A 72,089-nucleotide genomic window follows, 5' to 3' on the forward strand; every position below is an offset into this window, starting at 1 on the left:
GGTAAGGGGTCGGGATCGACCCCTTGCTCGGATCCGTGATCAGGCGAGTCTTGTAGACTCGCTGATCACAGAGCGCGCCGCGTGCGCCCCTCAGGCTCCTCGTGCACGGGACGACGTCAATAGATGTCGTCCCAGCAAAGGAGGTCCACGCTGTAGCCGTCATTTGGCTATAGCGCGGGTCTCTACTGGTTAAACTGAGCCGCAGATCTAAACCATTGTGCAGAAACTCCAAAACTACTGAGGTGGACGGAGTGGTGGGGTCCCACTGCTTACTTTCTGCAAATGTTTTAAATGTATTCCATATTTTAGAATAGATAAAGTTCGTGGAAGGTTTCCTAGCCTTTAGGAGAGTAGAAATCACCCCCACTGAGAATCCTAATGACTGGAAATTCTGCCGCTCAAGATCCAAAGCTGTAGATTCAGTTTGTGAGGAGCTGGGTGCACCAATTTCCCCTGTGAGAGAAGCTGCGGGAACACTGGGATCTTGAACGGCAGGGCATACGCTGAGGTTCACTGCCCAAGGGAACCACGGCCTCTTCGGCCAGTACGGCAGAATAGCTATCACTCTGACTGGCTCCATTGATAATCTGATTAAAAACTTTGCGATCAAGGGTCTGGGGGGAAATGCATATGCGGTCTCGCATCGCCACGGACTCGAGAGGGCATCTACTGCTTCTGCACGGGGATGAGGCAGACGGGATGGAAATCTCTTTGCATTCATTGGAGAAGCAAAGAGATCTATTTCTGGTGGCTTCTGCAGACTCATGATCCAACTGAATCTGATGGGTGCACTGCCCACTCGTTGCTGTCTGGAAAACAACGTGATAGGCGATCCGCCTGCTGATTCAAACGGCCCGGAAGGTAAACTGCCTTTAAATCCAACAAATTTCTTTCCGCCCATAACATAATGGGCTCTACTTCCTTTAATAATGTGATGCTGTGCGTTCACCCCTGCCGTTATATATATTAAACTGCTGCTCTGTTGTCTAGCCGCACTAGCACTTGTTTCTGCCGTAGATGTTCTTTTAGACTCAGCAGAGCTAAGTACACTGCTCGCAGCTCTAAGACGTTGGAGACTACTACGTCCCATTTCCCTTGCACTGCCAGGTGATCTCAGTGTGCTCCCCACCCTTTCGAACTTGCGTCGGTGGTAAGAATGGTCCAGGAAGGGCATTGCAGGAGCCGAGGCTTTGAAATGAGGTCTTCCTTCGACCCCCAGAGGAGACTTCTCTTTATAGAAGCTGAAATTGATATTCTCTGACATAGGGACTTCTTCCTCCACTGCGTCAAAAAACCCCATTGAAAAGTCCTCAGATGCCAATGAGCCCAAGGTAACATTGGAAGGCAAGCCGCCATGGTCCCGATTAAACTCAAGCAATTCGAGGCTGACAGGTGGGAGAGAGATCTGACATGGACCATCTTCTGAACAATCGCCTTCACCTTCACACCAGCCTTGGTGTTGAATAGAGCACCCAGGTAAATCATCACCTGAGTTGGGGTTAGGAGGCTCTTCTCTGTATTTACTAACCACCCAAACTCTCTCAGAGTCCTCAGAAGAATCTCCTTGTGGTCCCGTAGCTGGGCTTGATCGGACGCTAGCAGTAGAATGTCATCCAAAAAGTGAAAGACTCGAAGGTGCCAGGGCTGAAATTAGAACTTTTGAGAATATCCTTGGTGATGTGCATAGGCCAAAAGGCAGGCATTGAAACTGGAGATGTGTTGAGCCTATTGCCACTCTCAAAAATCTTTGGAACGCTGGTAACACGGGAACATGGAAATAAGCATCTTGCGAGTCTACCTATACCATCCAGTCTCCTGGTTGGACCATCTGGATGATCGTCTGCAAGGATTCCATCTTGAACGAGTCGAGCTGTATGAAACGATTTAACCTCTTCAGATCCACCACTGGTCTCCACTCTCCACTCTTCTTGGGGATGAGGAAGAGAGGAGAATAGAATCCCATGAATCTCTCGGAGGGAGGGACCGGTAAAACTGCCTGTTGTACTACAAGAAGGTGAAGATATTTCTGCAGAGCTTCCGCTTTCTGCTGTGAAGTTGGACTTTTTGTTAGAACTAACGAGTCCTGTGGGGGCACATCTTGGAAGGTCCAAAAATGGGTAAAACGGACTGTAGAAACCACCCACGGATCTTCGCAACGACTGCCCGATACCTCCGCAAACCTCTTCAACCTGGCTGCAGTGGCCTTTTGTCAAATGGACTTTGTCCCCTCCTAATCAGGAGAGGCTTCTCTATTTGCCTTTAGAAACGTGGCCTGAGTACTCCTCCAATTCTTTTTGGGGTCTCTGCCTTGTCTAAAGTTGGAGAAATTCCTATTCCTGGAAGCTTGGAATTTTGTTGATACCACGTGTGAATGCCTCACCCTTCTATCCTGGGGAAGTAGCCCCAACTTCCCTCCTGTCACTAATCCATAAAAGACATGGATGAGCGAGTTTGGGATGGAGGAGCTTTACTGGGCTGGACAGATTTTTGACCTCAACCCAATAGAACACCTTTGGGATGAATTAGAGCAGAGAATCCCGAGCCAAGCCTACTCGTCTACATCAGTGCCTGACTTCACAAATGCTCTCCCTGGAAGAATGGTCAAGCATTCCCAAAGACACACACCTAAACTTTGTGGTCAGCCTGCCCAGAAGAATTGAAGCTGTTGTAGCTGCAAAAGGGTGGGCCAACTCAAAAGTGAATCCTCATTGACCACCAAGGGGAGACGTGCTGCCCATCATTGAGCACCAAGGAGAGACGTGCTGCCCATCATTGACCACCAAGGGGAGACGTGCTGCCCATCATTGACCACCAAGGGGAGACGTGCTGCCTATCATTGACCACCAAGGGGAGACGTGCTGCCCATCATTGACCACCAAGGGGAGACATGCTGCCCATTGACCACCAAGGGGAGACATGCTGCCCATCATTGACCACCAAGGGGAGACATGCTGCCCATTGACCACCAAGGGGAGACATGCTGCCCATTGACCATCAATGGGATGAACGTGCCCTGGAGTTAAAGGCTAAATGCATCTTTAAAGAAAAATAAATGTATAAAATGAAGAACAAATGTGTACCCTTCACTTACTTTAGATCGAACAGCAGCCCAGCCATACTGGATCATTCCAGTCAGAAGGAAGAAAGAAATGACTGCAGATCCAGAACTTCCGATTGCCTTTTATATTGTTTCACAAAGATAACACCAAAGACACCAAACTATGGTCATGTGGACGCATTTCACACATACATCTTGTGCTCATTCCAGTCATCTGCAACGAGATATTGGTAACAATAAAAAACACAAGGAGGATGATATGGGGCTTTAGGCCCCAATTATTGCATTAACAACCTTTAAAACACACTTAATTGTAATATTGACAAGCTAGGCATTTTAAAACAATAAAATGCTTTCCTGGCTTCTAAAAAAATAAAGCATTCAGCAGTGAAAATATACATCATTTTCACATTAAACAATATGGTTCTAATGCTAACTAATAACCGTACTAAAGCCTAACAAAAAAATAAAAATAAATCAATTATGTGCATTGTGTCTGAATACTGCTCTGTTGGGACCACAAAGAGCTGGAAACCAACGGGAAATCAATTGCAATACATTCTATGCTGCGCCAGGCTGGGCATGAATCAGCAGCAAAGGGCAAATTAATGGCATTGTATACAAACAATGCTACAGTGGGTTTGGGAGGGGGTCCTGTCGAAAGCCTAGCTGCAACAAATGGGCAGCAAGAAATCTATGTGCATTGCATCTGAACACTGCTCTGTTGGGACCACAGAGAGCCTGAAACGGGAAATCAGGGGCAATACATTCTATGCTGCGCCAGACTGGATATGAATCAGCAGCAAAGGGCGAATTAATGGCATTGTATAAAACCAATGCTACAGTGGGCTTGATTGTGCAACACATCATTTGCATTTCATATAACTGGCTCCCCTAGAGCAGCCAATCACTATCTGCATTGCTTATGAATGCTGCTTTGTTGGGACCACAAAAAGCATATGCGCAAGGTGAAATCATTTGCAATGCATTCTACACTGCTCCAAGTTGGGCATATAAATGAGTAGTGGAGGGGAATTAATGGCATTGTAAACAAACAATGCTTCAGTGGGCTTGATTGCACAACACATCATTTGAATTTCATATAAACCAAAGGCCGGCTCTAGTAGAGCAGCCATTTACTATTTACATTGCCTATGAAATGTGCTCTGTTGGGACCACAGAGCATATGCGCAAGGGGAAATCACTGGCAATGCATTCTACACTGCTCCAAGGTGGGCATACTAATGAGCAGCAAACGGGTAGTTAACAGCATTATATACAAACAATGCTACAGTGGGCTTGGGAGGGGGTCCTGTCTAAATCCCGCTCTAGCAAATGGGCAGCAAGTGATATCTATGTGCATTGTGCCTGAACCCTACTCTGTTTTTGCTTGCTACTGGCTACACTATACATGGACATTACTGAATAGTTTTCATTGAAAACTTTCATATGGTTTAAATTATGGACGTTTAAACCTATTTGTGTGGGAATGGCATGTGCCATACCTTTTCCCCTATGGGGAGAAGACATCTTGACCCAGTCCCTAAAGTCTGAACCAAGAATAGGGCACGTTGATTTTGGCCTGGCCAAAGTTTGTTGGCTGTAGTATGGTGCCCTCATACTCTAACCAAGAAAAGCTAAGAACCATTCCAAGATCAAAACACCGAATTCACAGGAAGAAAGGATGAATAGTTAGAATAAGATCTGCCATTCACTTCATAGGCCATAACCAAACATTTGGACTGCCTGCCATGTTGCCCTAGAAGCAGTTGGAAGAGAGACTGAATCAGATCTAGCCCGGCCTTCTCAGAGGAATGAGCACTCTTCCGCAAGTCCAGCACAAACTGAGATTGACTCAGTCCCTCAGCCTTCTACTTCAGAACAACCTAGCAACCAGACTAGAGGCTTAATTATAGCTTACAATTGAAATGTAAGATGGTCTTCCAACAGCCGCCCTTTACTTCCAGAGAGCGGGGGCTCTCTGTAGACTTTCCCAAGAGGGATCAGACTGAAATCCCTGCTCTCATTCTTATTCCTAACTCCATCCAGCAATATTTTTGGGTCCACAAAATTCAGTGGGTAAACCCAAGCAATGAGTTCTGATTAAAGCTCATAACTCAGGCAGTTGATTGAGCTATATACTTTTTCATTCCTAACGCAGTCAAGCAATATTTTTGGGTCCACAAAATTCAGTGATGAACCCAAGCAATGAGTTATGATTAAAGCTCATAACTCTGACACTGCTTCTATAGCATGTTAGACAATTTATTTTATCATCCTTAACCACTTAAGGACCGCCGCATGGCAATGTACATCGGTGCAATGGCACCAACAGGCACAAGGGCAGCACAGTGGTGTAGTGGTTAGCACTCTCACCTAGGAATAAGAAGGGTCACTGGTTCAAATCCCAACCACAACACTACCTGTTCTCCCTGTGTCTGCGTGGGTTTTCTCCGGGTACTCCGGTTTCCTCCCACAATCCAAAGACATGCAGATAGGTTAATTGGCCTCTGTCCAAAATTGGCCCTAGTATATGCATGGGGACCTTGGATTGTGGGCTCCTTGAGGGTAGGCACCAATGTGAGTGTGCAATGTACAGGAATAGGGACAATTGTAGACACTCACTCAGGTTGGACTGGTGTCTTTTTTCAACCTAACTAACTATGAAACTATGAAAGCACGTACATGTACGTGCTTGCCTTCCAGTGGGTGGGGGGTCCGATCGGACCCCCCTCCCGCTGGATGCGGCGGTCCGTTTCGCTTCAGGAGCGATCCGGGATGAGGGGATGGCCGTTGGTTTCTGGCCATCCCCTCTCGATCGCCCCTGGCGAATGAGAAGCCTCCCCCGCTGTGTATAGTAAACACAGGCAGGGAGGAAGTGATGTCATTCTCCTCGGGGCGGTCTTATTGTCCGGACTACGAGGAGAACAGTGAAAGTAAGTGTGCACCAACACTACACAGACATGTAGGCACACAAACCCCACCCCCCCCCGATCGCACCCCGCCCCCCTCCCCCTCCCAGTCACAGTGTCACTGATTGCAGTGATCATTTATTTATTGATCACTGCATTTAGTGTCAGTTGTGACAGTAAATACTGTCAGGGCAGTTAATGTTAGGTCCAGGGTAGCCCCCTACCCCCCCAATAAAGGTTTAACCCCCTGATTGCCCCTAGAGTTAACCCTTTCACCCCCTTTTGCCAGTGTCACTAAGCGATCGTTTTTCTGATCGCTCCATTAGTGTCACTGGTGCCGCTAAGTAGCTAGTTATTTTTTTTAGGTTACAAAAGAAATTAGAAATCTGCGCTTAGTAAAATAAAATAAAATAAAATGATATAAAAAACAGCAGCTGAACACTATAACCCGGATACTGGGCACACAAAAGCAGAAAAAAGTAAAAGTGCAGCGCTTGCCCTCTTAAATATAAATGTGAATTAATAGGAAAAATGTGTGTTTATGGAAAATGTGAAAAACCTAAATAATGTGAAAAATCATTAGTGAAAAATACTTTGAAAACCCTAATGTCCAATGAAGTCAAAAGAAATTAATCTGTAACTCAAATGTCCATTAAAGTGAAAAACCAAATAATCATAAAAAATAATGTGACACAATATAAAGTCCCATGTGAAATATAAGACAAAAAATGATGATTGATCTTGTATGTTCAAAACAACAATAATAATGCTTGACCACGTGGACCCTTCACCTCTGTAAACCAATAATGAATGGAGGCTTACCAGATCTCCAGTGACCCCCTGTTAAACATAGACGTTTCGATATGGAAGCCGAAAGCCGACCCAATCGTTCGGTGCAAGAAGCCGGGAAACGACCCAATCCTTCGGATATCACGTAGTCTCCAAATACACTCGGATCCTCTCTTAGGCCTCAAAACGTCATATCACTGGTGCTGCTCCTGGATAATGCTAATGCACCTGGGGTGATTAGGGTGTGCCCAGGCACGCTGCGTGCCTGGGCACACCCTAATCACCCAAGGTGCATTCATTATTGGTTTACAGAGGTGAAGGGTCCACGTGGTCAAGCATTATTATTGTTGTTTTGAACATACAAGATCAATCATCATTTTTTGTCTTATATTTCACATGGGACTTTATATTGTGTCACATTATTTTTTATGATTATTTGGTTTTTCACTTTAATGGACATTTAAGTTACAGATTAATTTCTTTTGACTTCATTGGACATTTGGGTTTTCAAAGTATTTTTCACTAATGATTTTTCACATTATTTAGGTTTTTCACATTTTCCATACACACACATTTTTCCTATTAAGTCACATTTATATTTAAGAGGCCAAGCGCTGCACTTTTATTTTTTTTAGGTTCACCGCCAGGTTTTTATAGCGCTAGGTACCCCGATATACTATCCAATAACGGTTTTAACCCCCTGATTGCCCCTAGTTAACCCTTTCACCCCCTTTTACCAGTATCACTAAGCAATAGTTTTTCTGAACGCTGCATTAGTGTCACTGGTGCCGTTAGGTAGCTAGTTATTTTTTTAGGTTCACCGCCAGGTTTTTATAGCGCTAGGTACCCCGATATACTACCCAATAATGGTTTTAACCCCCTGATTGCCCCTAGTTAACCCTTTCACCCCCTTTTGCCAGTGTCACTAAGCGATCATTTTTCTGATCGCTGCATTAGTGTCACTAGTGTCGCTAGGTAGCTAGTTATTTTTTTAGGTTCACCGCCAGGTTTTTATAGCGCTAGGTACCCCGATATACTACCCAATAATGGTTTTAACCCCCTGATTGCCCCTAGTTAACCCTTTTGCCCCCTTTTGCCAGTGTCACTAAGGGATCGTTTTTCTGATCGCTGCATTAGTGCCACTGGTGCCGCTAAGTAGCTAGTTATTTTTTTAGGTTCACCGCCAGGTTTTTATAGCGCTTGGTACCCCGATATACTACCCAATAACGGTTTTAACCCCCTAATTGCCCCTAGTTAACCCTTTCACCCCCTTTTGCCAGTGTCACTAAGCAATCATTTTTCTGATCGCTGCATTAGTGTCACTATTGTCGCTAGGTAGCTAGTTATTTTTTTAGGTTCACCGCCAGGTTTTTATAGCGCTAGGTACCCCCATATACTACCCAATAATGGTTTTAACTCCCTGATTGCCCCTAGTTAACCCTTTCACCAGCGATCACCGTATAAGTGTCACTGGTGACGCTGGTTAGCCAGTTAGTTATTTAGGTTCCCCGTCAGGTTTTTATATAGCGCCAGGGACCCCCATATACTACCTAATAAAGATTTTAACCCCCTGATTGCCCCTAGTTAACCCTTTCACCAGTGATCACTGGATAAGTGTTATGGGTGACTCTGGTTAGTTAGTTTGCTTTTTATAGCAGCAGGGTACCCACCATTTATTACCCAATAAAGGTTTAAGCCCCTGATCACCCGGTGGGTGATATCAATTAGGTTTTAGGGTCAGGGTCTGCGTCGCCCCAGGCAGCGCTAGTTTAGTGCCAGTACCGCTAACACCCACGCGCAAAGCATAAACCTCCCGTAGTGGTATAGAATCTGAACAGATCAATATCTGACTGATCAGATCTATACTAGCGTCCCCAGCAGTTAAGGGTTCCAAAAAAATGCTTTGTTAGCGGGATCAGCCCAGATACCTGCTAGCACTTGCGTTTTGCCCCTCCGCCCATGTTGGATTGAATTCATATAATACTTATGTAATCTGTTCATTGTTGAGGTAGCCACTTAGCCTCAAATGAATGAAGCACATGAAAGCTTTGTAATCAGAAGAACAATAGCTGGACTCGGACCCCCCCTGCTGTGATGTGTGTGTGGTTGCAGGCTTCAAAGGGAGTAAAATCAAGCTGGGTGGCTCATCGTTGAAAACACTGATCAATAGTGGACAATACAGCATGCTTCCTGAAGAATGGACATACATGTGAAGGAATGCCTCTTGGCGAAATCTATTGGATGGAAGGCAAATGGGGGTGGCTACGAGTGGGTGTGTATGTTTGTATGAAAAGGCTCACACACAGACAATGTTTTCCTGTTTGCTGTGAGACCCTGCCATGTGGTGACTCGGCCTACTTTGGGAGATGGCTCCGGCCTAAACCTCATGGTGAAGGCCCTGTCCTGGTCTGAGCCTAGCTGATGCAGCAAAGCCTCGCAGAGGACCGTGTGATAAGTATCTTTCATATTATTGTATTGTATGTTCTGAATGTAAGCTGCGTGATATTGTAATGTCCTTTTATTACTTTATGTTAGCTTTCCTAATTTAATGGGAAATAAATAAGATAATGTTTTACTAGCAGCAATGTGTGTGTTTTCATAAGTAACTTTATATCAGTGTGCTTAGTAGGGTTTTATAAATTAGATAAGTATGGGAAGAGACAAGGTAGTAATAGTTTGTAGAGCACATAATGTCTTTCATTTGGCACCCCAGATAACATGTGGCAATCCTAAAAGCTGCATAGAACTTACAGGACAGAAGTGCTCGGATACAAGGCAGCTGATAATACCACATTAAGTGTGGTAAATCTGTACTATGGATAGGCAAAAATTGAATGGTTTTGAATGATATCAGGTAAAAGTGGTAACGAATTAAGAATAGTGAATGTTAGAAGAGCGATTTGTTTTTGTTTTGTGTCAGTTGTAAGAGCTAACGATAATTGAGTTTGATTTAGTACTCAATGCAGTGTTGGTACGTTAGTACAAATAGAAGTGTGTATTGTGTGGATTGTATGGTTGTGAAATGGAACTTGTGTATACATATGTTAAAAAGTATGCCTCTGCCAGTTACCATTCATGTGCAGATGAAACTCTTGAAAGCCAGTATAAGATTCTATTATCTCAGTGTCAGCAACATAATAGCAGAGTATCGGGCAAACAGCTAAAAAAAGTTAAGAAAGAAAAGTTGGCTAATGAAATTGCAGTTTTGCTCAGAATTAAAGTTATATCTGAGCAAATGGGGGGGAAGTGGGAAGTAGAGAGGAGGCATCTGGGTGAGGACATAGCGAAAGTCAGTGGAAACCTTCTAAAGATTGCAACAGCCTCCAGTGATGAGATGGATGAATTGCAGGCAAAAGCAAGAGATTTGTCAGAGAGAAACGGTGAACTACAAGAACAGCTCCACAGTTACAGGATGGACTGTAATATGAAGAGCAAAGTTGTAGAGTCATTGCGAATGAAATTGTCAGAGATGGAAGAGTTGGTTATGTCTTTAGAAAGAGAATTAGCAAATGTACGCTCCCAGCTTCTTACTACAGAGAAAGTTATGGTATCGCTCAATGAGCACAAAGGAACATGCCAATTGGCCGATATCTGCACGATCAATGAGGAGAAGGGCCGTGATGAAACACAGTCTGCTATGGCACCTATAGCTTCAAGGCAGAATGAGAGTTTGATTACAATCCAAGAGAGACTTACTTTGTGCCAGATTTTGGGTGAATTTAATGCCCTGGAATCACCAATGAGTCTGTCCAATAAATTTGAAGCTCTAGTAGTTAAATTCCATTTGAGTAATGAGGATGCATGCTCTCTTCTGAAAGCATGGCTACCAGGACCTTTGGTAGGTCAGTTATCGGCACAAGTTAATGATAACGTAGCAGATGCAGAGGTGCGGAGGAAAGAGTTGCAGCGTATTGTGGACAGTCGTGATAATGGTATGAGTGATTTGCAACGAATGAAATTTAGGAGAGGAGATGACCCAATTTTGTTCTGCAGTGAGTATCTTGCATTGTATATGAAAGTGTTCAACTGTCCTGACTTATTGGAGGACGATGCAAGTTTCATATACTCAATGGCCAATAAGTGTTATGTAAGCTATCCCACTAGAATGGCTCTGAGGAATGCTAGATCCTACCAAAATGTTGTCAATATTCTCAGAGATTTCTGTCAAGAGTCCAGGGAAAGGGAGTATGGGTCAAAGGCAGATGTATCCGTAATAAGCAGAGGTACAGGAAGGCAGAGAAAGTTCAGACATAGTAAATGGAATAGGCATAGACATAGATTTCATAAAGTCCTTAAAATTGCTAGCATGGAACAGGAAATCCCAGCAATACAGGTACCTACAATGAAAACCCCCACCCAGGACAGGGACAGCGTAACTCAAAGGCCTGACATGAAAGATAGCAGCCAGGACAGATTACACAGTTCTGAAGGAGAGATAAGGAATGACAGTTCACACCCTAAGCACAGCCAGCAACAAGACTGGATGAACATTCCAATATTTGCGCCCTGGGCTAATCTACCATTTTGGCTTGTATGTAATTGGACACAAATGGCATTGACATTTTTCTTGGGTAATATGGCAAAGATTTCCAATACCACTGCGTAGTATAGAAAGGTTTGGCAACTATATTGCATTAATGGGAAAGGCTTTGGGGACTTAAAAAGTCAATTGTCATGATAATTGTGTGTAATCACTGTCTTTGTGTTTTTTTCCACAGACCATGGAAGAAGTTAAATGGCTTTAGATACTAACATTTGCGTTTGTTTGCAGGTCTGTCAAAGTGAGAACAACAGTGGTAAAATATAGCAGAAGATGGGTTAGGTTATTGTAAATGCATAATCGATTATCACATGGTACCTTGAGCTCATTAGTTAGTAATTGTTTGCAAACAATGAAAAATAAATAGTACTAAAAAGAGTTACAAATGAAGCTAAAATGTTGTGCTGATACATATGCTTTGTTTTGTTTTTCGTTTCCCCATTAACTAATTGTATTTCAGATTGGAATAAGCACTCTTTGCAGGAGAAAAGTCCATGGATGTTGTCAACTAAAAGTTGAGTGTTTGTCATTGTTGTATGATGGTTGTCTTGTCGTATGATGGTTGTCTTGTCATGTTATTTGTGTGATCATGGCCAGATTTTTAAGTTTTTTACATTTTTTTATTTTATTTTTTATTTTATTTTTTTTTATTTTATTTTTTTTTTTCTTCTAAAAATTTTTTTTCTGATATTGGTTTAGTCCTCTATGTTAGTTATATTTTTATTCAGGTGGAAAAGTAGTAGGTCTAATCCACCTGAAAGGGGGGGAATTGACAATGCCCTCAGTTAGAACCAGTCACCTGAAAAGGGGTAGTGCATACATCGTAAAGATACAGATAGATGCATTGTTTTTTTTTAGTTTGTAAAATTTGAAGTTTTTGAGAAGCAACACTGACGTTCAGTTTTAAACATTTTTTGATCATACCATGGGGATCCATTTTACAGTGGGTTCAGCCTAAAGAGGTCATGGTTGTTTGGATAGTTTGGTCAGAGTTGCAGAAGCCAGGAATACTGAGATCCTGGGCTCCAAGGAGGGAACTATAAGGAAACATGGTAAGCGAGCAGATATTGTGGATAAGAAGTTGATACTGCTCTTGTTTTTCACTTCCAGAATCCAAGTGGGGCGAGAATTGGAGAGGCTTCTGGAACATGGATGACAGATGATCATCTGGTTGGCAGTTTGTCTGTGCCACACCATACCACAAATTAGTTCCGATAAACATCAGGAGAGAAGGAAAACTGAAAGATTCAGATTAATACCTGTTTTTTTCGTATGGACAATTTGGTGCTAATGTGGAATCTGAAAGACTGTGCCTAGCAAGAGAACTTGTGAAATATTTTTGCTGAAGTCTCTCCTGATGAATGCAAACATGTTATTTATACATGTGCAATGGGTTGGAGGTTGGGGAAGAATTATGACACATCCAATCTGTCAAAACATGAAATGTAAAATATGTGTTTTTTTTGTTGGAAGGAGGAATTGAAAGAAGAAAGGTGTTAATGTATTACATGTATTGGTGTAACGGAGTTAATATGGTGCAGGTACGCAGGAGGCAGGCTGGCACGTATGCATAATAAGGTAGCTGTTGATCAGACTAAAGGGTGCCAGGTGACACATCAATGGGGTGAAAACTTCCTCGTAGGGGTGGTGTCTCAATCCTAGCGGTCCTAGAGAGAAGCTTTCGGTTACAGGACATGCGGGACACCAGAACTAGACACGAGGAAGATACGCCCGGTTGGTGTCTCACCTGAGAGGTTGAAACCCTGCACAGATAATGCCAGTGAATACACACAGAAGCATGCTCTGTTAAAATAAAGGGAACAAACGCTGGCTACCAGGGTACCGTAGGACTTCACCACATGGTGCTGCAACATCTCATGGTGGTTGACAAAAACCTATCACCCTATATGTGCTGAGTATACACTGAATCAGGTGCGGTTATTGTACCAGTGACTTACTCCCAGAGATGAGAATGAGGTCCATGCAGGATGCTTATTGCTGAGGAGTAACCCGAAAGAGGAGGGATGTATTCAGCACTATATTGGGGGGGGAACCATAGCTGGGATGGGTGGTGCTAATGGAGGGGACAGCAGCCTCCTGAGGAACAAACTCACAGCCATAGCTTCAGAGAAGGAGCGTGACTTTGTTACCCCGGGAGATTGGTGGCATCCTTGATAACATTCAATGAAGTTACAGAAACACTCAGGTTAGAATGGCTCCGGATTTTGTCAACCATGTTGAGAGGTTGGTAGAGAGGACAGAAACCTGTCATTGGCTCTGGCGTGCACTCGGTGGCCAACATCAAGCTGATTGTACCGTCTCTGTATGAAGGGGCAGTGGCCTGATGAGTTAGCATCACCGCTCAGTAAGATTTTGCCAAAACACATTGCTTACACTAATCCAAAGTAGTGGTCGAATGCCTGTACGGGCTGTACTAAGTTGGATTGTGAAAGGTGTTATGCTGTATGTTCCCATATACAGAAGTGCAGACTCGGTCTGTATATTTGGTGGCATCAATGGGCTTACTGACTGGGGATTCTATCTTGTTGCATTTGAGGCTATATCACACATGTGATCAGAGAAGATGAACGCTGGGGGCAGGTGGATATTTCCCTTTGTCGGAAGCATGACCACGATGTCCATTGTATGCCAGATCAATACGTGGGGATGAACGAGTAATGTTGGGAAGTTATTTCTCTCTGTGTTCTGGATGGAGAGATCATTGCTGGGAAGAAGGCACCCGGGTATTATTTAGGACATAGGCGAGTTTGTTTCTTTGTCCTAAAGAATACCGGTGTAGTGTTAGTCATGGAACTAGAGGGTTCCTTGAACCTAACCGTAGGTAGAGGTGCATGGTATACAATGGGCATGATCTCTGAAATACAGGCACAGGGGTGGAATTGTGTGGGTTGGGTAATTGTTGTAAACTTATATGTGTAGTTAAGCGATATTTATTTAGAAGGGTCTCCCATTTGTCTATGCAAGTTGAGGGACGATTTGACGGTAAGGTCTCTGTGTACAAGTTAGAGACTTTGCGGTCAAGTCAGAGCCCTGCAATACCGTTGTGAGCAAGCCTGCCGAATCCCAACCCGTATTTACAGTAAAGGGCTATAGGAGGTTGGGAGCGGGGTGCGTAATACATATGTATATATTATGGTAATAAGTTGATTTATTTTTGTGGTAGAGTGTGACCTATGGATATTGTAGGCTAGTAATATGGGCAAGAAAGGCCCTCCTCAAGACTCGGTATTTGAAAGCTGGTTGATATGTTACTCTGAATGTGTGCTGGTGAGTGAATGGACACCCCCTGCCCGTATTGCCGTCCTGAAGATACCGAAGATCCAGAATGGTGGCATGGAAGCTGTCGCTGAAGAATGATGGTGGTGTATCACTCAGTGGCAAAGCGGCACGTGTTGGGAAGCACCACACGGTAACACAATTATGGACTGCTCCATAGAACCTGTTTCTGCACATGTTGAAAAACACAATACGGTAAGACCATTATGGACTGTTCCACGGGAGCTGTTTCTGAAGCACATGTTGAAAACCACAACACATTACACAGCTAAGGACTGTTCCATAGGTACTGGTTCAGAAACACATGTTGGGGAGCCACACACGTTAGGACAGTTATGGACTGTTTAATAGGAACCGTGTCTGAAGAGGGGTGGTATGCGCCTTTCAGGCGCAAAGCGGCTGTTGGATTGAATTCATATAATACTTATGTTATCTGTTCATTGTTGAGGTAGCCACTTAGCCTCAAATGAATGAAGCACATGAAAGCTTTGTAATCAGAAGAACAATAGCTGGACTCGGACCCCCCCTGCTGTGATGTGTGTGTGGTTGCAGGCTTCAAAGGGAGTAAAATCAAGCTGGGTGGCTCATCGTTGAAAACACTGATCAATAGTGGACAATACAGCATGCTTCCTGAAGAATGGACATACATGTGAAGGAATGCCTCTTGGCGAAATCTATTGGATGGAAGGCAAATGGGGGTGGCTACGAGTGGGTGTGTATGTTTGTATGAAAAGGCTCACACACAGACAATGTTTTCCTGTTTGCTGTGAGACCCTGCCATGTGGTGACTCGGCCTACTTTGGGAGATGGCTCCGGCCTAAACCTCATGGTGAAGGCCCTGTCCTGGTCTGAGCCTAGCTGATGCAGCAAAGCCTCGCAGAGGACCGTGTGATAAGTATCTTTCATATTATTGTATTGTATGTTCTGAATGTAAGCTGCGTGATATTGTAATGTCCTTTTATTACTTTATGTTAGCTTTCCTAATTTAATGGGAAATAAATAAGATAATGTTTTACTAGCAGCAATGTGTGTGTTTTCATAAGTAACTTTATATCAGTGTGCTTAGTAGGGTTTTATAAATTAGATAAGTATGGGAAGAGACAAGGTAGTAATAGTTTGTAGAGCACATAATGTCTTTCAGCCCAGCCCACCCAAGTGCAGTATCGATCGATCACTGTCACTTACAAAACACTAAACACATAACTGCAGCGTTCGCAGAGTCTGGCCTGATCCCTGCGATTGCTAACAGTTTTTTGGTAGCGTTTTATATTTAAATCCGGAAGGCAGTCTGACACAATCGAAACCATGGCACGATATACATTTTTTTTACTGTTAACCTAAAATGCTTACTTCATGGTTAAACCTGGCTTAATAATAAGGTTGAATATAGACAGGCACAGGGAGAACATGCAAACTCCAGGCAGGTAGTGTCATGGTTGGGATTTAAACCAGCAACCCTTCTTACTGCTAGATGAGAGTGCTAACCACTACACCACTGTGCTGCCCAAACCACTGTGCTTCAATATCTCCAGGTCACTTAACCCCTGAATCTCTAACGCTGGCCATGCACATGTCAGTTTTTTTCATTCAGCTAGTGGGTTAAATTTAAAAAACAACACCTGACTGGATTCCTCCATCCACACACTCAATGTGGGTGCTGGAATCCTCTCCACTGTATTATTGAATTCTGACAGCAGGAAGGCTACCTTGCTGTCAAAATATACAGATCATCTCTCCAGCCTACAGCCCTGACTGATTAGGAATATCCTGACTTCTGTTCAACCACAGTGGCCACACATGGATCCAAATTTATCTTTAGTTACTCTTATGCCGCGTACACACAATCAAACAAGTGGGTGGAAAAGTCCGGCAAACTCAAGTCCGCCGGACAATCCCCCCATGTGTAGGCTTCTGGCATACTTTTTTGACCCGAAAGTACGGCGGACTTAGAAAGTAGTTTTGCACTCCAATCTTCCCGCTGGACTCGCATTTCGGCGGACAATCTGGCCACGAGTGTGCCAGTCCGCCGTACTTTTGAAATGAATGGACTTTTCCCGCCCGGAGAAAAGTCCGCTCATTTCGAGCGGGTCTCCAGGTAGAAGACGCCGCTGGCCCCGCCACCTGGTATGGACTTAAAGGGGAACCCCAACGCCAAAAAAAATCTGCGTGGGGGTCCCCCCCCAAGTCCACAACAGACCCTTGTCCGAGCACGCTACCCGGCCAGCCAGGAAAGGAGGGGCAAGCGAGCGCCCCCCCCTCTCCTGAGCTGTACCAGGCCGCGTGCCCTCAACATGGGGGGTGCCTTGGGGAAGTGGGGGCCGCGCGGCCCCCCCACCTCGAAGCACCTTGTCCCCATGTTGATGAGGACAAGGGCCTCTTCCCGACAACCCTGGCCGTTGGTTGTCGGGGTCTGCGGGCGTGGGTTTATCGGAATCCGGGAGCCCCCTTTAATAAGGGGGCCCCTGGATACCGGCCCCCCACCCTATGTGAATGAGTATGGGGTACAATGTACCCCTACCCATTCACCTGTAAAATAAAGTACAAAAAAAAAACACAACACACAAGATAAAATAATTTATTGCACAGCTCCGGGGGTCTTCCGTCTTCGGGGGTCTTCTCGCCGCACTCCTCCGCTATCTTCTTGTAGCTCTTTTACTAGCGGAGGAGTCCGGCTTTCTTCCTCGCCGCCGCCCTCTTCTTCCGACTTCGGGGGTCTTGTCCCCCCTCTTCGGTTCTTGTGCTGGGCCACCGCGCCTTCTTATAGCTCTTTTACAGGCGGTGGCCCGGTCTTCTGTCGCCGCTGTCACCGCCGCTGCCGCCGCCTTCTGTTCTGTTCTTCTCTTCTTCTTCTTCAGATGTTGCCTCGTCGAGTCCTCCGCTCACAATGGCTCTGACCGGGCACGCAGCGACTTATATAGGGACATCACCGGATGATGTCCCCGCCTATTATGATGTCACAGTCCCAGCATCCTCTGGGACTGGGACACCAAAATGGGCGGGGACATCATCCGGTGATGTCCCTATATAAGTCGCCGCGTGCCCGGTCAGAGCTATTGTGAGCGGAGGACTCGACAAGGCAACTTCTGAAGAAGAAGAAGAAGAAGGGTCGTCGAAGTCAACATATTATAAAAAAGCCTACGGCACCTGGTATTCCCAGGCGGTCTCCTATCCAGGTACTAAGCATGCCCAACCCTGCTTAGCATCCGAGATCAGACGAGATCAGGCACATTCCGGGTGATGGAGCCGTAGGCAATCTTGCTGGCCACTCTCCACCTGGGAATACCAGGTGCTGTAGGCTTTTTTTTTTAATATGTTATTGGCGTCGATGACCTGTTTTATTTTTCTGCTTGTTTGCCGAGGTGACCATATTGGCATTTGTCAAGAGGGTTGAGAGTTGCCAGCAGGATCCCCTACGGCCACATCACCCTGAATGTGCCCGATACCATCTGACCTTGGATGCAAAGCAGGGTCGGGCCTGGTTAGTACCAGGATGGGAGACCGCCTGGCAATACCAGGTGCCGTAGGCTAATTTTTAATATGTTGTTGGCGTCGACAACCTGTTTTAATTTTCAGCTTGTTTGCTGAGTTGACCATCTTGGCGTTTGTCAACAGTGTTTGCAGTGACCAGCAAGATGGCATATGGCTAAATCACTCTGAATGCGCCCAATCTCGGATGCTAAGCAGGGTCTGGACTGGTTAGTACCTGGATGGGAGACTGCCTGGGAATACCTGGTGCCGTTAGCTTTTTTTTAATATGTTGGCATCGACGACCTGTTTATTTTTCTGCTTGTTTGCCGAGGTGACCATCTTGGTGTTTGTCAAGAGGGTTGAGAGTGGCCACAAGAACCCCTATGGCCACATCACCCTGAATGTGCTGATCTCATCTGATATCGATTGCTAAGCAGGGTCAGGACTGGTTAGCACCTGAATGGGAGACCGTCTGGGAAGACCAGGTGCCGTAGGCTTTTTTTTAATATGTTTTTGGCGACCTGTTTTATTTTTCTGCTTGTTTGCTGAGGTGACCATCTTGGCGTTTGTCAAGAGGGTTTAGAGTGACCAGCAAGATGGCCTACAGCTACATCACCCTGAATGCGTCCGATCTCGTCTGATTGTGGATGCTAAGCAGGGACGTGCCTGGTTAGTACCTGGATCGGAGACTGCCGGAGAATACCAGGTGCCGTGGGCTTTTTTTTATATGTTGTTGGCATCGATGACCTGTTTTATTTTACTGCTTGTTTGCCGAGGTGACCATCTTGGCATTTGTCAAGAGGGTTGTGAGGGGTCAACGAGATCCTACAGCCCCATCACCTGGAATATGCCTGATCTCGGATGCTAAGCAAGGTTGGGCCTGGTTAATACCTTGATGGGAGACCGCTTGGGAATACCAGGTGCTGTAGGCTTTTTTTTATTATGTTGTTGGCGTCAATGACTTGTTTTATCTTTCTGCTTGTTTGATGACCATCTTGGCATTTGTCAAGAGGGTTGAGAGTGGCCAGCAACATTGCCTATGGCCACATCACCCTGAATGCACCTGATCTTGAATGCTAAGCACGGTCAGGCCTGGTTAGTACCTGGATGGGAGACCACCTGGGAATGAACAAATGAATGAATGAAATACTTGTATAGTGCACAATGCGAACTGAATCACCGCTAGGCGCTGTGGCGAGAATTGATCATCTGCTAAAAGAGGAAGGTCTTGAGGTTTTTCCTAAAAGCCAGGTGATTTTCTTCCAGGCGGATGTTGATTGGTAGAGCATTCCATAGCCGAGGCCCTTGGACAGCGAATCTCCGATCCCCCTTGGATTTAAGACTGCGGTTTGGTGTGTAATGATTTATTTTCTCCATTAGGTATTGCGGAGCTTCTCTATGCACGCATTTGTGGGTGAGGCAAAGGGTCTTGAACGTGATCCGATTTTTTATGGTTAGCCAATGTAAGCTCCTCAGCGACGGAGAGATGGATTCCCAGGGTTTTTTTTCCTGTTATCAGCCTTGCCGCCGTGTTTTGGATCAGTTGTAATCGCGCAAGTTGATATTGTGGTAATCCTATGTAAAGCGAATTTGCGTAGTCCAGTGGTGAATTAATGATTGTTCCAACTACCACTGCTTTGTCATTCTTTGGGATAAAAGGGATGAGTCTGGGAAGCATGCGCAGCAGATGGTGAGATCCACTGACTACTGCTCCTATATGCGCATCCATTGACATTTGTGCGTCTAAAATAACCCCGAGACTCTTTGCTTTGGTCTTTGGGGAGATAGTCTGCCCAAAGACGGTTGGTGGAGACCAGGAGGTTTTGGTTTCGGGCTTATGATTTGGGTGTAAGATAAGAAGCTCTGTCTTTGATTCGTTCAGCTGGAGGAGTTAGTGGTCATCCAGTCCACTATTGATTTGAGGCAGTTTTCAAGTTGTTGTTGGTGATCTTTTTTTCCATTGATCCGGAAATAAAGTTGCGTGTCGTCAGCGTAAGAGTGGAAGCAGAGATCTGAGCATCTGATGATTTGAAGGAGTGGGCGAATGTAAATATTGAAGAGAACGGGTGACGAAGGAGAGCCTTGAGGGACTCCGCAGGTGACTGCCTTAGTTTCGGAGAGGAATTTTACTAGTTTCACTGTCTGTGACCGATTTCCTAGCAAGGACGCGAACCATTGGAGATCTATGTCTTGGACTCCGGCTACTTCTGTGAGGTGGACGAGTAGAATATTGTGATCTACTGTATCAAACGCTGCACTTAGGTCTAGGGACATTCAGGGTGACATGGTTAGCACCTGGATGGGAAACCGCCAGGGAATACCAGGTGCCGTATTCTTTTTTTTAATATGTTGTTGGCGTCGATGACCTGTTTTATTTTTCTGCTTGTTTGCCGAGGTGACCATCTTGGCATTTGTCAAGAGGGTTGAGAGTGGCCAGAAAGATCGCCTACGACCAAATCAGCCTGAATTTGCCCGATCTCATCTGATTTTGGATGCTAAGCAGGGTCGGGCCTGTTTAGTACCTGGGTGGGATTCCGCCTGGGAATTCCAGGTGCCGTATTCTTTTTTTTAATATGTTGTTGGCGTCGACGACCTGTTTTATTTTTCTGGTTGTTTGCCAAGGTAAATATGTTGGCGTTTGTCAAGAGGGTTGAGAGTGGCCAGAAAGATTGCTTACTGTACATCACCCTGAATGCGCCCGATCTCATCTGATCTCGGATGATAAGCAGGGTCGAACCTGGTTAGTACCTGGATGGTACACTGCATGGGAATACCAGGAGCTGTAGGCTTTTTTTTTATATGTTGTTGATGTCGACAACCTCTTTTATTTTTCAGCTTTTTTGCCGAGGTGACCATCTTGGTGTTTTTCAAGAGGGTTGAGAGTGGCCAAAAAGATCGCCTATGGCCACATTGCCCTGAATGCGCCTGATCTCGTCTGATCTCGGATACTAACCAGGGTCGGGCCTGGTTAGAGCCTGGATGGAAGACCCCCTGGGAATACCAGGTGCCGTAGGCTTTTTTTTAACATGTTGTTGGCGTCGACGACTTGTTTTATTTTTCTGCTTATTTGTCGAGCTGACCATCTTGGCATTTGTCAAGAGGGTTGAGAGTGGCCAGCAAAATCGCCTACAGCCACGTCTCCCTGAATGTGCCCGATCTCGTCTGATATCGGATGCTAAGCAGGGTCTGAAATGGTTAGTACATAGATGGGAGACCACCTGGGAATACCAGCTGCCATAGGCTTTTTTTTTATATGTTGTTGGCGTCAACGACCTGTTTTAATTTTCTGCTTGTTTGCCGAGGTGACCATCTTGGTTTTTGTCAAGAGGGTTGAGAGTGACCAGCAAGATGGCCTAAAACAGGTAAAACAAATAAAATAAAACAGGTCGTTGACGCCAACAACATATAAAAAAAAAGACTACGGCACCTGGTACTCCCAGGCGGTACATACTCTGCAATACATACTCTGCAATACATACCCTGCCAATACTCTGCAATACATACTCTGCCAATACTCTGCAATACTTTATACTTACCCTGCCAATACTCTGCAATACTTACTCTGCCAATACACTGCCAATACTCTACAATACTTACCCTGCCTATACTCTGCAATACTTACCCCGCCAATACTCTGCAATACATACCCCGCCAATACTCTGCAATACTTATCCCGCCAATACCCTGGCAATACTCTGCAATACTTACCCTGCCAATACTCTGCAATACATACCCCACCAATACTCTGCAATACATACCCCGCCAATACCTTGCCAATACCCTGGCAATACTCTGCAATACTTACCCTACCAATACTCTGCAATACTTACCCTGCCAATACTCTGCAATAAATATCCTGCCAATACTCTCCAAAATACCATTTTATTTATTTGTTTTGTTTGTATTACATATAGATATTAAAGAGGTATGTTCTCATCTGAAAACAGTATTTCTTTTGGATAATCAAACCTATAACTGACTGGAGAAAAACAAATGTCACTTGTAGACAAACCTACACCTTGTTTCAAGGCGGGGTCTGGGGAGGGACAATGGGTGGGGCAAGGGGTGGGGCTAAATGAGGGACCAGGGGCGGGGCCAGGGTGGAGCTGAAGGGGGCCCCATCAGGTAGGCTGTACGGGGCCCCATGATTTCTATCAGCGGCCCTGCCTACGGCCATATCACCCTGAATGCGCCCGATCACATCTGATTTCAGATGATAAGCAGGGTCGGTCCTGGTTAGTAGCTGGATAGGAGACCGCTTGGGAGTACTAGGTGTAGTAGGCTTTTTTAAATATGTTGCTGTCATCAACGTCCTGTTGAATTTTTCTGCTTGTTTGCCGAGGTACCCATCTTGACGTTTGTCAAGAGGGTTGAGAGTGGCCACCAAGATCGCATATGGCCACATCACCCTGAATGCACTCAAGCTCGTTTGATCTCAGATGCTAAGCAGGGTCGTGCCTGGATAGTACCTGGATGGGAGACCGCCTGGGAACACTAGGTGTTGTAGGCTTTTTTAAATATGTTGCTGTCATCAACGTCCTGTTTTATTTTTCTGCTTGTTTGCCAAGGTGACCATGTTGGCGTTTGTCAGGAGGGTTGAGAGTGGCCAGCAAGATCGCCTACGGCCACATCTCCCTGAATGCGATCGATCTCGTTTGATCTCGGATGCTAAGCAGGGTCGGACCTGGTTAGTACCTGGATGGGAGACCGCATGGGAATACCAGGTGCCGTAGGCTTTTTTAATACCGTATATACTCGAGTATAAGCTGAGATTTTCAGCCTCTTTTTTGAGGCTGAAAGTGCCCCCCTCGGCTTATACTCGAGTCACCGCTGTCTGACTGCCCGAACAGCGTGTCGAGCAGACAGACAGCGGCCATTCTACCTTTCAAAAGCCGCGCCTCCGCCTCCGCCTCAGCCTGTGATAGGCGGAACACTCAATTTCCCAGCAGTCAGTGTTCCGCCTATCACGGACATCGGCTCATCCTCGGATGAGCCGATGTCCGTGATAGGCGGAACACTGACTGCTGGGAAATTGAGTGTTCCGCCTATCACAGGCGGAGGCGGGGCTTTTGAACAGGGGAATGGCCGCCAGGGCGCCGACGAAGAGCGGCGATCCTGGCATGGGACGACACGGAGGCTCGGGACGGGACGACACGGAGGCTCGGGACGGGACGACACGGAGGCTCGGGACGGGACGACACGGAGGCTCGGGACGGGACCGGACGGGACCGCTCGGGACACAGGTAGGCTGGACACACAAGGCTGCACGGACACACACACACACACACACACACACACACACACACACACACACACACACGGATGGACACACACACACACACACACAGGGATGGATGGATGGATGGACACACACACACACACACAGGGATGGATGGATGGATGGACGCACACACACACAGGGATGGATGGATGGACACACACACAGGGATGGACGGACACACAGGGATGGACGGACACACACAGGGATGGACAGGCATATCTCACCCTCGGCTTATACACGAGTCAATAGGTTTCCCAGTTTTTTGGGGGTAAATTGGGGGCCTCGGCTTATACTCGGGTCGGCCTATACTCGAGTATATACGGTATGTTGTTGGCGTCGACGACCTGTTTTATTTTTCTGCTTGTTTGCCGAGGTGACCATCTTGGCGTTTGTCAAGAGGGTTGAGAGTGGACAGCAAGATTGCCTACGGCCATATCACCCTGAATGTGTAATACTGATATATATATTTGGTTATAATGTTTGTTGTAAAATGTATTTATATGCATTAAGTTATTTTGTTTCTAAGAATTTTGTATTTTCATCTGCTGGTAATAAAAAGGCTGCTATGGCCATTCGACTCCAAAGAGAATGTGTCGTCTGGTCAATCATAAGTTATTTAAGACAAAGGTATAGTTTTTTTTTGGGGGGGAACCTCACAAAATAGGCACATCATGAAACTTTTCTCGAATCGACTTCTCTCGAACCGGCTTGTTGGAAGGTTTTACTTTCAATAAGTGCTGATTAGTTTATTTTGACAGTGGGGTCATCTCCCCTTTTGTCAGAATACAATAACCCAGAAAGAAGGATTTCTCTATTGACCCCACTTGTGTCAATGTGATAATCGGTTCAGTTGTTTTTGCTTTTTTTTGATTAGCCCACTTTAAAAAAAACTTCCATGTATGGCAAGCCTTAGAGTAACTAAAGATGAATTTGGATCCATGTGTGGCCACTGTGGTTGAACAGAAGTCAGGATATTCCCAATCAGTCAGGGCTGTAGGCTGGAGAGATGATCTGCATATTTTGACAGCAAGGTAGCCTTCCTGCTGTCAGAATTCAATAATACAGTGGAGAAGATTCCAGCACCCACGTTGAGTGTGTGGATGGAGGAATCCAGTCAGGTGTTGTTTTTTAAATTTAACCCACTAGCTGAATGAAAAAAACTGACATGTGCATGGCCAGCTTTAGAGATTCAGGGGTTAAGTGACCTGGAGATATTGAAGCCCAGTGGTTTGGGCAGCACAGTGGTGTAGTGGTTAGCACTCTCATCTAGCAGTAAGAAGGGTTGCTGGTTCAAATCCCAACCATGACACTCCCTCCCTGAGTTTGCATGTTCTCTCTGTGCCTGTCTATATTCAACCTTGTTATTAACCCCTTCCCGCTGAGCATACGCAGATGTGCGTACTTGTCTTCCGGGCGGTATACCAGGATGATGCCAGCACCTGCAGGCATCATCCCAGTACTGTTTTTTTCAGCAGGCAATTGGCTATCCAGCCATAACAACCGATGCGGCTAAAAGCCGCTCGGCTGTTATGCCGGAGGAGCGGGAGGGGACGTCCCCCCTCCCGCCGCTGTTACCGGTGCTCCCGCTCGATACGGAGCACCGATTCCTGGTGCGATGCCGCTGGGGAGGAACTGGAACGAAGCCGTAATCGGCTTCGTTCCAGTCTCCTCATAGTAAACACGGAAGCGACGTCATGACGTCACTTCCCGTTTACTCAGCTGCCAATGGCGCCGATTTAAAAAAAAATATCCGGTATTCAGAATCGCCGTTTTCGGCGATCTGAATACATTGAAGTGTAAAGGAGGGGTGGGGGGTCGTTTCACTGTTCTCCTCGTAGTCCGGTCAATAAGACCGCCCCGAGGAGAATGCCATCACTTCCTCCCTGCCTGGCTGTGTTTACTATACACAGCAGGGGAAGCTTCTCATTCGCCAGGAGCTATCGAGAGGGGATGACCAGAAAGCAACGGCCATCCCCTCATCCCGGATCGCTCCTGAAGCGGAACGGACCGCCGCATCCAGTGGGAGGGGGGTACGATCGGACCCCCCACCCGCTGGAAGGCGAGCACGTACATGCTACGTGCTTTCATAGTTTCATAGTTAGTTAGGTTGAAAAAAGACACCAGTCCATCCAGTTTAATCTGAGTGAGTGTCTACAATTGTCCCTATTCCTGTACATTGCACACTCACATTGGTCCCTACCCTCAAGTAGACCACAATCCAATGTCCCCATGCATATACTAGAGCCAATTTACCTACCTGCATGTCTTTGGATTGTGGGAGGAAACTGGAGTACCTGGAGGAAACCCACACAGGCACAGGGAGAACATGCAAACTCCAGGCAGGTAGTGTTGTGGTTGGGATTTGAACCAGTGACCCTTCTTACTGCTAGGTGAGAGTGCTAACCACTACACCGCTGTACTGCCCTTGCGCCTGTCGCTGCCATTGCACCGACATACATTGCCATGCGGCGGTCCTTAAGTGGTTAAGGATGATAAAATAAATTGTCTAACATGCTATAGAAGCAGTGTCAGAGTTATGAGCTTTAATCATAACTCATTGCTTGGGTTCATCACTGAATTTTGTGGACCCAAAAATATTGCTTGACTGCGTTAGGAATGAAAAAGTATATAGCTCAATCAACTGCCTGAGTTATGAGCTTTAATCAGAACTCATTGCTTGGGTTTACCCACTGAATTTTGTGGGCCCAAAAATATTGCTGGATGGAGTTAGGAATAAGAAAGAGAGCAGGGATTTCAGTCTGATCCCTCTTGGGAAAGTCTACAGAGAGCCCCCGCTCTCTGGAAGTAAAGGGCGGCTGTTGGAAGACCATCTTACATTTCTTTTCAAATGTTTTTATTGAGATTTTTAGCAGAGTTGGTTACAACAAGGGATACAAAACAAAAAAAATAATATATAGTAATAAAAGTAACATAACAGTATAATGTAGTGACAGGGTTTTCTCAGCACAATATAGCATAGAAACAAATAGTCCACAATAAAGAATAAAGTAGTATTCCCAAGTATCTAATATTCATAGTCATAAAGGGACTCGAACAAGAGTAAGTCTCTTAGAACTTGTATAATAAAGTCCGTAATATAATTATTGTAAGACTTATAAATAGCGATATGGATAAAGGCCACTTCTGGACCCCAAGACACCCCTCACAGGGATCTATCTGTGTCTTGGAGTACCTAGGCCAACATCCTAAAGGAAATTCAAACACAGTAGTTATCTTTTATGAAGGAAAATAAAGATCTATTCTTACTCTTAATTCAGATAAACAGACATGTGATATATTTGTCATTTTGTTATGAAATTATTTTTAAAGCCATCCAAAAAATATTAAAACGCACAGGAGTTCTTTCTTCTATATGATTAAAGAATCAGCATTATCTAAATAGTGGAAGTGTAATTTTTGTACCATGTACTCCAAGGTTCCCATAGTTGTTGTTCCTTAATAGGGATGAGCTTCGTGTTCGAGTCGAACATACGCTCGACTCGAACATCGGCTGTTCACCCGTTCGGCGAAGTCCGAACGTTTTGGTCCGTTCGCGCCAAATTCGTGTGGCACTCACGGCCCACAATGCACTGCGATGGCGCAGTGCATTGCTTGCTCATGATTGGCCAAGCATGCACTGTGACCCCGCATGCTTGGCCAATCGCAGCGCCAGCAGCGAGGAGAGCCATGATTGGCCACAGGCAGGATACCTGTGGCCAATCATAGCTCAGGCTGTGTAGTGCACGCCCCACACTATATAAGGCCACCAGCGCGGCGGCCTTGTGTAGTGTGTTGGCGTCTGAAGCAGTGGGTGTTCTGTGTACCTTCAACACAGTACACACCGATCGTTTTCGGCCGATTTTCGATCTTGCTGTTGTGTAGTGGTTGTTGTCTGCGTGCCCTGACCGCAGTACACACCGCTATATTCACCTCACCTATATAGCTAGTGATCTATCTTTTATAATAGAGCTTGCAGTCAGTAGTGTTAGGAGCTAGTGCGTGCTGTCTGCGTGCTCTGTACCCAGTACATACCGCTATATCCACCTACATAGCTCTTCTCTATTTGAGCCCACTTGCCATCTGCAGGAGTTATTGGAAGTTGTGTGTGCCTCCAGCACAGCACAGTATACATCTGTATATACCCCTTTATCTCTGGTGTTCTATAATAAAGGCATCTGCAGGAGTTAGTGGGTGTTCTGTGTACCTTCAACACAGTACACACCGATCGTTTTCGGACGATTTTCAATCTTGCTGTTGTGTAGTGGTTGTTGTCTGCGTGCCCTGACCGCAGTATACACCGCTATATTCACCTCACCTATACAGCTAGTGATCTATATTTTATAATAGAGCTTGCAGTCAGTAGTGTTAGGAGCTAGTGCGTGCTGTCTGCGTGCTCTGTACCCAGTACATACCGCTATATCCACCTACATAGCTCTTCTCTATTTGAGCCCACTTTCCATCTGCAGGAGTTATTGGAAGTTGTGTGTGCCTCCAGCACAGCACAGTATACATCTGTATATACCCCTTTATCTCTGGTGTTCTATAATAAAGGCATCTGCAGGAGTTAGTGGGTGTTCTGTGTACCTTCAACACAGTACACACCGATCGTTTTCGGACGATTTTCGATCTTGATGTTGTGTAGTGGTTGTTGCCTGCGTGCCCTGACCACAGTATACACTGCTATATTCACCTCACCTATATAGCTAGTGATCTATCTTTTATAATAGAGCTTGCAGTCAGTAGTGTTAGGAGCTAGTGCGTGCTGTCTGCGTGCTCTGTACCCAGTACATACCGCTATATCCACCTACATAGCTCTTCTCTATTTGAGCCCACTTGCCATCTGCAGGAGTTATTGGAAGTTGTGTGTGCCTCCAGCACAGCACAGTATACATCTGTATATACCCCTTTATCTCTGGTGTTCTATAATAAAGGCATCTGCAGGAGTTAGTGGGTGTTGTGTGCCTCTAGCACAATATACACTACCCAACTGCTTTTTTACCCAACTCCCTTCAGGCCATTACCATGTCTGGAAGGCCAGCAAGGAGAGGCAGACAGGCGCGAGCCGATAAAAGAGGGCAAGCAGGCTCTGTGTCTAGAGACAACAGTGCTGGTCATGGACGCGGTGCATTGTCATCAGCACGTGGCCATGGGACACGCTTGTCCTTCTTTTCGGCAGCTGGACATGTTGAGCCGCAACATGCCAACGACTTGGTAGAGTGGATGACCAAGCCCTCTTCATCCTCCTCATCCTCTCTCACCCAGTCTCAGGGTACTAGCAAAGCAGCTGCCAACGCTTTGTCTTCCCTCCTCTCAATGTCATCATCAGTGACTCCTTCCCTAGACCCACCACGTCCTCCTGAGGAGTCTCCTGAACTCTTTGAGCACAGTGTTGGGTACATGCTCCAGGAGGATGCCCAGTGTTTTGTAGCCTCTGATGATGACACTCAGCTAGAGGAAGGCAGTAGTGTGAATGCAGAGAGAGGGGATGCTTAAGAAGGACAGCAATCTGGCAGTCATGTTCCACAAGCTGCAGCATACTGCCAGGTTTGCTACAGCGATGAAGAGGGAGGGGATGATGAGGGCACTGACTCCACGTGGGTGCCGGTTAGGAGAGAGGAGGAGGAGGAGGAGGAGGAGGCACATGTCCAACGAGGCAGGATGCCCTCCGGGGGCCAGCTTAGGGGCAGCACACTGACTGAATCACACCGCAGAGCTCCGCCTGTGCAGGGCGCTGCCTCTGCACGTTATGCTAAAAGTTCTTTGGTGTGGGCCTTTTTTGAGACGAGTGCATCAGATCGCACCGCTGCTATTTGCAACATATGTCTCAAGCATATCTCGCGTGGCCAAAACATCAGCCGCTTGGGCACCACATGCTTGACCAGACATATGTTGACCTGCCATGCAGCTCGTTGGCAAGCGTACCTCAAAGACCCACACCAAAGAACAAAGCGGCCCTCTCCTTGCTCCTCATTAGCTGGCATCTCCAACCCCACTAGACCTTCAGTCCTCTCTGAAACCTGCTCTGAGAGGAATGAAGGTGTAGAATTAGGTGTGTCACAGCCAAGCGCTTCCGGGCACTCTGCTAGCAGTAGACCCACGTCCGATTATAGCAGGCAAATGTCCCTGCCCCAGCTGCTGAACCGGCGAAAGAAGTTCATTCCCAGCCATCCACATGCCCAGCGGTTGAATGCTAGCTTGGCTAAATTGCTAGCACTTCAACTGCTGCCTTTTCAGTTGGTAGACTTGGCCCCCTTCCGTGAGTTTGTACAATGTTCGGTTTCTCAGTGGCAGGTCCCCAAATGCCACTTTTTCTCACGGAAGGCGATTCCGGCTCTCTACCGGCATGTGGAAGGCAATGTCCTTGCCTCGCTGGACAGGGCGGTCAGCGGTAAGGTGCATATTACCGCTGACTCATGGTCCAGCAGGCATGGACAGGGACGTTACCTGTCTTTCACGGCCCATTGGGTCACTCTTCTGGCAGCTGGGAAGGATGCAGGACAAGGTGCAGTAGTGTTGGAGGTTGTTCCGCCACCACGCCTCCAAAATGCTACTATTGGTTGTGACACACCTCTCTCCTCCACCCCCTCCTCTTCTTCTTCCTCCATGGCCTCTTCCAGTGTTCTGTCCTCAGAACCAGCGGTGCTCCGTAGGCGTTCCAGGGGCTACGCAAGTACGCAGGCAAAACGATGCCATGCCGTGCTTGCGCTGGTTTGTTTGGGGGACAGGAGCCACACTGGGGCGGATGTTTTGTCAGCTCTGCAGGGGCAGGCCGAGAGGTGGTTGACGCCACGCCAGCTTAAGCCAGGATTGGTGGTTTGCGACAATGGCACCAACCTCCTCTCCGCCCTCCGACAGGGACAACTGACCCATGTGCCCTGTGTAGCTCACGTCCTTAACCTGGTGGTGAAGCGGTTCTTGGGCAGGTACCCTGGCTTACAGGATGTCCTGAAGCAGGCCAGGAAAGTCTGTGTGCATTTCCGCCGATCATTTAATGCCTGTGCTCGGCTGGCTGAGCTCCAAAAGGAGTTGAACCTGCCCAAGAACCGCCTTATATGTGACATGCCCACCAGGTGGAACTCAACGTTGGCCATGCTGCAGCGGCTGCACACGCAGCAGAGGGCCATCAATGAGTACCTGTGCGACTACGGCACCAGAACAGGGTCAGGGGAGCTCGGATTTTTCTCACCACGCCAGTGGGGCATGATCAGGGATGCATGCACTGTCCTGTCACCGTTTGAGGAGGCCACAAGGATGGTGAGCAGTGACACTGTACCTCTTGTCCACCTCTTGGAGCATACGCTGCGTGGAATAATGGACAGGGCACTTGAGGCAGAACAGAGGCAGGAAGAGGAGGATTTCCTTGCCTCTCAAGGCCCCCTTTATCCAGCCAGTGTTCCTGCTGTGCCACCCATCACACAGGAAGAGGATGAGGAGGAGGAAGAGGAGGAGGATGATTGTGTCAGCATGGAGGTGGAGGCTGGCACTCAGCATCAGCAGCAGTCTTGTAGGGATGATTTACAGTCCCAAGAAACACGTGGACTTGTACGTGGCTGGGAGGAGGTAGCTGCGGATCATGTTGTCCTTAGTGACCCAGAGGACTCCGGAGTGAATGCCTCAGCTAACCTACGCTGCATGGCCTCCCTGATCCTGCAAAGCCTGCGGAAGGATCCTCGTATTCTTCGGATCAAGGAGAGGGACCATTACTGGCTGGCCACTCTCCTTGATCCACGGTACAAGGGTAAGGTTGCCGACCTTATCTTGCCATCGCAGAGGGAGCAGAGGATGAGACATCTCCGGGAGGCCTTGCAGAAAGGTCTGTGCAACGCGTTCCCAGAGACTGGGAGGTTACAAACTCCTGGTCCTGGACAACGTGTTGCTGAGGCATCGGTCAGAAGGAGCGGTGGAGTAGGTGGCCGTCTGACTGATGCTTTCAGACAATTTTTTAGTCCGCAGCCCCAAGGTATGATCGGTTCCAGCAACCATCGCCAGCGTCTGATTTACATGGTGCAGGAATACCTAGGGGCAAGGTCAGACTTGGACACCTTTTCCACCGAAAATCCTCTGGCTTACTGGGTCTTGAGGATGGATCACTGGCCAGAGCTTGCACAGTATGCAATTGAGCTACTGGCCTGTCCTGCATCCAGCGTTTTTTCGGAACGCACCTTCAGTGCTGCTGGTGGCTTTGTTACCGATCACAGGGTGCGGCTGTCTACCGAATCAGTTGATCGACTGACCTTCATCAAGATGAATCAGTCTTGGATCACCCACAGCTACCAAGCACCTGAAGCTGATGTAACCGAATAATTTTTTTTTTAAATATCACATCCCTTCAAGGCTGCCTATGCTGATGCTGAGTGACTGTCCTGTTATGTTGATTGTCTATCCTCTTCCTCCTCCGATGATATGTTGTTCTGTTTCTGGGTGATGCCATCAGCCCAATTTTTCTGCCCCTCTTTAACAGGGGCGTTTAAGTACAATTTTTGATGCAATGCTTTGCACCAGGGCTAATTCCTGCAATAAAACAAGAGTATATGGGAGAGGTTGCAGTGTCGTGGCACCAGCACCAGTGCCTAAGGCCCAATTTTTCTGCCCCTGTTTAACAGGGACATGTAATTACAATTCTTGATATAATATTTCACAGGAGGGCCCGTTCCTGTGCCCACCCAGAGTAACTCTGAGGACTTATAGTGTTGTGGCACCAGCACCACAACCACCAAAGGTAAATTTTTCTACCACTGTTCAACAATGGCATGTAATTACAATTCTTGATATAATCGTTCACAGCAGGGCGCTCCAGCGCCCACCAAGAGTCACTTTGAGGGCTTACAATGTTGTGGCAAAACCAACACCTTGTTCCGCCATTTCTGCAGAGCATATAGGGCAGGCCCCTACTTTCAAACATCCAACTTACAAACATCTCCTACTTGCAAACAGAAGGAGACAACAGCAAGTGAGATGAAAAAAGATGGACGACAAAACAAATTATACAGGGGTGATAACCCTTCCCTATGTTTTCCAAAAAGCTTAAAATGTTTTTTTTTGACTGGAGCTACACTTTAAAAATGTACCACTTGAAAATTACAAACAGATTCAACTTAACACAACAAACCTACACAGTCCCTGTCTTGTTTGCGCCGCCTGTATACTGCTGTTCTAAGTATATAGGGCCTGGGGGCCACACGCATTTCCTTTTTTTAATATGGGTACGGGGTTCCCCTTAATATGCGTACAAGACCCAAAGGGGCTGGTAATGAGCAGGGAGGGCTACCCATGCCATTTTTCTTAATGATTTTCAACCATATTGCAGGAACCAGATATAACATTAAAACCGCAAGCAGCTTTAAATGACGTTATTTCCGTTAAATGTCATTTTGTGCAGGGACTGTTCTAAACACGGGAAACACGTGGCACTTCACAGGCATACTACAGACACCCCCCAGGCACCATATTTAAAGGAATATTCCACTTTCTTTTCCACTTTAATCGTCATTAAAATCAGTGCTCCCGCCAACACGGCCGTTTTTAAAACATTTTTTCTTGCATTGACCCATGTCCCCTGGGGCAGGAGCCAGGTCCCCAAACCCTTTTTAGGACAGTATCTTGCATATTAGCCGTTAAAATTAGCACTTTTAATTTCGAACGTTCAAGTCCCATAGACTTCAATGGGGTTCTAACGTTCGTACGAATTTGGGGTCCATTCGAAAGTTCTGGTGCGAACCGAACCGGAGGGTGTTCGGCTCATCCCTATTCCTTAATATATAGGGATTTGTCATTAGGAAATAACAATTCGTAGGAGTGGTGAAGTTGGGTTAATTCTATAACTTCTGTCACAGTAGGAAGAGAGTCAGTTTTCCATTTTCTAGTTATAGATAGTCTTGCAGCTAAAAGTATATGTGTTACTACTTTACGATATTGTTTGGGAATCGTATGTAAATTCATATTCAGAATGGCTAGTTCTGGTGAAAGTTGAAGGACAATACCTGTTACGGAAGTGAGTAAATGGGAGATTGCCTGCCAGTAGTTATGTAAGCTTGGGCAGTCCCACATAATATGAAATAGGGTCCCCAATTGGGTACAATTTCTCCAGCAATTAGGTGACGAGTTCCCCTTGAATTTTTCTAGGATATGTGGAGTCAGGTATTGTCTTTGAACAATTTTTTGTGCCAATTCCCATAGTGTAACACATGCAGTGGCCCTATATATGCTTCGTAGGGAAGCCATCCATTGTTTAATTGAAAAGTCTTGCCCCAAATCTTGTTCCCATTTAAGGAAGGAAGGTAGTTTGCTGGGTATGTTTTTTGCCCCTAGAATTGGGTATATTGTAGCTACTCCTTTCTGTGAGGTGGCATGATTATTGAGGAAAGACCATATTTTAACTGGGATTGAAGCTCTGAGTTGTGGATTGTGTAGCAGACACTTTTCTATTTGAATATATGTAGATCGCTCAGAATTCGGAAGCTGTAATTCATTACTTAACTGAGAAAAAGACTTTAATGAGCCCTGTTGGAAGAAGGAACCAAGTTTGATATCCCGACCCAAATTCCAGTCGTGTATTTGTACGCCAGGAATGAATGTTGGTATGATTGTTAGAGGAGGGTTTAACACCGTGATTGGAGTTTTATCCCATTTGTATGTGATGATTCTCTGCCAAGAGTGTAGCGTCGCTTTCACCGTTGGTGGGTATTGAGCTGTAATTGTGGACTTAATTTTCCTACTAAGTAACCAGAATTGCACATTAGGCTGTCGTGTGATGTCTTTCTCAATTTGTCCCCATAAAGTTTTAGGAGTAGGCAAGAACCATTCTTGCAATTGGGTCAAAAGAGTTGCGTCATAATAATCCTGTAGATCAGGTACGGTCGCACCACCTATATTTCTATGTTTAATTAGTATATGGTATGCGCAACGGGATTTTTTGCCATTCCATAGATATTTTCCCAAACTGCTTTGTAAGGATTTAAAGTAGTATTTAGGGATACATATTGGAAGGGACCTGAGTTGATATAATAATTTTGGTAAGGTCATCATTTTGAAAGCTGCCAGGCGACCAGTCCATGTAAATTCGAATTTATTAAGTGTTAGACCATCTTACATTTCAATTGTAAGCTATAATTAAGCCTCTAGTCTGGTTGCTAGGTTGTTCTGAAGTAGAAGGCTGAGGGACTGGGTCAATCTCAGTTTGTGCTGGACTGGCGGAAGAGTGCTCATTCCTCTGAGAAGGCCGGGCTAGATCTGATTCAGTCTCTCTTCCAACTGCTTCCAGGGCAACATGGCAGGCAGTCCAAATGTTTGGTTATGGCTTATGAAGCGAATGGCAGATCCTATTCTAACTGTTCATCCTTTCTTCCTGGGAATTCGGTGTTTTGATCTTGGAATGGTTCTTAGCTTTTCTTGGTTAGAGTATGAGGGCACCATACTACAGCCAACAAACTTTGGCCAGGCCAAAATCAACGTGCCCTATTCTTGGTTCAGACTTTAGGGACTGGGTCAAGATGTCTTCTCCCCATAGGGGAAAAGGTATGACACATGCCATTCCCACACAAATAGGTTTAAATGTCCATAATTTAAACCATATGAAAGTTTTCAATGAAAACTATTCATTAATGTCCATGTATAGTGTAGCCAGTAGCAAGCAAAAACAGAGTAGGGTTCAGGCACAATGCACATAGATATCACTTGCTGCCCATTTGCTAGAGCAGGATTTAGACAGGACCCCCTCCCAAGCCCACTGTAGCATTGTTTGTATATAATGCTGTTAACTACCCATTTGCTGCTCATTAGTATGCCCACCTTGGAGCAGTGTAGAATGCATTGCCAGTGATTTCCCCTTGCGCATATGCTCTGTGGTCCCAACAGAGCAGATTTCATAGGCAATGTAAATAGTAAATGGCTGCTCTACTAGAGCCGGTGCCACATCACCAGGTGGCACCAGGAATACCAGGTGCCGCAGCCTTTTTTTAATGTGTAGTCGGCGTTGAAGACCTGTTTTATTTTTCTGCTTGTTTGCCGAGGTGACCATCTTGGCATTTGTCAAGAGGGTTGAGATTGGCCAGCAAGATTGCCTATGGCCACATCACCCTGAATGCACACGATCTTGTCTGATCTCGGATGCTAAGCAGGGTTGGGTCTGGTTAGTACCTGGGTGGGAGACCGCTTGGGAGTACAAGGTGCCGTACGCTTTTTATAATATGTTGTTGGCGTCGACGACCTGTTTTATTTTTTTGCTTGTTTGCCGAGGTGACCATCTTGGGGTTTGTCAAGAGGGGTGAGAGTGGCCAACAAAATTTCCTACGGCCACATCACCCTGACGGTTTTCAGATCCACAAGCTTGTCCTCCGGCAACCTGCATTCCATCGCTTCAGAATCCAACACAATACCCAGAAAGGTGATGACCTTCCTGGGCCCTTCCGTCTTGTCGGGTGCCAACGGGATGCCGAACCGTTCCGCTACGTGTTCCAGCGTCGCCAGCAACACCCCGCACACTCTGGAATCCGGCGGACCCACGCAGAGAAAGTCATCCAAATAATGGATAACAGAGTTCAGCCCTGCGACATCCCGCACCACCCATTCCACAAATGAGCTAAATGTTTCAAACACCACGCATGAAATGGAGCACCCCATGGGGAGGCAACGGTCAACATAAAACATGTTGTCCCAATGACACCCCAACAACCGAAAACTTTCGAGATGGACGGGGAATTCGCAAAGGTCCTCTGTATCAGTCTGTACCGCCGCTTCTCCTCGTCGTCTTTTTTAGTATCATCCGGCTTGACCCTGTCCAGGTTGAACTTCTCTAGTGGTAGTAGTGAAAATATCTCCACATACTCACCCTTCCATATTTTCTCCCGTACCTCTGGCTTCAAATGAGCCCCCAACGGCCCTTCAAAGCAGACATACGCCTTGCATTTCGAAGAGTCCGCCAAACGCACAATGTCTTGTCTAGTAGAGGACTCGCTCCCGCTCGATGCCTTAATGGGCACTGGCGGCTCCTGCCCCGCGGGCCCAGCTACTGCCGGGACCACCACTTCCGTGCCTTTTGCGACACCCCCGGACACCCCGCCAGAAGGGACCCACGCCGCCGGGCCAGCAGCAGCCCTCTTCTGGTGCTCAAACCTGCCCACCAGCTCCTTGATCCCAGCCAGAAAACCCAACAGCCCACTCTCTGCCCTGACAGCCCCACCTGTCCTCAAACCCCCCTGCTCCACCACCTCCTGTGTACCCGCACTCACAGCACCACCGGCACCCGCCGAAACAATCCCCCCACCAATAGGTAAACTTAAAGGGTACTCACCGGGCTGCACAGGAGCGATCCCACCAGCCGATCTCTCGGACACCCTAGCAGGGATTGGACTTCTCGGAACCTCCTCCTCCGATCCGGACACCTTACCCTCCGACCTGTGACCGGACATCAGCGCATCCTCTCCAGGCAGCCCACCAGGGGACACGGCCCTGGCTGCCGAGGGTAAAACAGCCTGCCGCCGTGCTGCGTACCCGCCAGTGGATTTTTGCGTTCCTTTGTAGGGCCAGTGCGGACCACCTCAGCCCCGTCCGATCGACCACCAATCGCCGACGCCAGTCTCCGTCCCTCCTCACCCGACCTGGCGATGCTAGCCCTGGGGGGGGTGGACCACCCCCGTAGCCTGAGATCTCCCCCGCTGAGGTCCTAAACCTGCGTGTTCCACGCTGGGTGGGGGGGCTGCATCCACTCCTACTGCTCTCCTGTGGGGCCCAGAGGCTCCAGTAGATCCCCCTTCCGGCCTGCTCCTCTGTCCCAGCCTCCTTGGGGATGGGCTCCTCAGTCTCCCCCCTCCAGTCCTGGTGGCTCTCTTCGCCGGGGGCCCGATGGAGCCCTCCCCGGACTGCTGGCATCAGCCATCCCTCTCCTGGGGATTCAGGTGAAAACCTGGATGGGGGCCGTGAACTCCGTGGGCGCCCCCCCACCCCCCCTCCGTCCGTGGATGTCCACCCCGGCTGCCCCAGCAAAACCCCCAGTGTCTCCTGCACCCATGCCTCCCCCCGAGTGGCTGCCTCCTCTCTAACCTTTGCAATCAGCTCCTCTATGGCTGCCATGCTGCTGTCCCATACAAACTTTTTTCTTGAATGCTGCCTCGTGGAGGGGGCGGGATCAACTTCTCTGCACTGAGTAACTCCCACCCTACTCCCCTCGGCCAATCCCCCGCCCCCTATCATGCAGGGCTGACATGCACTGTTCACACAGTCATGCCAGCCCTCTGCCTATGGGGTTTTGTTAACCCCTGCGGCGCCGGGCTTTTCTGGAAAGCATTTTATTGTTTTAAAATGCCTAGCTTGTCAATATTACAATTGAGTGCATTGTGTTTTAAAGGTTGTTAATGCAATAATTGAGGCCTAAAGCCCCATATCATCCTCCTTGTGTTTTTTAATGTTACCAATATCTCGTTGCAGATGACCGGAATGAGCACAAGATGTATGTGTGAAATGCGTCCACATGACCATAGTTTGGTGTCTTTGGTGTTATCTTTGTGAAACAATATAAAAGGCAATCGGAAGTTGTGGATCTGCAGTCATTTCTTTCTTCCTTCTGAATGGAATGATCTGGCTTTGTTCAGGTCTCAGCTTGGCGGGCGGACGTGCCGACTGGTGGCTCAGGTCTACCAGTGGGACAGGAAGAGTGGCTGGAGGGGGGGTTGGATGTCCCCTCTCGAACGGTTTTTAGTCGCATTCTAAAAAAAAAAAAAAGTAACACCTTCAAGCCACGAACGCAAATTTGCATACAGTAAGAGCGACGTTGTGCCCAAATATTGTCCTTTTCCTTTATTTTTATTTTTTTTCCCCACAAATAAAACTTTCCTGGTGCCACCATGGCAGCATACCTGTGATAGCTTCGCCCCGGAGTCCTCCCCTCAGGATAGTTAATAGCTTATAAAAATGACAACATCTCATTTTTTTCCTCATACCCAACGGATAGTGTTTGGACGTATCTTACCTCTGCCCTGGGCAGTTTTCCATCTGGGTTCTGGCCTCTCCCACATGCAGTCCCCGACATCCACAGACCGCCCCCCCCACATCCACAGACCGCCCCCTCACATCCTGCACAGACCTGCCCCCACATACTCCACAGGCCGGCCCCCACATCTCCAGACTGGCCCCCGACATACCACTGGCCCCCAACATACCACTGGCCCCCAACATCCACAGACTGGCCCCCGACATCCACAGACTGGCCCCCACATCCACAGACTGGCCCCTAACATCCACAGACTGGCCCCCAAAATCCACAGACTGGCCCCCACATTCACAGACTGGCCCTCGACATCCACAGACTGGCCCCCGACATCCACATACCATGACTGGCCCCCGACATCCGACTGGCCCCCGCTCTGACATCCACAGTGACAGACTGGCCCCCGACATGCCGCCATTGCCGTGCGGAGACATTTAACTGTGGCACCGCCCACTGCACTTTACACTGATACACACACACACTGGCAGCGGGGGTGGGCGGCGCCACAGGTGTAGACCAACTTCTGGTCTTCTTAAAAATGGCGGCCGGCGGAGACATTGTCCTCCCTTAGACCTCTAGCGGCCGGCGGCAAAAAAATGGGAAATTCAATTTCTTGGGACAAACCGAATTTCCCGGGACATTTCCCGGGACAAAATTAATTTGGGACAAATGTACTAATCCCGGGAATGTCCCGGGAAATTCGGGACAGTTGGCAACTATGATATATATATAATCAGGGGGGGTGTATGGCCAGGGGGTTTCATGGGATTCTATTGTGCTTTCTTTAGTATTCTGTCCAGTCGCTTTCTGCCCTTGCCTGCCCTGCAATTATGAGTCAGCCGCTGCTAGACCAAGACCCTTCCTTTCTTAGGTAAGGGTTCGTACCTCATGTTTTTTATTTTTATTTTCGGTTTTTTTGTGTTTATCCCAGACTAAAAGAGTGCCTTGCACTATTACTTTCGTTTCAGCCCTATGCACAAGAGAACGTCTAATCAGACATCTGGTCATCACAACGGACGCACACGCCCAAGTTCGGCGCACAGCCGCTCAACTAGCTCTCATCATTCTAAGGAAAGAGCAAGATCCAAAAGGCATCGGTCAGCTAGCCCTCCCAGGCAGGTAAAGAGGGAATGTAGGGCGTGATGTGCACCCCCGATGACAGATAAACTGATCTGTAAAGACTGTTTTCAAGCCTGCACAGATCGCGAAAAGGCAGAGGTGGAACAAGTTACAGAGTTGATCAAAAGAGTGGTTAACCACTTGACCACTTGGCACTTAACCACCTCAATACAGGACACTTAAACCCCCTTCCTTCCCAGACCAATTTTCAGCTTTCAGTGCTCTCTTACTTTGAATGACAATTACTCAGTCATGCTACACTGTAACCAAATTAATTTTTTATCATTTTGTTCACACAAATAGAGCTTTCTTTTGGTGGTATTTATTCACCACTTCATTTATTATTTTGTGTAATATAAGCGAAAAAAGAGCGAATTTTTTGAAAAAAAAACAAAATTTTCTACTTTCTCTTTTAAAAGAAACCAAAAAAATCTAATTTTGGCGAAAATTTAGGCCAAAATGTATTCTACTACATGTCTTTGGTAAAAAAAATCCTGATAAGTGTATGATCATTGGTTTGTGTGAAAGTTATAGAGCCTACAAGCCATGCTGTGCATAATTGAAAATGTATCAATCCTAATGCACTGATGGCCTATCTCAGTTCTTGAGGCCCTAAAATGTCAGGACAGTACAATAACCCCCCAAATGACCCCTTTTTGGAAAGAAGACAGTCTGCGGTAATTGGTAAGAGGCGTAGTGAATTTTTTGAAGTTGCAATTTTTTCCCCACAATGCTTTGGAAAATTAAGAAATATATATATATATATTTTTTTTCACGAAATTATCATATTTACAAGTTATTTCTCACACATGGTGCAGGCATAATTGCAATTACACCCCAAAATACATTCTGCTATTCGTCCTGAGTATGGAGATACCCCATGTGTCAGACTTTTCCACAGCCTGGCCACATACAGAGGCCCAACATCCATGTAGCACCATCAGGCGTTCTAAAGGCATAAATTAACACATTTCAACACATGAAACACATTTCATTTCCTGAGTACCTATTACATTTTTGAAGGCCCTGGAGCACCAGGACAATGGAATTACCCACAAAGTGACCCCATTTTGGAAAGAAAACAACCCAATGTATATTCTGTGAGGCATAATGAGTCTTTTGAACATATAATTTCTTTCCACAAGTTTTTGGAAAACGTGGAAAGAAAATGAAAACCTATTTTTTTTTCACAAAGTTGTCAATTTAGAAGATCTTTCTAACACATAACATGTACATAGCCAAAATGACACCCCAAAATTCATTCTGCTACTCGTCCCGAGTATGGCGATACCCCATGTGTCAGACTTTTCCACAGCCTAGCAACATACAGAGGCCCAACATCCATATAGCACCATCAGGTGTTCTAAAGGCATAATTTACACATTTCATTTCCTGAGTACCTATTACATTTTTGAAGGCCCTGGAGCACCAGGACAATGGAATTACCCACAATGTGACCCCATTTTGGAAAGAAAACAACCTAATGTATATTCTATGAGGCATAATGAGTCTTTTGAACATGTAATTTCTTTCCACAATTTTTTGGAAAATGTGGAAAGAAAATAAAAACCTATTTTTTTTTCACAAAGTTGTCAATTTAGAAGATCTTTCTAACACATAACATGTACATAGCCAAAATGACACCCCAAAATACATTCTGCTACTCGTCCTGAGTATGGCGATACCCCATGTGTCAGACTTTTCCACAGCCTAGCAACATACAGAGGCCCAACATCCATATAGCACCATCAGGCGTTCTAAAGGCATAAATTACACATTTCATTTCCTGAGTACCTATTACATTTTTGAAGGCCCTGGAGCACCAGGACAATGGAATTACCCACAAAGTGACCCCATTTTGGAAAGAAAACAACCTAATGTATATTCTATGAGGCATAATGAGTCTTTTGAACATGTAATTTCTTTCCACAATTTTTTGGAAAATGTGGAAAGAAAATAAAAACCTATTTTTTTTTCACAAAGTTGTCAATTTAGAAGATCTTTCTAACACATAACATGTACATAGCCAAAATGACACCCCAAAATACATTCTGCTACTCGTCCTGAGTATGGCGATACCCCATGTGTCAGACTTTTCCACAGCCTAGCAACATACAGAGGCCCAACATCCATATAGCACCATCAGGCGTTCTAAAGGCATAAATTACACATTTCATTTCCTGAGTACCTATTACATTTTTGAAGGCCCTGGAGCACCAGGACAATGGAATTACCCACAAAGTGACCCCATTTTGGAAAGAAAACAACCCAATGTATATTCTGTGAGGCATAATGAGTCTTTTGAACATATAATTTCTTTCCACAAGTTTTTGGAAAATGTGGAAAGAAAATAAAAACCTATTTTTTTTTCACAAAGTTGTCAATTTAGAAGATCTTTCTAACACATAACATGTACATAGCCAAAATGACACCCCAAAATACATTCTGCTACTCGTCCTGAGTATGGCGATACCCCATGTGTCAGACTTTTCCACAGCCTGGCCGCATACAGAAGCCCAACATACAAGTACCACCTTCAGGCTTCTAACATACAGTGGTGTGAAAAAGTGTTTGCCCCCTTCCTCATTTCCTGTTCCTTTGCATGTTTGTCACACCTAAGTGTTTCGGAACATCAAACCAATTTAAACAATAGTCAAGGACAACACAAGTAAACACAAAATGCAATTTGTAAATGAAGGTGTTTATTATTAAAGGTGAAAAAAAATCCAAACCATCATGGCCCTGTGTGAAAAAGTGATTACCCCCCTTGTTAAAACATACTATAACTGTGGTTGTCCACACCTGAGTTCAATTTCTATAGCCACACCCAGGCCTGATTATTGCCACACCTGTTCACAATCAAGGCATCACTTAAATAGGAACTGCTTGACACAGTAAGGTCCACCAGAAGATCCTTAAAAGCTACACATCATGCCGAGACCCAAAGAAATTCAGGAACAATTGAGAAAGAAAGTAATTGAGATCTATCAGTCTGAAAAGGGTTATAAAGCCATTTCCAAAGCTTTTAGAATCCAGCGAACCACAGTGAGAGCCATTATCCACAAATGGCGAAGACATGGAACAGTGGTGAACCTTCCCAGGAGTGGCCGGCCGCCCAAAATTACCCCAAGAGCGCAGCGACGACTCATCCAAGAGGTCACAAAAGACCCCACAACAACGTCCAAGGAACTGCAGGCCTCACTTGCCTCAGTTAAGGTCAGCGTTCATGCCTCCACCATCAGGAAAAGACTGGGCAAAAATGGCCTGCATGGCAGAGTTCCAAGGAGAAAACCACTGCTGAGCAAAAAGAACATCAAAGCTCGTCTCAATTTCTCCACAACACATCTTGATGATCCCCAAGACTTTTGGGACAACATTCTGTGGACCGATGAGACAAAAGTGGAACTCTTTGGAAGGTGTGTGTCCAAGTATATCTGGCGTAGAAGGAACACTGCATTTCATAAAAAGAACATTATACCAACAGTAAAATATGGTGGTGGTAGTGTGATGGTCTGGGGCTGTTTTGCTGCTTCAGGACCTGGAAGACTTGCCGTGATAAAAGGAACTATGAATTCTGCTGTCTACCAAGAGATCCTGAAGGAGAATGTCCGACCATCTGTTCGTGTACTCAAGCTGAAACGAACTTGGGTTCTGCAGCAGGACAATGATCCTAAACACACCAGCAAGTCCACCACCGAATGGCTGAAGAAAAACAAAATGAAGACTTTGGAGTGGCCTAGCCAAAGTCCAGAGAAGCACGGATTATGAATGCAATGATATAAGGAGTGCTGGACATGACAGTGTGGATGAGGGACACAGAGGGTTAAGCTTTATGGGTGGAGCTGAGGAAAAAGGTTTGCAGGAAGCAAGTTCAGTGTAGGGGAGGGGTCATATAAAAGGGAGGGGTGTGGCTTTAGGGGATCATTCGGATCCCAGCGTGACACAGAGGAGGCAGTTTTTCTCTGCTCCTCTGTAATGGCCGACCTGGATGTGATTTTCAAGAGGCTGAGACGGGCGGCGGAGGCGTGCGGAGCGGAGTGGCTGCGGGACCGAGCGGGGACCTGGAGGACACCGCGGAGGATGTCGGGGATGCAGGTGAGGCGCCGCTGCGTGCGCGGAGGTCTCGGCCTCCGGCGCGTTTTTTCCCCGGGCCTACACCTCGTCCACCTCGTGACTGGCAGAGCCCGGGGGCCGACCGCTCGGTCCCCCCGGCGAAGAGGAAGGTGCCTGGCTCTCCCTGGTCCGGGTGGTCATTGCGCCGCCGACCGGAGGGGGGCGGGGCCTCGCGGCAAAATGGCGCCGGCTACGGGTCGGGCCGGCACCCGGGAACGGGGGGGGGGGGGACGGGCGGGGGGCTCTGGGTCCAGCCGCCTTGGGGGTGCAGCGGAAGGGGGGGGATCCTCGGACTGGGGGTTCCAGCATGGGGACACGCGCGGTGGGGGGGCAGGGTTGGCACGGGGGGGGGTCGCAGCTCCCGGGCTGGGGCGGGTGGGATGAAGGGAGCCACCGAGGTGCCTGGCAGGGCTGGTCTTGGACACCAGCATGCCGGGGGTGGTCGGGGGCCACAGGCACTGCGGGATGCGCCTGAACGCGCGGACCAGGAGGTCTGCGATTCGCCCAGGGGGATGGCGGCGCCCCCAGCGCGCACCGCGGAGGACAAGTCCGAGGGTGAGCTGTCGCAGGAGGAGGAATTTTCACATGCAGCGCACGAAACCATGACTGTCGGCAAGGCCCCGGTGCGGCCAGGTAAGTCACGTGATCTTTTGGTTCTGACGGAAGCCTTGGGGGATTTGCTGGGGGACCCGGTATCCCAGAACGGCAAGGGGATGGCATGTCGCCCTGGGGGGGCCCACGGACAGCTGCAGGACCTTCTTGGAGGGGCTGCGGGCCCTGGTGGGTAAGTTTGCCGGGGTTCGGGGGCGCCGCAAGTGGGTCCCTGGATGGCTGCGGGCCCAGGGTCGGGGGGAGGGGGGTCCGGGGCCACGCCGGTGGTGGACCCCCCGACCGCTGCGGCTTCTGGGGGGGTGGTAGACATGGGGCCTGGGGGCACGGGGGTCCCCCCAGTGGTCACGGAACCTGGGGCGTGGACCGATGTGGTCAGGATTGCGGATGCTGCCCGGTGCGAAGTATATGTTGATTCGAGGGCCCGGTAGGGGCGTGCCTGGAGCAGGAGGTGCGGGAGAATATTGGCATGGGTGAGTATGTGGAGATTTTCTCTTTGCTCCCCCTTGAGAAGTTCAACTTGGATAGGGTCAAGCCGGACAGTTCAAAAAGGACGACGAGGAGCGGCGTAGGTATCGGTGATTCTGCGCACTTTCTCCAATTGGCTTCAGGCGTTCACTGGCTTAGCTAGGGTGATTGGGGAGAAGAACCCCGAGCATTGCTCGGCGTTGTTCTGCTGTATGGACGCGACTGGAGAGGCTTATCGGGTGTATGGGGGGTGGCATGGCTGCGTTATGACGAACAGTCCAGGCAGCGGTGCGGCCGGAACTACGCTGGGACCACAAGGACATCAGCCTCTGGATGAGGCTTATGTCTGCGGCTCGGACTCCTGCTCCGTTTCTTCAGGGGGGGGCGGGAGTGTGTTGTCCTCAGGGCTGCCGGCCGGGAAAAAGTGGGGTGTGTGCTGGCCCTTTAATGGGGGGCTTGTAAATTCGGGAGAGCGTGCCGATTTAAGCACGAGTGCTCCGGCTGCGGCGGCGCCCTCGCACTGTCCCGCTGTTTCAGGAAAGAAAAGCGTTCCGGCGATGTTGCTCACGAAAGGGATGACGCCGGTAACCCTGGAAAGGATACTTCCTTTCCTAAGTAAGTATCCGGATGGTGAGGCGGCGCGGGGGTTGATTTCGGAGTTTTCGGGACGGTTTCAGGATTCCTTGTTCATTGGCGGAGGTGCCCCCAGTGGCCCGGAACTTGCGATCGGCTTTGGTACACCCGGGGGGTGGTAGGCGAAAACTTGGGCAAGGAAGTGGCGTTGGGCCGGATGGGTGGGCCTTTCGAAGTGCAACCGTGGGGCGACCTGGTGGTGTCCCCGCTGGGTGTAGTTCCTGAGAAAGAGCCTGGGAAATTTCGCTTGCTTCATCACTTGTCCTTTCCTAAAGGGGGGTCGGTCAATGACTTCATCAGCCCTGATACGTGTACGGTCTCATACACGTCTTTTGATGCGGCGGTGAGGTGGGTCAGGCTTTCTGGATGCGGGGCTCTTATGGCCAAGGCAGATGTGGGGTGCCATTGGCGGGGCCAGTTCTATATGAGTAAGTGCCTGCCCATGGGTTGTTCCATTTCCTGCGCCTACTTTGAGGCGTTTAGCTCATTTTGGAGTGGGTGGTGAGTGACGTTTCGGGCCTGGAGTCGGTCATCCACTATTTGGACGACTTTCTGTGCGTGGGCCCCGCCTGCCTCCAGTGTGGGTGCGATTTTCTGTCCACGTTGCAGCACATTGCAGGTAAGTTCGGGGTACCGTTGGCGGGGGATAAAAAAGAGGGACCAGTTACGGACTTGAGTTTTTTGGGGATAGTGATCGATTCGAGGGCAATGGAGTGTCGATTGCCCGAGAATGAATTACTTGATCTGAGAATGGAATTGGTGGAGATGCAAGGATAGTAGAAGGTCCGGTTGAGGGCCCTGCAGTCTCTGTTGGGCTAGCCTAATTTTGCTTGCCGGATCATCCCTATGGGGGCGGGTGTTCTGCAGACAGCTGTCGGCAGCCTCGGCCGGGGTGAGTGTGCCTAACCATTTTGTGCGTCTGCGGGAAGGAACACAGGGAAGACTTGCGGGCGTGGCGTGAATTCCTAGCCTCTTGTAGCGGGCGGGACATGTGGATGTCGGGGCCAGCGAGCAATTTCGATGTGGAATTGGTCGCTGCCGCGGCTGGGTCGGCGGGTTATGGGGCGTATTTTCGGGGACGGTGGAGTGCTGACCCTTGGCCGCAATCTTGAGAGGTGGCGGGGTTGTTGGGCAACCTGGTTCTGCTTGAACTATTCCCGGTGGTGTTGGCATTGGAGCTGTGGGGGGAGGAGTTCCGTAATATGAAGTTGCGCATTAGTTGAGACGGCATGGGGGTGGTTCAGGTCCTCAACCATTTGGCTGCTACGGCGGCTGGTGTTTCGGTGCTTACGGCTCAATGTTTACGTTTCGGCAGTGCACATACCTGGGGTGGAGAATTCTTTGGCTAACTCGCTCTCTCGTTTTCAGTGGGACGAGTTCCGGGATCTGGCGCCGAGAACGGAGGAGTCTAGGGCGTCTTGCCCTGGGTGGATGTGGGGGATGCCCTTGTAGTCGCCGCAGGTTGGATTCAGGGGTCTTTGAGTGAGTCCACGTGGGCGGCCTATTCTAGGGTGTGGTCAGAATGGTTGAGTTGGAGCGGTTGGTCGGGGCTCCGACCAGCGCTGGTTGGGGCTGTATTGGGTGGCACGGAACATTGAGATGGGATTGGCACCTGCGTCGATTGATCGGAAATTGGCGGGGTTGGCATTTTGTTTAAGCTGTGGGGAGAGCCGGACGGGAATGCGGCTTTTTGGGTGCGGCAAACCTTGAAGGGGTATAGGAGGGAACGGAAAGGTCGGGAGGCGCACAGGCTGGTGAAGTGTGATAACTTGGTGGCGATTTGTTCCCGGCTTGTGGAAGTTTGTTCTTCCGCTTACAAGGCCATCCTGTTCACAGCGGCTTTTTCATTGGCGTTTTATGGGGCGTTTGGGACTGGGGAGTTGGTGTGTCGGTCTAAACGGGGTGCTGTGGGGCTGTTGGATCAGGATGTACAGGTGGCTGCTGATCGGGTGAGTATACGGTGGCGGAGGTCCAAGCCTGACCAGCTGGGCAGGGGAGTGTTGATTATACTGGTTGCCTTGCCAGGCTCGGCAGTGGGCCCTGTGGTGGCGGTAAGGGCCTTTCGGGCGGTGCGGCTGGAGGGGGGGGGGCCTTTCTTGCTGCATGCGGGGGGCTCTTTTCTCTCTAGGTTGCAATTCGTGTCAGTTTTCAACGGTGCCTGCGGACTGTGGGTTTGGACGACCGGGAGTACTCGTCGCACTCCTTCCGTATTGGGGCGGCCACTGAGGCGGCCCGATGTGGGCTGGCTGAGGCGATTGTTCGCCGGATCGGTCGTTGGGAATCTAAGAGGTTCCGTTCGTATGTCCGGCCGCAGTTGATCCTGGGGTGAGTGGGGGCGCGGCTGGGAGTGTTTTGCAGTATGGGGTTGGGAGTTACAGGTGTTATGGTATATTACGTTTGTTGGTTGTTATGTGTTCTGTGTTATGTTTTTTATTCCAGATGGAGGTTCCTCACGCCTCGTTTGGATCCTAGGGCACTCGGACGTGTGCTGGGGGGCCGGGAGAGGTGATGCTCAGCCGGCAGGCGGGCCGTTGGGAATTCCTGGGGGGAGGCTAGGTTGATGTGGTTGGGATTCCCGGGCATGCGGTGGGAGCGTGTGATGAAGGAAGTTGAGCGCTTTGCAATGAGGGACAGGCCCCCGGATGTGTTGGTCATTTACGCAGGGGGCAACGACCTGGGCATACGGAAGGAAAGGGACATCTTAGCTGATGTTAGGGCGGATGTTTTGCACTTACGAGTCCGCTTCCCGGGTACCATCTTGGTTTGGTAGGTCGTTGCGGGCAGATCGGTGTGGAGGTGGGCTAGGTCCATGGTAAGCATCAACAAAACCAGGATGGGGGTCGGACGTGGGTATTGACCTTTGGTCATTGGGTCTGCAGGAGGGTATACAAAATAGCTCTTAGGGTGTGGGGTGGCCCTCAAGGTTGAGGGGGTCACCCTTTCGGGCTGTGGCGGTGTGTTTTCTGGTGGTTTCTGACGGTAGACAGGTACTCAGAAGGGATCTGAGGGTGTGGGGGGCTCATCTAACGATCGGCCCCTCTGGGTATTCCTGAACGTTGGAGGGAATACGGTTATGTTCACTGGCGGAAGTTGTCTCCGACCGGTCACAGGTGGAGGCCTTTGGGAAGTTGGTGAGGTGTACCGCAGTGATTTGGTATTGGCTTAAGTGGGGTCACCGTCAGAGATCACCAGAATGGGCAGTTAATGTTATTTAATGTGGTTTAATGGTAATAAAGTTATTTATATTTATATATCTATATATATTTAGATATTTTCATATTTACAAGTTATTGGAGTGAATTTTGAGTTATGTTTAATAAAGGCTGTTGTGGCCAGTTTACTCCAACCTATGGTGTGGTCTCGTTTCTAATAGGGGAAGGTATGGGTAAGGAATAATATAAGGGGAACATTCAGACTACACTAGTCAAGAGAAGCACGGATTATGAATGCAATGATATAAGGAGTGCTGGACATGACAGTGTGGATGAGGGACACAGAGGGTTAAGCTTTATGGGTGGAGCTGAGGAAAAAGGTTTGCAGGAAGCAAGTTCAGTGTAGGGGAGGGGTCATATAAAAGGGAGGGGTGTGGCTTTAGGGGATCATTCGGATCCCAGCGTGACACAGAGGAGGCAGTTTTTCCCGCCCTCCCGCCCTAATGTTATGTGTTTGTTTTGTTGTGTCGTTTGTTGCTGGTCTTTTCTTCTTTTGCAGGTTTCGTCGGTTGTCACGGCAGCTGAAGGTTTTCCTGTGTTGGCGGTGTGTTTTCTGGTGGTTTCTGACGGTAGACAGGTACTCAGAAGGGATCTGAGGGTGTGGGGGGCTCATCTAACGATCGGCCCCTCTGGGTATTCCTGAACGTTGGAGGGAATACGGTTATGTTCACTGGCGGAAGTTGTCTCCGACCGGTCACAGGTGGAGGCCTTTGGGAAGTTGGTGAGGTGTACCGCAGTGATTTGGTATTGGCTTAAGTGGGGTCACCGTCAGAGATCACCAGAATGGGCAGTTAATGTTATTTAATGTGGTTTAATGGTAATAAAGTTATTTATATTTATATATCTATATATATTTAGATATTTTCATATTTACAAGTTATTGGAGTGAATTTTGAGTTATGTTTAATAAAGGCTGTTGTGGCCAGTTTACTCCAACCTATGGTGTGGTCTCGTTTCTAATAGGGGAAGGTATGGGTAAGGAATAATATAAGGGGAACATTCAGACTACACTAGTCATGACCTGAATCCTATTGAGATGTTGTGGTATGACCTTAAAAAGGCCGTTCATGCTCGAAAACCCTCTAATGTAACTGAATTAGGACAATTCTGCAAAGATGAGTGGGCCAAAATTCCTCCAGGACGCTGTAAAAGCCTCATTGCACGTTATCGCAAACGCTTGGTTGCAGTTGTTGCTGCTAAGGGTGGCCCAACCAGTTATTAGGTTTAGGGGGCAATCACTTTTTCACACAGGGCCATGATGGTTTGGATTTTTTTTCACCTTTAATAATAAACACCTTCATTTACAAATTGCATTTTGGGTGCAAAATCCCTTTTGATGGGAAGGCACTCTTTGGAGAAAGACTGGAAAAGGCAATCTCGAGAGTGACAGGAGGGAAGTTGGGGCTACTTTCCCAGGATAGAAGGGTGAGGCATTCACGCGTGGTATCAACAAAATTCCAAGCTTCCAGGAATAGGAATTTCTCCAACTTTAGACAAGGCAGAGACCCCAAAAAGAATTGGAGGAGTACTCAGGCCACGTTTCTAAAGGCAAATAGAGAAGCCTCTCCAATACGCAGGAGGGGACAAAGTCCTTTTGACAAAAGGCCACTGCAGCCAGGTTGAAGCAAAAGGAATTTTGCACCAGTTTTGTTTTGATGCTGCGTCGGCTGCCCATGGCTTTTATAATGTCGTCCTTTGGTACATCTTCTCGGATGACTACTTCAATGTTTTCTGTCCAAACTTTAATGGCATTAGACACCAAGACACACTCCCGCCGCCCTCTGGTGCTTCTAGCGACTCGCCAATACGATCAAAGCCAGAATCTTTTTTTTTTTTTCAGGCTTCCCAGCTTAGAGGTGAGATGCGGGATCTTATTGACCCCATATCTCACTGTAAAGAGGACCTGTCATGCCATATTCCTATTACAAGGGATGTTTACATTCCTTGTAATAGGAATAAAAGTGATCAAAAAATTTATTTTTGGGGAAAAAAAGTCAAACTAAAATAAATAAAGTAAAATGAACAAAAACATTTTTTTTTTTTTAAACCGCCCCTGTCCCCATGTGCTCGCATGCAGAAGCGAACGCATACATAAGTCCCGCCCACATATGAAAACGGTGTTCAAACCACACATGTGAGGTATCGCTGCGAACGTTAGAGCGAGAGCAATAATTCTAGCCCTAGACCTCCTCTGTAACTCAAAACATATAACCAGTAAAAAAAATTTTAATCATCGTCTAAAGTAAGTGAAGGGTACACATTTTTTCTTAATTTTATACATTTATTTTTCTTTAAAGATGCATTTAGCCTTTAACTCCAGGGCACGTTAATCCCATTGGTGGTCAATGGGCAGCATGTCTCCCCTGGGTGGTCAATGATGGGCAGCATGTCTCCCCTTGTATGGTCAATGATGGGCAGCATGTCTCCCTTTGGTGGTCAATGATGGGCAGCACGTCTCCCCTTGGTGCTCAATGATGGGCAGCACGTCTCCCCTTGGTGCTCAATTATGGGCAGCACGTCTCCCCTTGGTGCTCAATGATGGGCAGCACGTCTCCCCTTGGTGGTCAATGAGGATTCACTATTGAGTTGGCCCACCCTTTTGCAGCTACAACAGCTTCAATTCTTCTGGGCAGGCTGACCACAAGGTTTAGGTGTGTGTCTTTGGGAATGTTTGACCATTCTTCCAGGAAGAGCATTTGTGAAGTCAGGCACTGATGTGGACGAGTAGGCTTGGCTCGGGATTCTCTGCTCTAATTCATCCCAAAGGTGTTCTATTGGGTTGAGGTCAAGAATCTGTCCAGCCCAGTTGAAGCTGTTATAACTGCAAAGAGTGTGGCAACTAAATATTGAACCCTATGGACGAAGACTGATATTCCATTAAAGTTTGTGTGTGTTCGTGTGTAAAGGCAGGTGTCCCAATACTTTTGACAATATAGTGTATGTGGAAGGGGGCACTCTGCCACACTCTGATGCAAGGGGGCGATACTCTGCTATAAAGTGGGACTCTGATGTAAGGTGTTGTGGGTGATGCAATGGGCTTTGGGGCGATTCGATGTTCTGGGGAGATGTGATTGGGCGATGGGATTCGATGTGTTGGGGCGAAGCGATTCGATGTGCTGATGCGATTCGATGTGATGCGATGTGCTGCGATGTGCTGGGGGCGATGCGATGTGATGTGCTGGGAGCGATTCGATGTTCTGGGGATATGTGATGCGATTGGGCGATGGGATTCTAGGTGTTGGGGTGAAGCGATTCGATGTGCTGATGCAATTCGATGTGTTGGGGGTGATGCAATGTGCTTTGGGCGTTGCGATGTGCTGGGGGTGATTCGATGTGCTGGGGAGATGTGATTCGATGTGCTGGGGGAGATGCAATTCGATGTGCTGGGGGTGATGCGATTCGATGTGCTGGGGGAGATGCGATTCTATGTGCTGGGAGCAATGTGATGTGCTGGGGCAATGCGATTCGATTTGATGTGCTGGGGGCGATGCGATTCGATGTGTTGCGGGTGATGCAATGTACTTTGGGAGATGCGATGCACTGGGGGTGATTCGATGTGCTGGGGAGATGCGATTCGATGTGCTGGGGGGAGATGCAATTCGATTTGATGCCATGTGCTGGGGGCGATGCCATGTGCTGGGGTGATGCGATTCGATGTGATGTGCTAGGGGCGATTCCATGTTCTGCGTTTGGGCGATGGGATTCGAGGTGTTGGGGTGAAGCGATTTGATGTGCTGATGCGATTCGATGTGTTGGGGATGATGCAATGTGCTTTGGGCGATGCAATGTGCTTTGGGCGATGCGTTGTGCTGGGGGTGATTCAATGTGCTGGGAGAGTTGCGATTCGATGTGCTGGGGGAGATGTGATTCTATGTGCTGGGGAGATGCGATTCTATGTGCTGGGGGCTGAAAGGTTATGTTAAGCATCCATCTTGTTTCTGTCAGCCATCTTAATATTCACAAACTTCCATTTCACAATATGTACAGTTTGAACACCCCTTTAACTTCTCAGATAACTGTCTCAACATGAGATTCTTCTAACTCGTGTGTTCTCACACACTTATCTATAACCTTCACACTGTTTCTCAGCATCTTTTAGCTACAGAAGGAATTATGTATCTTTTCTTATATTAATTCAGCTAGCTTAGAACAAAGAACAATAGCGTTTTTGTCTTGACCAGCTGTAATCGTCTTGATGTCTACTGCGCATGTCTTATTCTGTATGACGTGAAATATCCTATATCAATTGCTTTGTAACAACTCAATACAATTAGTTCTCGAAGGACGCCATGGTGTGTGTGTGGTTTTATTTGTCCTTTGAGAATTGATTCCAGATATATCTGAATTTATACAATACATTGGATCTAAGGTCTGAGAGGTTGAAGGGACCACCCTAGACACAGGATTAACCCTTACAGAACTGAGGGCTCGTCCCGGGATGGATGTTTATTTACCCTTAATGGACGTGGAAAGCTGCTACTTTTAACGGCTCGGTAAGTGAATTCTATTCTTATTGAGTGAAATTGACTTGCCGGAGTCCAGGTGTCAGGTGTGTGACTTGGCTTCCATCCCACAGAGATTGCTGTTGGGTTATAGAACCTCTCATAAGTATACATAAGTTGACCGGTCATGACCTTGGAGGTCATATAGTGTTTTGGGGACACTTGTAAAGGTTTTGGTGACCTTAAAAGAAAAGATCTTGGCGATCTTAGAAGAATAGGTTTTGGGGACCTAGAAAAATTTACAGAGTACTCTAGAGTTTTAGTTCTGTTCGGGACAGAACTGGTGACTGATGATCAATGTATTGTGTAAACTTTGTGTATGATTGTATAACTGCTTTGCTTTAAATGTATCACGCTGAATGAATTGCGCTGAGTGTGTATATGTGAACTGCTATTTTGTTTCCAGAACCAAAAGGCATACTTGGTGAGTAGTATTCCTGAAGGTTATAAAGTTACAATTTGGGTAAAGCTATTTTGTGAAAAGGTAAACGGATTAATGTACATTGCAAGTTAATTTCATAGAAGATTTAAATTTGTCTGAAACAAAACAGCAGCTCCATGTGCAAGATTGTGTGTTTATTGTATGTCTGAAATACTCTTGAACTTGTTCCAAATTTATTCTGTTACAGTCTTGAAGTGATTGTAGCTGTATTAGTATAAAAAAAGTATCACGGACAGTACTGATTTATTTTTGGTAAAGGAATCTAGGTTGAGGTATTGTCTAATTGTCTGATTCACACCGTTGTCTGATTGTCTGCACCGCTAGGTGGCAGTCAAGCAAGGTAAATTGTTTTGTTTTCATAGGAAAATTAAATGTACGGAGCAATATCTAGTTAACCCTTGGGTGGTTCATATGGCAGGATGGACAGAAAGCCGGTTTGGGTGTTGTGCCAACTATGGATCCATTATTGATCCAGACTTTCCTGGGTAATCTCAAACCCCATTTAGTGGTCCCAGTCAAACAAATAATTACTGAATGGTCAACACTTTCTAGAACTGACTTTGGTAAAGCTCTTTCACAGAAAGATGCAGCAGGTGATTTAAAGGCAGAAATGGAAGAGGGATGAGTCGCTCTAGAAACAATGGATGTTTCAATTGCGGTGCTGAGGATCACTGGGTGAGTCAGTGTCCTCACCCCACCCCTTCTCAGACTCCCGATTCCAGCTCTGTCCCTAACCAGACACAACAACCACAGGCATCCATCCAACAAGGTCCAACATTTCCAATCAAATGGGGAAATCAACAACAATGGTGGGGCCCGGGGGGTAATGTCCCAGCTTTTCCTTTTGTCTCAGATGATTTCACTGACAGTCCAATGGTTGCTATTTCAATAAATGGGAGACTCCTCCCCTATCTCGTTGATAGCGGGGCCACTAGGAGTACTATTTGTGAAGATCATTTCAGAGGCAAATGGGAACCAGCGGAACCCTCTTTGGGAATTAATGGGATACTGACAAAAACATATAGGACTCCACCCCTACCAATAGAAGATGATGAAGGGTACACCATATGCACACATTCTTTCAGGATAATACCAAGGTGTCCTGTAAATTTGTTGGGAAGGGACTTGTTTGGGCCACTAGGAATCACAATTAGAACCAACTCAGAAGGAGGTCTAGACATTTCCTCAGATAAAATCACTATAGTAGCATGCAAACCAGGTTCATTGATGCTGTCACAACAAAATAGTGAAGAAGATTTTGAGGATATAGACCCCCAGGTCTGGTCTACATCAGATCTGGATGTAGGACTTGTTTCATGCACACCATACAGGGCCACTCTCAAAGAAGGTGCATTTCCTATCTATCATAAACAGTATCCACTCTCTAAAGAAAAGATGGATGGCATAGTGCCAATGGTGAAAAAGTTTCTGCAGGATGGAATCCTGGAGGAAATTATTTCTCCATACAACACACCTGTTAACCCTGTAAAGAAGCCGGATGGCTCCTTCAGATTTGTACAGGACTTGAGGGCCATAAATGACCTCATAGTCCCAATAGCACCCATTGTACCTGATGTTCCATCTCTACTGTCCTCCATTCCAGCAACAGCCAAATGTTTTACTGTGATTGATTTAAAGAATGCTTTTTTCTCTGTCCTTGTAGACAAGGAGACAAGGCCACTCTTTGCTTTTACTGTGTCGATTGACCAACACAATCGCCAGTTTACCTGGTGTAGAATGCCCCAGGGATATATAGACTCACCTGTGGTCTATTCTATAGTACTCCAAGCCACCCTCAGGCCTTGGACTGCCCCTCATGGTTCTGTACTGTTGCAATATGTTGATGATCTTTTGATTTGTAGTTCTTCAGAGGAGGACTGCCGAGCTGATAGCCTATCCTTATTGAAATGGTTACATACGTGTGGTCACAAAGTGTCTAAGAAAAAATTACAATGGTGTAAACAGGAGGTTGAGTACCTAGGGTTTGTGCTGTCTCCGGGAGTTAGGAAAGTCAGTCACAAAAGAATTGTTGCTATAGTGGGTCTGCCCCGCCCACTTACCAAGAAAGACCTGCTAACCTTTCTTGGAATGATTGGTTACTGCCGCCAATGGATACCTGACTGCTCTTTCTATGACAATATATTGAGACAAGCAACCCTCTCTGAAATGTCTGATATTGTAAAATGGTCTGATGAAATGTTAAATGCTTTTACTATGTTGAAAAGTGCAATGGTTACCAGCCCGAGCCTCGGCCTCCCTGATTTTAGCAAAATGTTTCACTTGTTTGCTAGGGAAAATTGCAGAACCATGGCAGGAGTACTGGCCCAGGAACATGGTGGGAGACTGCGCCCTGTAGCTTTTTTTCTCAAAGGTGGTTCCAGTACAGGTGCAAGGCATGCCTGCTTGCCTCAGAGCGTTGGCTTCTTGTTCTATGGTCGCAGAGTTGGCAGCACCATTTACCTTGGGCCATAACACTACTTTATACACCTCACACAGCGTTACCACACTCCTCAAAACTTTACATACTCAACATATGTCAGCACAAAGATTGAGTGGGTATGAAGTCATCCTCCTGTCCAATCCAAACCTGAAAATAAAAAGTTCAAACATAAACTCTGGCCCAGCTCCAATTTTGAATGCCTTATTAGGTCTTAAAGGAGAACAGGATGACTTACCACCACCTCATGACTGTATACAATCAATACATCAGGACACTTCACCTAGAGCAGATATGCTTTCAGTACCAATTCCTACTGCACAAACAGTTTTTGTTGATGGCTCTTGCAGCAGACCAAGTGATAATGTCTATCATGCAGGATATGCTGTTGTCCAACTGCCGGATACTGTCCTCGAGGCCAATCCAATACCCTATCAGTCTGCACAAGCTGCTGAATTGATAGCATTAACCCGTGCATGCCAGCTGTTTGCAGGAAAAGAAGTAAACATTTACACTGATTCCAGGTATGCTCATGGTGTGGTTTGGGACCATGGTGTAATATGGCTTCGCAGAGGATATGTGGCAGCAGATGGAAAGAGCATCTCACACTCTGACCTAGTCACAGCATTACTAGATGCAATTCAGTTGCCTTCAAAACTAGCTATCATGCACTGTAAGGCACATACAGGCCAAATGACTGATATAGCCAAAGGTAATGCACTAGCTGACAGAATAGCTAAAGAAGCTGCATCTACACAAAAGGCAAACATTCAAATGCCCATGCTAACACCTTAGCCATGTTCCCTGAAAGAGACACATTGGCTCACAGAACTGCAGGCTTTTGCCACCCCTGATGATATTGCGCAATGGAACTGTGATGGGATGGTACAAAAGGATCCTAAAACAGGATTAATCTGCAAAGAGGGGAAGCCGTGTATTCCTGTTGCTAGCGCCCCCCTGTTCATTGCACAATACCATGGACTGGGTCACAAGGGATGGCATGCCACATGTGAACTTCTAGATGCAGATTTTTTCATTGCAGGATTACCTAATCTAGTCAAAGCTTTTGTAAGGAGATGTGTCACTTGCATTAGGAACAATCCAACAAACCCAAAGAAATCAAAGCATGAACATCTTGAGTACCCAACAACACCGTTTACCCATTTACAGATAGACTTTACACATATGCCCAAAGAAGGAAAGAAACAACAATATCTTTTGGTTATCGTGGACATAATGTCACACTGGCCCGAAATTTTTGTCACCAACAATGAAAACGCACAAACTGTAGTGAAGATCCTCACACAGGAAATTATTCCTAGATGGGGGTGTCCATTGCAAATAAATTCAGACAATGGCCCAGCTTTCACAGCTAAAATATGCCAAGATCTTGTAAAAGTACTAAAAATAGACTGGAAATTTCACCTCCCCTACCATCCACAGAGTTCAGGAATTGTAGAACGAATGAATAGAACAATTAAAGACAGGATAAGGAAAGCTACGGGTGGGAATTTTGGCAAGTGGAAAAAAGTTCTCCCAGCTGTATTAGCTGAAATCAGAATGACCCCTCACAGTGTGACGGGTTATTCCCCCTTTGAGGTACTCATGGGTAGGCCATTCCCCACACCGTGGACTAATCATCCCTTGATGGTAGAGAAAGGTGATTTGGAACAAATACAGGAGGAATATGTAAAAAAACTGATTGAAACTCTTGATATTGTCGAAAGAAGAGTTGCTCGCACCTCTCCTTCTTCTTCACAGGTACCAACCCACCCGTTCCAGGTCGGTGATCAAGTTGTGGTCCAGAGGCTTCAGAAAGGTCGAAAGCCGCAAGAGGTTCCATTCGGACCAGTGACCAAAGTGGTAGCCGTCACCAGGACCGCCATCCTTACAGAGGAAAGTCCTACTTGGATCCATGCCAGCAGAGTAAAGAAGGTTGATCTAAGCCCAGGAATTCAAGAAAGGCTGAAAAGAGGTGAAGCAGGTGTTTTAAGTCCTCAAAAGACAAGCACAGACATAAAGGACAGTGATGTCACTCATTTCACCACAGACTTCTGGGAAGGCCTTTTGCCTTCTGGTGATGTTTCTACTTCTGATCTTTGTCCCAGTGTGGATAATAACTAACTGTATTTTTCATCCTGAAGACTTAGGTGCCTTGAAACTCATATGTGGTGAAAGCGAAATACACACCAACCATACTGACTTTCACCTCAGAAATCGCAGTAAAAGAGATGTCTCTAATGAATTGATCAAAGAAACAAGTTTTTCTGGAAAAATGTTACTGTTAAAATTTAAATATGCTTACGCTAGAAAGTCAGGATATGAAAAATGCTGGATTTGTAGTAAGTTGCACCCAGAAACTGCTAAAATCCCACTCTTAGCTGTCCCTCTGAACCTCAAGTCATTATTGGAAAATACTCTAGTCTTAAGTATTAAGAATGTCTCGGAAGGGTACCGCAATCAGAGTATTATGTTTTACACTTTAGGAAAGACACATGAACCTGAGTGGTGTGTTCAGTTAGGCAATACATCCAACGGAATAGGTATGTGTTCCAAGTCTGTATTTAACATTTCAAAGGGTATTCCCTTCCACACCAGTAACATTATCATGGGTCATATGTGTAGTTACAAAAATTAATCCCTTAACAAACACCATTAGTGAACTTACTACATACAGGAACACAACCTCTGGGATACTTGTAAGTAAACTTGTTAGTGCTGCATTTGAGGCTGGAACTGAGCCCCAACCTAGTTCTCTAAGAAGTTTTTCATTGGGAAACAATACATATGTATGCTGTGCTAAAATTTGTTACCCATGGATCCCCGCAGGAGTGAAAGGATGGTGTTATTTAGCACAGTTGGTATCAGTCATGTCAGCCCTAGGCCAGAATCAGGAACATCACATACAAGTTACTTCAAGTCCAGTACATAGGTTAACTTATAAATACAAGAGAGAAGCCCCACCTATGTTTTCTACTTCAGATAAGTCATGGACATGGTTTCCATCCTGGACAGGATGGGGCATAACCATGATGGACAAATTAAATAACTACACTAGTTTAATAAATGATGTTATGGAAAAAAACTCCCAAGATATAGGACTACTCAATGTCGAGCTCAAAGCAATTAGAAGACAACTAGAGTTACACGAATTAGCTATTGAAAGCATGAGTGCAGCTCTGACAGGTTTATGCGAAATGACCCAAGATTATGAATGTTGTACATGATTTCACAATACCAGCCTGGAAATCCCAGACTACTATGATGTTATTAATCAACACCGAACACAGGTAAATGAATTAATGAAACAAGCAAGGGACATAGGTAATTATGGATGGAACCCCTTTTCTAGTTTGGGTTTAGGTGGAATGTTTTCATGGTTAAAGGACATAGTGATTATGATTATCATAGTACTATTGTTAGGATTGATAGGCTACTTGATTTTCAATCTTATTCTACTTTGTATTAGCAAGTGTACTACACCAGACCAACCTTCTCACGCATATACACAATATCTGCAGCTTTATGTAAAAGAATATAACAAACGTAGCAAGAACCGTAGATTTCAGGAGGCTGCGGATCTGTAGAAGTCATTCCATGACTTAAGAGGGGGTTGAAAGGTTATGTTAAGCATCCATCTTGTTTCTGTCAGCCATCTTAATATTCACAAACTTCCATTTCACAATATGTACAGTTTGAACACCCCTTTAACTTCTCAGATAACTGTCTCAACATGAGATTCTTCTAACTCGTGTGTTCTCACACACTTATCTATAACCTTCACACTGTTTCTCAGCATCTTTTAGCTACAGAAGGAATTATGTATCTTTTCTTATATTAATTCAGCTAGCTTAGAACAAAGAACAATAGCGTTTTTGTCTTGACCAGCTGTAATCGTCTTGATGTCTACTGCGCATGTCTTATTCTGTATGACGTGAAATATCCTATATCAATTGCTTTGTAACAACTCAATACAATTAGTTCTCAAAGGACGCCATGGTGTGTGTGTGGTTTTATTTGTCCTTTGAGAATTGATTCCAGATATATCTGAATTTATACAATACATTGGATCTAAGGTCTGAGAGGTTGAAGGGACCACCCTAGACACAGGATTAACCCTTACAGGGGCAATGTGATGTGATATGCTGGGGGCGATGCGATGTGCTGGGGCGATGTGATTCAATGTGATGTGCTGTGGGGGCGATGCGATTTGATGTGTTGCGGGTGATGCAATGTGTTTTGGGGAGATGCGATGTGCTGGGGGTTATGCGTTTCGATGATCTGGGGAGATGCGATTCGATGTGCTGGGGCGATGCGATGTGCTGGGGTGATGCGTTTCGATGCAATGTGGTGGGGCAAAGCGATTCGATGTGCTGATGTGATTCAATGTGTTGGGGGTGATGCAATGTGCTTTGGGCGAATTGATGTGCTGGGGCGATTCGATGTGCTGGGGGAGATGCAATGTGCTGGGGGAGATGCGATTCGATTTGCTGGGGAGATGTGATGTGCTGGGGGCGATGAGATGTGCTGGGGCTATGCGATTCGATGTTCTGGGGGAGATGCGATTCGATGTGCTGGGGCGATTCAATGCGATGTGCTTGGGTGATGTGATTCGATGCGATGGGTGATGCGATTTGATGTGCTGGGGCGATGCGATGTGCTTGGGCAATGCGTTTTGATGCTATGTGGTGGGGCAAACCGATTTGATGTGCTGATGTGATATGATGTTTTGGGGGTAATGCAATGTGCTTTGGGCGATTCGATGTGCTGGGGGGATTCGATGTGCTGGGAGATGCAATGTGCTGGGGGAGATGCGTTTCGATTTGCTGGGGCAATGCGATTCGATGTGATGATGCAATTCGAAGTGTTGGGGGTGATACAATCTGCTGGGGTGATGTGATTCGATGTTCTGGGGAGATGCAATTTGATGTGCTGGGGCGATTTAATGCGATGTGCTTGGGTGATGTGATTTGATGCGATGTGTTGGGGGCGGCGCGATTCGATGTTCTGATGCGATTTGATGTGTTGGGGTGATGCAATGTGCTTTGAGCGATGCGATGTGCTGGGGGCGATTCAATGTGCTGGGGAGATGCGATTCGATGTTCTGGGGAGATGCGATTCGATGTGCTGAGGCGATGCGATGTGCTTGGGCTATGCATTTCTATGCGATATGGTGGGGCGAAGCGATTCGATGTGCTGATGCGATTCGATGTGTTGTAGGTGATGCAATGTGCTTTGGGCATTTCGATGCGCTGGGGGTGATGCAATGTGCTGGGGGAGATGCAATGTGATGGGGGAGATGCGATTCGATTTGCTGGGGCGATGAGATGTGCTGGGGCGATGTGATTCGATGTGCTGATGCAATTCGAAGTGTTGGGGGTGATGCAATGTGCTGGGGGTGATGCGATTCAATGTTCTGGGGGAGATGCGATGCGCTTGGGTGTTGCAATTTGATGTTCTGGGAGAGATGCGATTCAATGTGCTGGGGCGATTCAATGCGATGTGCTTGGGTGATGCGATTTGATGCGATCTGTTGGGGGCGACGCGATTCGATGTTCTGATGCGATTTGATGTGTCGGGGGTGATGCAATGTGCTTTGGGCGATGCGATGAGAAGTGTTGGGGGAGATGCGATTCGATGTGCTGGGGGCGTTGTGATGCAATGTGCTGGGGCGATGCGATTTTACGGGGGGGGATCGATGTGCTGGGGGAATATGTTCTTATTTTTAACCCGATTATCTATGTAACATAGAGAAAGTTGTTTGTGCAAATAGTTGTAAATAAGCATTTTTTTTTTTAAATACTCCCACCATCCCATCTAAGGCCCCATTCACACATGCGGACATTATGTGCGTATTTCATCCATCCGTTTGCGGATGAAGTATGGACATACATGCATTCCTATGGGATAGCGGGTGTCGGCGGATGAACATCCGCAAACACCCGATATCGTCCGCCTCCGCAATTGTCCGATTCTGCAGACAGAGGAAAATCCTATTTTTCTATCCGTCTGCAGAGCGGATCGGATGAACACGGACAGACGGTCCGTGCTCATCCGATCCCCCGTAGAGGAGAGCGGAGAGCTGACAGGGCGGTCCCTGCACAGTGTGCTGGGACCGCCCTGTTATCCTCCGGCTCAGCGGGGACAACAGAGCGATCCCCGCAGAGCAAGCGGATCATCACGGGGCGGATCATTACTGATCCATCCCGTGTGAAAGGGGCCTAACACCAAAACACAAGCACCATTTTTCAAAATTAATATGCACAGTTTGAACTTCATAAAGTCGTCTTCAATACGTCTAGATGCATAAATGAATTGTGTTGCTGAGATTATTATTTTTTTTTTCTTTTTAAATGAAAAGCTGTACAGAAAAAAGTATCAACTGAGTGTAGATATGTGTGTGTATATATGTACAGAACACGATGTATATATAGTGTGTGTTTCTTGAATAATATTCCTTGTACATGCAGTATATTTACTGGTTCCTGGAGGGAGGAGGGGTTTGCATAGATATGTGTAGCAACTTCCTCTAACACTGCCGTTGCCATGGAAACCTGACCTGAAACTTATTACACTGCTTGTGCAGCATTGAGCATGTGCGAGATCTGCAAGGCTGAAATCCAGGAAGAAATACAGTCTGAATTCAGATGCCCACACTTAAGATGGCCACAGTCTGCTGCTAGTTTATAAACTTTCAAAATGCTGTATTAACCTAACAAAACGGACCTTAGTTTACAGACCAACTTTAGTGAATACATTAAGCTTGTGTATTATAGGGGTATTTTTATTTAAAAAGTGTAATTTTGGCCGGAGCACCACTTTAACCACTTGCTTACTAGGCACTTAAACCCCCCTCCTGCCCAGACCAATTTTCAGCTTTCAGCGCTGATGCACTTTGAATGACAATTGCGCGGTCATACAACACGCTGAGGTTCACTGCCCAAGGGAAACACGGCCTCTTCGGCCAGTACGGCAGAATAGCTATCACTCTGACTGGCTCCATCGATAATCTGATTAAAAACTTTGCGATCAAGGGTCTGGGGGGAAACGCATACGCGGTCTCGCATCGCCACGGACTCGAGAGGGCATCTACTGCTTCTGCACGGGGATGAGGCAGACGGGATGGAAATCTCAGCAGCTTCGCATTCATTGGAGAAGCAAAGAGATCTATTTCTGGTGGCTTCTGCAGACTCATGATCCAACTGAACTCTGATGGGTGCACTGCCCACTCGTTGCTGTCTGGAAAACAACGTGATAGGCGATCCGCCTGCTGATTCAAACGGCCCGGAAGGTAAACTGCCTTTAAATCCAACAAATTTCTTTCTGCCCATAACATAATGGGCTCTACTTCCTTTAATAATGTGATGCTGTGCGTTCACCCCTGCTGTTATATATATGAAACTGCTGCTCTGTTGTCTAGCCGCAATAGCACTTGTTTCTGCCGTAGATGTTCTTTTAGACTCAGCAGAGCTAAGTACACTGCTCGCAGCTCTAAGACGTTGAAGACTACCCCCGCCACAGGGACGTCCCATTTCCCTTGCACTGCCAGGTGATCTCAGGCGATTCGATGTTCTGATGTGATTTGATGTGTCGGGGGTGATGCAATGTGCTTTGGGCGATGCGATGAAAAGTGTTGGGGGAGATGCAATTCGATGTGCTGGGGGCGTTGTGATGCAATGTGCTGGGGTGATGCGATTTTACCGGGAGGGGGGCGATGCGATGTGCTAGGGGAATATTTTCTTATTTTTAACCCGATTAAAATAGTTGTAAATAAGCAGTTTTTTTAAATACTCCCACCATCCCATCTAAGGCCCCATTCACACATGCGGACATTATGTGCGTATTTCATCCATCCGTTTGCGGATGAAGTACGGACATACATGCATTCCTATAGGATAGCGGGTGTCGGCAGATGAACATCCGCAAACACCCGATATCGTCCGCCTCCGCAATTGTCCGATTCTGCAGACGGAGGAAAATCCAATTTTTCTATCCGTCTGCAGAGCGGATCGGATGAACACGGACAGACGATCCCCCATAGAGGAGAGCGGAGAGCTGACAGGGCGGTCCATGCACAGTGTGCTGGGACCGCCCTGTTATCCTCCGGCTCAGCAGGGACAACAGAGCGATCCCCGCTGAGCAAGCGGATCATCACGGGGCGGATCATTACTGATCCATCCCGTGTGAAAGTGGCCTAACACCAAAACACAAGCACAATTTTTCAAAATTAATATGCACAGTTTGAACTTCATAAAGTCGTCTTCAATACGTCTAGATGCATAAATGAATTGTGTTGCTGAGATTATTATTTTTTTAATTATTTTTTTTTTCTTTTTAAATGAAAAGCTGTACAGAAAAAAGTATCAGCTGAGTGTAGATATGTGTGTGTATATATGTACAGAACACGATATATATATATATAGTGTGTGTGTGTGTTTCTTGAATAATATTCCTTGTACATGCAGTATATTTACAGGTTCCTGGAGGGAGGAGGGGTTTGCATAGATATGTGTGGCAACTTCCTCTAACACTGCCGTTGCCATGGAAACCTGACCTGAAACGTATTACACTGCTTGTGCAGCATTGAGCATGGGCAAGATCTGCAAGGCTGAAATCCAGGAAGAAATACAGTCTGGCTTCAGATGCCCACACTTCAGATGGTCACAGTCTGCTGCTAGTTTATAAACTTTCAAAATGCTGTAATAACCTAACAAAACGGACCTTAGTTTACAGACCAACTTTACTGAATACATTAAGCTTGTGTATTATAGGGGTATTTTTATTTAAAAAGTGTAATTTTGGCCTGAGCACCACTTTAACCACTTGCTTACTGGGCACTTAAACCCCCCTCCTGCCCAGACCAATTTTCAGCTTTCAGCGCTGATGCACTTTGAATGACAATTGCGCGGTCATACAACACCGTACCCAAATGAAATTTTTATCATTTTTTTCCCACAAATAGAGCTTTCTTTTGGTGGTATTTAATTACAGCTGGGAGTTTTATTTTTTACTAAACAAACCAAAAAAAGATGCAAAAAAAAAAAAAAATCATCTTTAATAGTTTGTTATAAAATTTTGCAAACAGGTCATTTTTCTCCTTCATTGAAGTGCACTGATGAGGCGGCACTGGTGGGCACTGATAGGCTGCACTGGTGGGCACTGATAGGCATAGTTAAGGCGGCACTAATAGGCACAGATAAAGTGGCACTGATAGGCACAGATAAGGCAGTACTGATAGGCACAGATAAGGCGGCACTGATGGGCAAAGATGGGCACAGATAAGATGGCACAGATGGGTGGCACTAATAGGTACCACTGATATATGGGACTGATGGGCACTGATAGGTGGCACTGATAGGTGGCACTGATGGGCGACACTGATGGTCACGGATATGTGGCACTGGGGTGCAGCACCGTTGTTGAGGCAGATCACGGCCGCCGGAGGAAAGATAGCCGATTACCGGCTTCGTTGTATCACATGATCAGCTGTCATTGGCTGACAGCTGATCACGTGGTAAGAGGTCGGGATCGACCCCTTGCTCGGATCCGTGATCAGACGAGTCTCGTAGACTCGCCGATCACAGAGCGCGCCACGCGCGCCCCTCAGGGGGCGCGCAGGCCGCTTGTGCACGGGACAACGTCAATAGACATCGTCCCGGCAAAGGAGGTCCGCGCTGTTGCCGTCATTTGGCTATAGCGCGGGTCTCTACTGGTTAAACTGAGCCGCAGATCTAAACCATTCTGCAGAAACTCCAAAACTACTGAGGTGGACGGAGTGGTGGGGTCCCACTGCTTACTTTCTGCAAATGTTTTAAATGTATTCCATATTTTAGAATAGATAAAGTTCGTGGAAGGTTTCCTAGCCTTTAGGAGAGTAGAAATCACCACCACTGAGAATCCTAATGACTGGAAATTCTGCCGCTCAAGATCCAAAGATGTAGATTCAGTTTGTGAGGAGCTGGGTGCACCAATTTCCACTGTGAGAGAAGCTGCGGGAACACTGGGATCTTGAACGGCGGGGCATACACTGAGGTTCACTGCCCAAGGGTACCACGGCCTCTTCGGCCAGTACGGCAGAATAGCTATCACTCTGACTGGCTCCATTGATAATCTGATTAAAAACTTTGCGATCAAGGGTCTGGGGGGAAACGCATATGCGGTCTCGCATCGCCACGGACTCGAGAGGGCATCTACTGCTTCTGCACGGGGATGAGGCAGACGGGATGGAAATCTCGGCAGCTTCGCATTCATTGGAGAAGCAAAGAGATCTATTTCTGGTGGCTTCTGCAGACTCATGATCCAACTGAAGTCTGATGGGTGCACTGCCCACTCGTTGCTGTCTGAAATGAGGTCTTCCTTTGACCCCCAGAGGAGACTTCTCTTCATAGAAGCTGAAATTGATATTCTCTGACATAGGGACTTCTTCCTCCACTGCGTCAAAAAGCCCCATTGAAAAGTCCTCAGATGCCAATGAGCCCAAGGTAACATTGGAAGGCAAGCCGCCATGGTCCCGATTAAACTCAAGCAATTCGAGGCTGACAGGTGGGAGAGAGATCTGACGTGGACCATCTTCTGAACAATCGCCTTCACCTTCTGGGGAGGGAGGCGCACTGTACCAGCCTTGGTGCTGAATAGAGCACCCAGGTAAATCATCACCTGAGTTGGGGTTAGGAGGCTCTTCTCTGTATTTACTAACCACCCAAACTCTCTCAGAGTCCTCAGAAGAATCTCCTTGTGGTCCCGTAGCTGGGCTTGATCGGACGCTAGCAGTAGAATGTCATCCAAAAAGTGAAAGACTCGAAGGTGCCAGGGCTGAAATTAGAACTTTTGAGAATACCCTTGGTGATGTGCATAGGCCAAAAGGCAGGCATTGAAACTGGAGATGTGTTGAGCCTATTGCCACTCTCAAAAATCTTTGGAACGCTGGTAACACGGGAACATGGAAATAAGCATCTTGCGAGTCTACCTATACCATCCAGTCTCCTGGTTGGACCATCTGGATGATCGTCTGCAAGGATTCCATCTTGAACGAGTCGAGCTGTATGAAACGATTTAACCTCTTCAGATCCACCACTGGTCTCCACTCTCCACTCTTCTTGGGGATGAGGAAGAGAGGAGAATAGAATGCCATGAATCTCTCGGAGGGAGGGACCGGTAAAACTGTCTGTTGTACTACAAGAAGGTGAAGATATTTCTGCAGAACTTCCGCTTTCTGCTGTGAAGTTGGACTTTTTGTTAGAACTAACGAGTCCTGTGGGGGCACATCTTGGAAGGTCCAAAAATGGGTAAAACGGACTGTAGAAACCACCCACGGATATTCGCAACGACCGCCGATACCTCCGCAAACCTCTTCAACCTGGCTGCAGTGGCCTTTTGTCAAATGGACTTTGTCCCCTCCTGATTATTGGAGAGGCTTCTCTATTTGCCTTTAGAAACGTGGCCTGAGTACTCCTCCAATTCTTTTTGGGGTCTCTGCCTTGTCTAAAGTTGGAGAAATTCCTATTCCTGGAAGCTTGGAATTTTGTTGATACCACGTGTGAATGCCTCACCCTTCTATCCTGGGGAAGTAGCCCCAACTTCCCTCCTGTCACTAATCCATAAAAGACATGGATGAGCGAGTTTGGGATGGAGGAGCTTTACTGGGCTGGACAGATTCTTGACCTCAACCCAAGAGAACACCTTTGGGATGAATTAGAGCAGAGAATCCCGAGCCAAGCCTACTCGTCCACATCAGTGCCTGACTTCACAAATGCTCTCCCTGGAAGAATGGTCAAACATTCCCAAAGACACACACCTAAACCTTGTGGTCAGCCTGCCCAGAAGAATTGAAGCTGTTGTAGCTGCAAAAGGGTGGGCCAACTCAATAGTGAATCCTCATTGACCACCAAGGGGAGACGTGCTGCCCATCATTGAGCACCAAGGGGAGACGTGCTGCCCATCATTGACCACCAAGGGGAGAGACGTGCTGCCCATCATTGACCACCAAGGGGAGACGTTCTGCCTATCATTGACCACCAAGGGGAGACGTGCTGCCCATCATTGACCACCAAGGGGAGACATGCTGCCCATCATTGACCACCAAGGGGAGACATGCTGCCCATTGACCACCAAGGGGAGACATGCTGCCCATTGACCACCAATGGGATGAATGTGCCCTGGAGTTAAAGGCTAAATGCATCTTTAAAGAAAAATAAATGTATAAAATGAAGAAAAAATGTGTACCCTTCACTTACTTTAGATCGAGCAGCAGCCCAGCCATACTGGATCATTCCAGTCAGAAGGAAGAAAGAAATGACTGCAGATCCAGAACTTCCGATTGCCTTTTATATTGATTCACAATCGCGATGCGATTTGATGTGTTGCGGGTGATGCAATGTGTTTTGGGGAGATGCGATGTGCTGGGGGTTATGCGTTTCGATGATCTGGGGAGATGCGATTCGATGTGCTGGGGCGATGCGATGTGCTGGGGTGATGCGTTTCGATGCAATGTGGTGGGGCAAAGCGATTCGATGTGCTGATGTGATTCAATGTGTTGGGGGTGATGCAATGTGCTTTGGGCGAATTGATGTGCTGGGGCGATTCGATGTGCTGGGGGAGATGCAATGTGCTGGGGGAGATGCGATTCGATTTGCTGGGGAGATGTGATGTGCTGGGGGCGATGAGATGTGCTGGGGCTATGCGATTCGATGTTCTGGGGGAGATGCGATTCGATGTGCTGGGGCGATTCAATGCGATGTGCTTGGGTGATGTGATTCGATGCGATGGGTGATGCGATTTGATGTGCTGGGGCGATGCGATGTGCTTGGGCAATGCGTTTTGATGCTATGTGGTGGGGCAAACCGATTTGATGTGCTGATGTGATATGATGTTTTGGGGGTAATGCAATGTGCTTTGGGCGATTCGATGTGCTGGGGGGATTCGATGTGCTGGGAGATGCAATGTGCTGGGGGAGATGCGTTTCGATTTGCTGGGGCAATGCGATTCGATGTGATGATGCAATTCGAAGTGTTGGGGGTGATACAATCTGCTGGGGTGATGTGATTCGATGTTCTGGGGAGATGCAATTTGATGTGCTGGGGCGATTTAATGCGATGTGCTTGGGTGATGTGATTTGATGCGATGTGTTGGGGGCGGCGCGATTCGATGTTCTGATGCGATTTGATGTGTTGGGGTGATGCAATGTGCTTTGAGCGATGCGATGTGCTGGGGGCGATTCAATGTGCTGGGGAGATGCGATTCGATGTTCTGGGGAGATGCGATTCGATGTGCTGAGGCGATGCGATGTGCTTGGGCTATGCATTTCTATGCGATATGGTGGGGCGAAGCGATTCGATGTGCTGATGCGATTCGATGTGTTGTAGGTGATGCAATGTGCTTTGGGCATTTCGATGCGCTGGGGGTGATGCAATGTGCTGGGGGAGATGCAATGTGATGGGGGAGATGCGATTCGATTTGCTGGGGCGATGAGATGTGCTGGGGCGATGTGATTCGATGTGCTGATGCAATTCGAAGTGTTGGGGGTGATGCAATGTGCTGGGGGTGATGCGATTCAATGTTCTGGGGGAGATGCGATGCGCTTGGGTGTTGCAATTTGATGTTCTGGGAGAGATGCGATTCAATGTGCTGGGGCGATTCAATGCGATGTGCTTGGGTGATGCGATTTGATGCGATCTGTTGGGGGCGACGCGATTCGATGTTCTGATGCGATTTGATGTGTCGGGGGTGATGCAATGTGCTTTGGGCGATGCGATGAGAAGTGTTGGGGGAGATGCGATTCGATGTGCTGGGGGCGTTGTGATGCAATGTGCTGGGGCGATGCGATTTTACGGGGGGGGATCGATGTGCTGGGGGAATATGTTCTTATTTTTAACCCGATTATCTATGTAACATAGAGAAAGTTGTTTGTGCAAATAGTTGTAAATAAGCATTTTTTTTTTTAAATACTCCCACCATCCCATCTAAGGCCCCATTCACACATGCGGACATTATGTGCGTATTTCATCCATCCGTTTGCGGATGAAGTACGGACATACATGCATTCCTATGGGATAGCGGGTGTCGGCGGATGAACATCCGCAAACACCCGATATCGTCCGCCTCCGCAATTGTCCGATTCTGCAGACGGAGGAAAATCCTATTTTTCTATCCGTCTGCAGAGCGGATCGGATGAACACGGACAGACGGTCCGTGCTCATCCGATCCCCCGTAGAGGAGAGCGGAGAGCTGACAGGGCGGTCCCTGCACAGTGTGCTGGGACCGCCCTGTTATCCTCCGGCTCAGCGGGGACAACAGAGCGATCCCCGCAGAGCAAGCGGATCATCACGGGGCGGATCATTACTGATCCATCCCGTGTGAAAGGGGCCTAACACCAAAACACAAGCACCATTTTTCAAAATTAATATGCACAGTTTGAACTTCATAAAGTCGTCTTCAATACGTCTAGATGCATAAATGAATTGTGTTGCTGAGATTATTATTTTTTTTTTCTTTTTAAATGAAAAGCTGTACAGAAAAAAGTATCAACTGAGTGTAGATATGTGTGTGTATATATGTACAGAACACGATGTATATATAGTGTGTGTTTCTTGAATAATATTCCTTGTACATGCAGTATATTTACTGGTTCCTGGAGGGAGGAGGGGTTTGCATAGATATGTGTAGCAACTTCCTCTAACACTGCCGTTGCCATGGAAACCTGACCTGAAACTTATTACACTGCTTGTGCAGCATTGAGCATGTGCGAGATCTGCAAGGCTGAAATCCAGGAAGAAATACAGTCTGAATTCAGATGCCCACACTTAAGATGGCCACAGTCTGCTGCTAGTTTATAAACTTTCAAAATGCTGTATTAACCTAACAAAACGGACCTTAGTTTACAGACCAACTTTAGTGAATACATTAAGCTTGTGTATTATAGGGGTATTTTTATTTAAAAAGTGTAATTTTGGCCGGAGCACCACTTTAACCACTTGCTTACTAGGCACTTAAACCCCCCTCCTGCCCAGACCAATTTTCAGCTTTCAGCGCTGATGCACTTTGAATGACAATTGCGCGGTCATACAACACGCTGAGGTTCACTGCCCAAGGGAAACACGGCCTCTTCGGCCAGTACGGCAGAATAGCTATCACTCTGACTGGCTCCATCGATAATCTGATTAAAAACTTTGCGATCAAGGGTCTGGGGGGAAACGCATACGCGGTCTCGCATCGCCACGGACTCGAGAGGGCATCTACTGCTTCTGCACGGGGATGAGGCAGACGGGATGGAAATCTCAGCAGCTTCGCATTCATTGGAGAAGCAAAGAGATCTATTTCTGGTGGCTTCTGCAGACTCATGATCCAACTGAACTCTGATGGGTGCACTGCCCACTCGTTGCTGTCTGGAAAACAACGTGATAGGCGATCCGCCTGCTGATTCAAACGGCCCGGAAGGTAAACTGCCTTTAAATCCAACAAATTTCTTTCTGCCCATAACATAATGGGCTCTACTTCCTTTAATAATGTGATGCTGTGCGTTCACCCCTGCTGTTATATATATGAAACTGCTGCTCTGTTGTCTAGCCGCAATAGCACTTGTTTCTGCCGTAGATGTTCTTTTAGACTCAGCAGAGCTAAGTACACTGCTCGCAGCTCTAAGACGTTGAAGACTACCCCCGCCACAGGGACGTCCCATTTCCCTTGCACTGCCAGGTGATCTCAGGCGATTCGATGTTCTGATGTGATTTGATGTGTCGGGGGTGATGCAATGTGCTTTGGGCGATGCGATGAAAAGTGTTGGGGGAGATGCAATTCGATGTGCTGGGGGCGTTGTGATGCAATGTGCTGGGGTGATGCGATTTTACCGGGAGGGGGGCGATGCGATGTGCTAGGGGAATATTTTCTTATTTTTAACCCGATTAAAATAGTTGTAAATAAGCAGTTTTTTTAAATACTCCCACCATCCCATCTAAGGCCCCATTCACACATGCGGACATTATGTGCGTATTTCATCCATCCGTTTGCGGATGAAGTACGGACATACATGCATTCCTATAGGATAGCGGGTGTCGGCAGATGAACATCCGCAAACACCCGATATCGTCCGCCTCCGCAATTGTCCGATTCTGCAGACGGAGGAAAATCCAATTTTTCTATCCGTCTGCAGAGCGGATCGGATGAACACGGACAGACGATCCCCCATAGAGGAGAGCGGAGAGCTGACAGGGCGGTCCATGCACAGTGTGCTGGGA

General features: G+C 47.1%; 1 non-coding gene and 8 pseudogenes across 1 annotated transcript; 8 read left to right on the forward strand and 1 right to left on the reverse strand.

Moving 5' to 3' along the window:
* Positions 1-17,728: 17,728 nt before the first annotated feature.
* Positions 17,729-17,847, reverse strand: LOC143958489 (5S ribosomal RNA; annotated as a pseudogene).
* Positions 17,848-18,004: 157 nt separating this feature from the next.
* On the forward strand, positions 18,005-18,123 carry LOC143958386 (5S ribosomal RNA; annotated as a pseudogene).
* Positions 18,124-20,508: 2,385 nt separating this feature from the next.
* Positions 20,509-20,627, forward strand: LOC143958786 (5S ribosomal RNA; annotated as a pseudogene).
* A 108-nt stretch (positions 20,628-20,735) lies between these two features.
* Positions 20,736-20,853, forward strand: LOC143958562 (5S ribosomal RNA; annotated as a pseudogene).
* Positions 20,854-20,961: 108 nt separating this feature from the next.
* On the forward strand, positions 20,962-21,080 carry LOC143958643 (5S ribosomal RNA; annotated as a pseudogene).
* Positions 21,081-22,229: 1,149 nt separating this feature from the next.
* On the forward strand, positions 22,230-22,348 carry LOC143958697 (5S ribosomal RNA; annotated as a pseudogene).
* A 107-nt stretch (positions 22,349-22,455) lies between these two features.
* LOC143958634 (5S ribosomal RNA) lies at positions 22,456-22,574 on the forward strand (annotated as a pseudogene).
* A 107-nt stretch (positions 22,575-22,681) lies between these two features.
* Positions 22,682-22,800, forward strand: LOC143958348 (5S ribosomal RNA). The gene has a single exon (XR_013270130.1). It is a non-coding gene; the product is annotated as a 5S ribosomal RNA (ribosomal RNA).
* A 12,602-nt stretch (positions 22,801-35,402) lies between these two features.
* On the forward strand, positions 35,403-35,521 carry LOC143958416 (5S ribosomal RNA; annotated as a pseudogene).
* Positions 35,522-72,089: the final 36,568 nt, after the last annotated feature.

This window comes from Lithobates pipiens, unplaced genomic scaffold, assembly GCF_037356315.1.
Source record: "Lithobates pipiens isolate NorthernLeopardFrog02 unplaced genomic scaffold, aLitPip1_a1.2 Scaffold_61, whole genome shotgun sequence".
NCBI lineage: Eukaryota > Metazoa > Chordata > Amphibia > Anura > Ranidae > Lithobates > Lithobates pipiens.